Source organism: Urocampus carinirostris, chromosome 2, assembly GCF_059441175.1.
Source record: "Urocampus carinirostris isolate Australia breed hairy pipefish chromosome 2, RoL_Ucar_1.0, whole genome shotgun sequence".
In the NCBI taxonomy this organism is placed as follows: Eukaryota; Metazoa; Chordata; class Actinopteri; order Syngnathiformes; family Syngnathidae; genus Urocampus; species Urocampus carinirostris.
This window is the reverse complement of record NC_142350.1, coordinates 27,705,660-27,777,211: the sequence shown is the minus strand read 5'-3', so window position 1 is coordinate 27,777,211 and position 71,552 is coordinate 27,705,660. Positions and strand designations below refer to the sequence as shown.

Sequence of the window (71,552 nt, the reverse complement as noted above, 5' to 3'; positions counted from 1 at the left end):
GCAAATGATAAATCAGGTGGAGGCTAATTTATTTATAAATCGGACTGTGCCTAACCAGACACAAACCTCACTGCACACAACGGATGAAGACATTTGAACTATCGTATCTTGTCTAGTTTTGTGTTTAAATTTGAACTGGTCGAAATTGTCAATTTATTACCAGGCTCGCATTCTATAGTGCATGAAAGTGTATCGCCTGCAAGACGTCACTCACGGCCGCTTGTTTGCGAAGCCAGGTTCCACTTTTCTTCATGTGGTTTACAAAAGGAGGTACGGTGGGTGGCCATTTTGGTCCAAAGTGCAGGGCGCGCACAGAGCATTCCTTAAAAAGTACTGGATATTTGGCCGCTTACATAACAGCGGCGTGGTTACATCTCATTACTGCCAACAGACGGCCGATTCATAGAGTGAGAGGTTGCTGTCCTCCGGAGCGTTCACTGAATACCTGCAGTGTTATGTTATGCGTTGCCGCTGAATCATGATGCTCACACCAGACCTTCGTTCAGTTGTCCTTGTTTCTAAGTGTTTACGTGGAAATGCATGAGCAAGTCATACGTTTTTAACATAAATACAATTGAGCAATATTTTTTAAGAATTCAAAAGGCTTGCAATATTTCAGTTGATCTGTGATGAATCTAGAATATATGACATTTTCAACCCTATAATTATAATGGGGGCGCCGGCACCCCGTTTAACAAGGCTATTTAAACGATCGTAACTACGCGACCGTTGGGCTGAACGAGAAAATTCCAACAGTTCTTTAAGGAATAGAAAATGGGCTTCGGATATAAGCGTTGCTTTTAGTGAAATTCAATCAGAGTAGTTCTCCAAAATACCCACAAGGTGGCACCACTTCCCAGAATGGATTATTTCTCAGGCATTGGTATCACAGGCATCAATGTGTGGCAACCGTCAAATCACAGGCAAGAAATGACATGCACGGAGGCAGAGCAAAGCAGACACGGAGTGTCAGTCGTTTTTTTACCAATCAATTTATGAGATTAATAAGTGAGTATGAACATGTCTAAAAATCTTTGAGAGTGACAAACCCGTCAAAACGGTTTGTTAGAGGAGGAGAGAAGAGTTGAAAGAAGGAACAAGTTTATCTGGAGTAGATCGATCTCAACCAGAGTAGTCAAAAAAACTCCTGGCGACCTCGATGATGATACTTTGTCAATAAAGATTGCATTACAGAAAGTAAAAAATTTTACCACAATATTCTAATTTTCTTAGATAATCCTATAAAACATAGTTCCCGTGTTGAGATGCAGAGCTATTTTTGAGTGGCATTTTCATTTTTTTTTTGCAGTTAATTACTTTTAGAGTGACCTACCTGATTGATTGCTGACTAAACTTGTTCTGGCGTGGAAGAGTAGAATGTCTTTCTTGGGAAGCTGCTGAGGCCCAAAATGCCAGCTTTTTGGGCACTTTCTACATCTAAGGCAGTGATTCTCAAATATTAGAGCGGCCCCCTCTGGGCGGGCGCGAGACTTGATCAAGGGGCGCGCTCTTTACCTCTGTATTATTTTCATCTATTATTATTAACATGGGTGGCACGGCAGCTAAGTGGTTAACACGTCTGGGGCCCAGTTTCGAGGTCATGGTTTCAAATCCAGCTACCAGCATTCCTGGGCGGAGTTTGCATGTTCTCCTCGTGCTTGTTTGGGTTTCCTCCGGGCACTCCGATTTCCTGCCACGTTCAAAAAACATGCGTGTCAGGTTAATTGGCTGGTACAAATTGTTCCTAGGTGTTAATGAGCGAGTGAGTTGTCTGTCCCTGTGTGCCCTGTGACTGGCTGGCAACCAGTCCAGGGTGTCCCCTGCCCACTACCCGAAGATGGCTGGAATGGATTTATGTATATATATATATATATATATATATATATATATATATATATATATATATATATATATATATATATATATATATATATATATATATATATATATATATATATATATATATACATTTTTAAACAACATGCTAAGTCAATGGAAATGTACCAAATTTCTGTCCAGTTAAAATATTTTCAAAATAAGTGGGACCACTGAGGGGGATGGAGTTGGGGGAGGAGGATGTGGGGGTCCCTTAAGTAGGAGCAAACTTTATCCTTTGCGACCTCTCTTATTCTGCTCAACTGCCAACCATCAACTGCAGGTCTGTCTACAGTTTTCTGATCAAATGGAGGGAGGCAAAAAGAGATAAGATAAAAGCCTTCGATCAGGTAAGTGAATCTTCCACATCAATTGTGGGAGGGGGGGAATGATCAAATTTATTGGTCGTAATTAGTCACCAGAAATATACATTTATTAAGAAAACGGTTGTGTATATTTTGTAGCGACATTGCAAAGACAAAATGTTGTCAGATAATATAAGTACAGTAACCCCTTTTTATGCAGGGGTTACATTGCAAAAAGAACCCATGATAGGAAAAATCCATGAAATAGAAACTTTTATTTATGTTTAGTTATTCTACAGTTACATACATTATACACAAAGAAAACCCTTTTTGAAGGGCTCAATCATTTGTTTAACAAATAAAACCGTCAAATAAGAACAAGCGGAGAGACTGTTTAGCCAATCAGAATGCATAACAATGCAAGATAGTAATTCATGAAGTAGCGACACCGTGAAAATTGAACCGTGTTATGGCAAAAGGGATAACTGTTATGTTTTGAACATATTTCATATTTTTATTTTGTGTTGTATTGTTCCTCATTTTGATATGTTTCAAAAGTGTTTTCTAATACTGTAAAATAAAAACAATGTATTCTGGATGTCCCAAATGTTAATTATTTTTTCTATTAAAAATAATGACAGTGGCATTTATTGATATTTTACTTAAATTAGAAAACAGTCATATTTATCATTAAATTAAGAAAATTGGAATAAGCAAACTCAAATTAGAAATATTTGGCTCTTTTTTAAAAAGTTAATTTTCCCTTTTTTCATGGTAAAAAAAAGATTGAAATAAAGTAAAGTAGGGGAGAAACTAGTAAAAAGAGTTAAACATTTTGGAAAAAAGAAACAAAACTTTATAATAAGGGAAACTATCTGCCAATGGGGTCGTATAGTTTGTCATTTTTACTGTCTATTGCACAAAACAGGCACATATCAAGTAAGATAAATCTTTATAATTAAATTGAAAAACTCTTTAAATACAAGCCAATGAAAATATTTTGCTTGGTATTTTATGGTAATACAGAAATTGTAATTATACCTGCAGTGTCTGGGGAGGTTTTTGAGGTGCACAGAATTATAATGGCAGCATATTAAACTTTTAGATCAGTGTTAAAGTGGATTCTCTTTTTTTAGAAGTACAACTGCTCCTATCCAATTATTCTGAAGGAATATGTTATATAATACTCAGATGAACACAAGATGTAGGACAATGGGGGATTATCACCCAGTTTAAAAGTATATTCCATTCAACTGTAACATGTTTCTTTATGAGTGCCTTATTGGTAGTGGCTGTCGGGCTTATGTAAGCTTCTATGGTGTGAAAGATAAACAATGTCCTACAGTTCTACACAGACCCCCACTGTTAGTCCTCCACTCAGTTTCACCATCAGACCCTCTTCCTTCCCGTTCAAAACCATCTAATCCATCCCGGGCAAGCAGAAATGAATGAACTATTATGGAGTCGGAACACTGTAACGTTATGTCAGTTCATATTTACATAAGATATATTAAAACTGGCTCACTAAAAGCTGTATTGATGAAATGAAAATGAAGGAAAAGCTTTGATTTATCGAAACATAATGTCATATCTTGGTGTGGATAATTATGATACATGAAATAAAGTGGCATATAAAGTAGTAACATTGCTACCATCGGTGTGTGAGTGTGTCTATGAATGGGCAAGGGTGAAATATATTGTATAGCGCTTTGGGAGCGCTATATAATGCAGTCCATTTACCATTAAATGTAATTTATATCGAAACATTATATGCAGGGTAAAACTTGTAAAATAAAGACTTTGAAGAGAATAGGCCAAAAATAATTACTTACAACATAGCGCTTGGAAAAATTGGCCGAAGTAATAATAATAATCATAATAATGCAATGAAAAAGATACTGCATAGTTTGCTTATTTAGGTTTTTCTTTTTCCGCACGGTATTGTGCAATATTATATATTCTTTTCAGTTTCATTCGGCATCAAGAAAAAGAGAAATAAAAAATGTAGCATTAATGGCATTCTTTAAATGTGTGTTGCCTAATTTGTGGTTTGTGGCCTCCTAAAAAAGTTGAAAGTACAATATTTTTCCTATGAAAAATATTTTGGAAATGTTCAACTCATGCAAACAGCCTTTTCGCAACACATTAGGTAGAAGGAAGGGAGGGTGAAGAGTAACTTAATTCTAGTCATCGACGTTTTTTGTTAGTAGCATGAAAATGGTAGAAGTAAGAAAAGGCCTGATTCAAATACAGTCCAAATGCCAACCCAAACCCCCAAAAAGGTGAAAAAAGAAAAGCTTATTCAATCTCGTCTAAGTGTGCATATACTTGATGACTGAGTTGCGATTATTAGTTTAAACCAGGTGATAGCAGCAGAGAGTAAAAAAGTTTTAAATTCTGGACAGCTCCTTTAATAAAAAAATACTGTGTTTTATTCATCAATGCAAGATAGTATGTATGAGCATAAAGATTACTATAGCATAGCATATTAACCACCAATAAATACTTATCAGTAAACAACCACATAATGACGATGACCTCATTCCTGTAAATAAGCTCATTAAAAATAAGCTCATCAAAACTGTCTATCATCCAAAAATAAAAATGATTCATCCTGTCTGTTTTTCATTTATAGTTGAGAGCTCTCTGAACCCCGCAGAGAAGTTCACATTCTCTAAAGCAACATACAGATACTCCAAAGGCAATCGCTGTTCACTGCCTCAAAATGCTGTTTACACTTGGACTTCTCCTTCTCCTCACCCCATTTGCTTCACTTCAAACCAACACCAATCAGAAAAGAAACTCTACAGGAAATGGCTTGACTAAAACCAATGCTGCTCTCACCGTTCCCAAACCAAAAACCAGCACTGCTGCCACCAAGCTGACCAGTCGCTCCACCCTAAATCCAAACAACAACAATGCCACAGTTTTACCGACTCCTCTCCCCAACCAAAAACCTCCAGCGATAAACTCTACGGCAAGAAGTAAGCCCAGACCTACAGCAGATTCCACCCCTGCGGCCCCGACAGTGAAGACCATAGGAGTAGTAGCCAAGCCCAATCGGTCTGCTAATCAGACAGGTTTAGCCAAATCCACCAAAGATAACAAAGCAAAAGTTACAAAGGACAATACTAGGCCAACTGCAGCACTTGATGATCAGTCAGGACCCGCAAGGTCAGTATCAGTCAATGGCAGTAATGCCACTAAGGAAAAACTCCAGTATTCCACCAATCAGACTGCTTCTGATAAATCTCTTTTATTCAGCAATAGAAAAATTGTCAAAGTCAAACCAGGCCCTTCCATAGTTCAAAATGCTCAGTCAATATTTAAGTCAGCTGGTGACACCACAACCAAGTTCCCAGCTGCTGTCAATAAGACTGTTGCCGCAAAATCTGTCTCCACTGGAGAAAGAATTAACACTAAAGAAAAGCCGGCACCCACAGCCCAGACAGCTACCTCAACTTCAGCAAAGGTCTCTACTGTTGTTGTAAAAAATCCTTCTAGTAATGACATGAAGAATTCGAAAGACAAAACTTCGCTCGTAGAGCAAAATACAGCTAGTATCTCTACTGCTGTCAAGGGCACGGCCTTATCTTCTGCGGATCAGGCAACTGTAAACAAAGATCTCAGTGACACCAAAGTAAAGACTGCACCTGCGCACCCAATCAAGTTGTTTTTTGCCAATGACTGCGAGTCTAACAACACCAAAGAGCACGAAATGAGCCTGAAACCTGGCACTCCCCTGGTCATGACACACAAAATCAGTTTAATGCCTGGTGCCTGTGCTGGTGGCTGTGAAGCCGAGATGGCTGAGCTGAAAGACCGCTTGGTCAAGTTGGAGAGAGAGATGTCATCCCTTAAAGACAAATGTATGGGTATTGTACATGATTTCTAGCGTTTTTCACATTAAAAATACTAAACTTTGTTTCCCGATCAGGTCCTAATGGTTTTAGTGGCAATGAAGGAAGTCAGATAGGAAAATGCATCTGCCGGGAAGGATTTGTTGGTCTAGACTGCACTAAAAGTAAGTGATTGTTCCATTAAATGAACAATAGAAACATGTTTTGATCCTAAATTTGTGGTCTAACAAAGATGTATTTGCTTTATGATCCCAAAAGAAGCCAAAGGGTTCACAAATGTCAAATTGGACATCGAAGCCCAGACAGACAACAAAGAAAGAACCACTAACAAGGAAAATATAGAGGACAGATCCAAAATTGTAGCAAATCTACGACCAGGGAAGAAGGGGACTGATGCCACCAAGACTGACACACAATCAAAGTTAGCTGCTTCTGCTAAACTAGGTCTTGCCAAATCACACATCAACATGGAGAAGAAAATGATGATGAAAGGTTCCACAAAGACCACTGTACCTACTGTTGGACAGGTTTTGTTAAGGCATGAAGGTAGAAAGCGAGAAGAGACACACAAAGGCAAAACAATGGTTGCGGGTGCTAAAACACCTGAGTTGAAAGTCTTCAAGGATGGAACCATGACGAAAACATATTCAAAATCAGATCAACTCAAAGATGAACCTCAAACTAATGTAACACAGAGTGATGTTACCCATTTAAACAGGACAGCAAAAGATGCAACAATTATTACCAGGATTGTGGCGTCAAACAAAAACTTAGCTACCAAGGATGTCAAAGAGCAATCTACACTAACTGCTAAGAACTCAACTCAAACATCAGGGTCAAAGCAGATTAAAAAAATTAGAGTGGATCCTGCTGTACATCACATTGCTGGAGAGACTGAAAGACAGACCGGTACTACAAACGTACCCACTAACAAAGACCTAAACAGACATCCTACCAAAATTAGGACTGGAATACATTTATTGAAAGATGTTAAAACTGGACGTACATCTGTGGTGTTGGGGGATGACAGAACATCAGATTCCAGCAAGACCGGAAAGGGGAGGGATGCTGCAGAAGTGGACGCTGTGGATGGGAAGTCCGGAAAGGGGAGCGCAACAAAAACATTGCAATCTGTTGAGGGTAAGACTAGACAAGACAGACTTACCACCACTGTGCACGATATTGAAACCAAAAACACAGATGCTAGCAAGACGAGTAGAGGAAAAGACACCATAAAATTGCATGCTGTTGATATCAACACTGATCAAGCAAGACACACTATTGACGAGAAAAACACAATTGCTATTAAGATGGGGAAATTGAAAAGTACTACTACTGTGCCCTCTAATGGCAACATTGAGCAGGACAGGCATACTACCACTGTTGTTCGCAAGACTGAACAAGGACAGAATATTGTGCGTTATGTTAGCAGTAACACAGACGTTAGCAAGACTGATGAGGGTAGATATTCTGTATCAGAGAATCCTGTTGGTGGCAAGACTGGACAAAGTAGTGGTACACTGCACTCTGCTCATGGCAAGGTTGAGCAAACTAAACTTGTTGCAACAGTGCAGACTGGTGTTGCCAAAACTGAAAAAAGAAAAGGTAATATAGCTGTTGATTCTATCGATAACACAGATGCCAGCGAAACTGATAAGGGGAGAGATCATTTTGCAAAGCATTCTGTTGATGGCAAAACTGGACAGAGCAAAGATACCATGACCAAGCACTCTGTTGGTAGCAAGTCAGGACAAGCAAAGGGTACTCTACACTCTGCTCATGGCAATGTTGAACAAACCAAATTTGTTGCAACAGTGCAGTCTGGTGTTGCAAAAACTGGAAAAAGAGAAGGTCCTTTAGCTGTGGATTCTATCGATAACACAGAATCAAGCAAGATAAGAAAAGGGAGTGTCACCCTGAAGAGTCAATATGTGGTGAATGCTTCAGTTACACCCACTTCTGACAAAAGTAAAGTTTCCCAAATCCAAACTCCACATGGTGGTTCTATGACAAGCACCACAAGGTCAGGAGGATTGGGTTCTGTGAAAGTTGTGAACATATCCTCCCACAGTTTCATCATCTCGTGGTCAGCACCGCAAGGAATGTTCAAGAATTTCACAGTGATTCGAAGAGAGCCTAAAACAGAAGGTGATGAAGACGAGTACCAGGAATTTGACGAGGAGGGTTTTCAGATAGACAAGAGTAAAATTGAGGTTATGGTACACAAAGAGATCACTTCATCTTCAAGTAAAGTTGTTGCTTCAAGAAGCAAAACAGAAACCAAAAGGATTATACTAGTGGTGCCTGGAAATGTGCGGTCGGTTGAGTTTAGTAACCTACGCACCAACACGCCTTATGTCTTGCACATATATGGTACCACAGTGAACAGAAAATCCAGGATTTTCAGAGTTACTGCAACTACAGGTGAGACAGAAACACACTATCTTTTTACTTCACGTATTGTATTCGATCTCCTTTTCCTTTTTAGGTCCCGAGCCAGCCACTGATATGCTCTTCAGTAATATAACAGAGACATCACTCATGGTCTCCTGGTCCAAACCCAAGACGTCAATCACAGGCTACACAATGACATACACACACATTGTCACAGGTCTGTCAAAAACACAGACCACCCATATCCATAACTGTAATTAATAACTAAATGTATCATTTACAATTTTTCCCGCAAGGTGAGACCCATTCAGTTAACTTGAACTCGCAGCAGACGTATGCTGTTCTTTCCAAGTTGTCTGCCGGATCATCTTATATTGTTACTGTAACCACAAGACAAGGCAAAATTCAAAGCGATGCTCTTGTGTCCATTATCACCACAGGTACAGCACAAGTTCCGCTTTACTTTGTTCCTAAATTTTGACAGGTTTGGGATTACGTATGTTGTTGCTCATCTGCAGTCCCAGCAATGCCAACCCATCTTCGAGCCATCAACGTGACGGATACCAAAGCTGTGCTGCAATGGACTCCCAGTTTGGGCAAGGTAGACCGTTTCATCATCAGTTACGAGTCCTCCAAAAGTGAGCGATGAAACTTTAAAACTTTTTTTAATCATTATTATACAGTCTACTAATTCTATAACTAAGTCATTTTTCTTTGTCATAGCTCCCAATGTTACTGTGACAGTTATGGTGTCTGGAAACTCAGTGGAGCATCAGCTGAGAGGCTTGCAGAGAGGTACAGTGTACACGGTCAAAGTTCTTGGCCAGAAGGACAGTCTTCAAAGTTCAGCCATTTCGATATCTTTCAGCACTGCCAATGGTACGTAGAGGCCAGGCTTGTTTAATCAGGTTGAGAAAAGAACAGAACGTTTAATTTGGCCATTTCTGTTTATCTCATAAGTGATCAAAGCGAGTGAAGTGGGTGCTCGGTCTGCACTAATTGTTTGGAGAAGCTCTACTGTGGTTTATCACAGCTACAGACTGACCTACCTCGTGGCAGGAGGAGAGGCACAGGTAAGCCATATAACATTATTTTCATTCCCCAAAGATTACATGTTTTCATAATATCTTACTATAAAGTGTATATTGTTATTTTTATCCAGGTGCTTATACTGGAACCCACTATCTCAGAGTATAAACTCACAGGCCTGTTACCCATGTCTCGCTATAACATTCTTGTAGAAGGCGAGAGAGATGGACATTACACATCGATTGTAACCACAGAATTCATCACAGGTAAGCACAGAATCTAAACCCTTCGATCAAGTGGTCACATTTATCTTAAGACCTGCACATCACAATATAGGGAAGCTTCGTTTCCCTTTCCCAACTGAATGCTCTCAGGAGCTGCTGAATGGAGCTCTTCAGTCAGGGGAGGTCGATATCTACCCCCAGGGGAAAAACAGCCAAACCCTGAGAGTGTACTGCGACATGGAGACAGATGGAGGCGGTTGGACGGTGAAATTCAATTATGTTCTACCAGGGGTGGCGAACACACGGCTCTAATAAGAATGCGGCTCTTTGCCTCATCATATTTTCTATATACTGTGGCTCTTTGCCTCGTTTCATGTTTAGTTTTTTTTTCACTTTTCATAACAAATAATAAATAATATTTTTAAATTAATTTAGCAGATTTGTTGTTTTTATGCTGCTCCGGACAAAACTGACTGCCAATCATCTGCGTAGGTTACGTCTAATGTGGGTCAGTGTGTGGTGTGTCTCTTTGACTCTCACGGTAAAAAATTTCGGCTCTTTGTGTCAAACTTGTTCGCCACCCCTGTGTTATACATTGTAGCAACATAGTAAAATAAAACATGTTTACCAAAAATCTTTTTTTCCTCTGTAGGTCTTCCAAAGAAGAATGAGTGCAAAAACTGATTTCTACAGAACCTGGAATGAATACAAAGTCGGCTTTGGAAACCTTAGTGAAGATTTCTGGCTCGGTAAAAAATAAAAATCAATTAAAAGTGGGATTTATATCTATATTATTTTCTTTCCCCTTTAATTATCAACAGGAAATGAGATTCTGCACAACTTGACCAGCATCGGTCCAGTAAGCTTGAGGGTGGACCTGCGAGCTGGAAATGAAACGGCTTATGCTCACTACGCTAACTTCTCCATTGATTCTGAGGAGAATTACTTTGCCCTCTCAGTCGCTGGTTACACAGGAACAGCAGGTCACATATTTACCTCAAATTTGCTAACTTTTATTAGAAAGTCACTGTAATAAACACAGTACTCTACTTGGTCAGGTGACTCTATGAAGTACCACAACGGGCGTCCTTTCTCAACGAGGGATCAGGACCCTGATTCTTTGGGGATCCACTGTTCCCGGGCCTACATGGGCGGCTGGTGGTATAAAAACTGCTACAAAACCAACCTCAATGGTCTTTATGGCATTAACACTAATAACCAGGTACTGATAGAATTTACTCGACTTTTTATTTTTGTGCCTTTACCCACTGACATAACATTATTATCATTGCGGTTAATCTAATACAGGGAGTCGTGTGGATAGACTGGAAAGGTAAAGACTCCTCCATTCCTTGGACTGAGATGAAGTTCAGACCTTCCAGGTTTTCTCCTGTGACGCATGGCTAAGACTGATCAAACTTCCAACATAAATTCCAGATGAAGAAAGGTTCTCAATGTGTTATTTATCATTTTCCACCAGTTTTGTGACTATTGAACCTCACCGCTGCATTATCTCTGTTGACCTTTGCAAATATGTCTTTCTTTCCAGCCATTTTAGCAGTTCTGCGTTAGATTTATCTGACTACTACAGTAAATATGCACTGTCACCCTCAGTTGAAAAATTTGCGGGTTGGTTGTTGACTGGTTTTTCATTAAACATATCCTGTTAAGGGAAAATGAGTGTGTGCTCCTTCTTTGCATGAAACAAAAACATGTCAAGTTAATCTGCCATGTTGGCAAGTAGGTGTTATCACGTCCTTGGCCAGGAAAGATTGAGATACAAAACCAAACGTTTAGAAGCCCTTGACATGAGGAGTAAAACACACAAACACAGATGCTTTGAATCATTATAAATAGGGTGAGAAGTTCTATGAAGATCTTTTCAAAGGGTGTCAGTATTACGGGACACACAAGATGCCAACAGAGATGCTGGTGCTCATTGTAGGCGCTACCATCCTTTTGTTGGTGCTCTTCAAAACTTTCTTTGCTCCAACGAATGACTCTCAATGTCCCAAATGGAAAACTCTACCAGGTAACTACTGCAGGATATATATATTATTATATTAGGCACGCAGATTATTATTTGATTCTTCTTGTTTCCATTCAGGTCCTCCGAGCAGACCTATTATCGGTAACATGATGGATTTAACACACGACCATCTGCCAATTAGACTAACACATCTGGCCCAACGCTACGGAAATGTCTACCAACTGAAATGGGGAAGCACATGTAATCACCTATATTTGACTTGCTTCTAGTTTTCATAAGCTTTAGAACAAGGGTCTCTGATGTGGTTCCCACGGGCACCAGGATGCCCCCTTAGGACAGCTAAGGTACCTGTAGACTTGTTCTGAAAATATCTCACTAGTGCCTGGTCCCTGTGATTTTCTATAAAAATTAGTTTTTAGTGGCTGAGGAGGGTGAGACGCTAAGTCATCCTGGAGGGACTCGGTGTAGAACCGCTGCCACGAGTTGAGAGGGTCCAGCTGAGGTGGCTCGGGCATCTGATATGGATTCCACCTGGAAGCCTCCCTTAGGAGCTGTTCCGGGCATGTCCCGCCGTCAGGGGCCCCCGGGGACGACCCAGGACACGTTGGAGGGACTACGTCTCTAGGCTGGCCTGGGAACACCTCGGGACTCTGTCGGATAAATTTGATGATGTGGCCGGGGGATGGAAATGTCTGGGCTTCTCTCCGGACGCTCCTGCCCCAGCGATCCGACCCTGAATAAGCGGAAGATGATGGATGGATGGGTAGCGGTTGACTGAGTCTATTTAACCATACTTGCAACGATCAACCTCGTAATAGCATAATAGCAACATCGTATTCACATGATAGGTTGTTGTTTGAGAAATGCTTATCAAACGGGGTGCCCTTTGTGCTAATTAGTAACATAAAGTAACTTTCAGCTTGAAAACGGTTGGAGACCCCTGCTTTAGAATGAACTGTAGATGTGCAAAATCTGTATTTTTGTCCTTTACTTCAGCCATGGTGGTGCTAAACAGCACTGAGGTCATAAAAGAAGCTTTGGTGAAGAAATGGTCGGACTTTGCGGGGAGGCCCGCCTCATTCACAGGTGAATTTACAATCCCCGAAAATGAAATCAATCATTGCATAAACGTAAAAAGATTTTAAAATTTGTCTTAGAAAGACAGATGGTTGGGCTTTCATCCCTGATCATGAACTTTCTTTCATGGACAGGGGATGTTGTGTCTGGCAGAGGGGGCTCCATTTCTCTGGGGGACTACAATGACGAGTGGCGGGCTCACCGTCGCCTGGTCCACAGCGCTTTGCTGCGATGCTGCCAGCAGTCTTTGCACCATCTGATTGAAAAACAGGCAGTGCATCTTTGCAAGGTCGGTACTAACTAAACAACAGAGCAAAGAAAAAGCACAGCTTGCTGTTTGCAATTTAGGGCTATCTAATAACAGCAAGTATGTAATTTGGACTGGGCAAACAATTCAGTTAATTTGATTGGTTACTTTAAAAAACCCGAAAGAGGAAAAATGACTAATTTTTAAAAATCGAGGAAAAGAATCTAAAGGTAAAATCAAGTAATGTTTTATTTTACAATATATTTTGACTTGTTTTCTATCAAATGAGAAAACATTTTTTGGGAAGATATTTTGCTGTATGATTTTTCATAGTAAATTACAAAATAAAAGTAATTAATTGTCTTATGTTCTTCTTGTTTATTTTTGTAAAACAGGATAATTTATTTTCACTTTTTTTCTTTGTTCCCATATTGATTATTTTTTTATTATTTTATTTCTTTCTTCACATATTGTCCCCCTGCAATTTTATAATATAGTATACATTATTTTTTCGGAATTTTTTAACTTAATATTGTAGTAAGAGTTGTTTTTTTAACTCTTTTTGTCTCATTTTATTTCAATTTTAACCAGTTTTGGTTATTTAATGTTAAAGGCACACTGTCTACTATTATTTGACCAATAAGTGCTACATAGCACAAAGAAGATTGCAAACTGCAGAGACTTAAAGTGGACAAAGGCACAATTTTTCTTTAATTTTATTGCCCAGTCTTTTGTCAGGTTTTATGTTTTTGGGGGTACGGTTAGCAGCAAGATGGCGAACAATTACGTCAGCTCCTTCTAGGTGATGATCATGTTACGTCAAATAAATACAAATTTCTTGACCTAGTAGTACAGTATTTTTTGAGTATAGGGCGCACTGGATTGGACTCAAATGCTCCTCTCAACAGCAAATCAGAACCCCACTTAGAACAATGTAGAGACTGTAGGATGACTAGATGAATGGATGCATTGAGATGTCAAGTAAATAATATGTAATAATAGCAATTAACTACGTTCAATTATATAGATGATCATAAGGTGCTTTAAAGAGGCACTGTGTCATAATTAACCACAAGATCTTGCTGTATTGTGTAGTGCAACCGAAAACGAGTGCTTTAAAAGAACAAAGGAGAATAAAAACTACGGAGACTCAAAATGACCAAAGTGCACTGTTTTGCTTTTCTTTTCTTTTTTGCCCAGCCTTTTATACGGTTTTTGTTTTTCGGGATACCGAATAATTATATTAGCTCCCTTTAGGTGAGGGCCATGTTTTATAAAATAACGATAAATTTCCTGACTTACGAACATTGAAAAAAATGCACATGCCCATTTTTCAAATGAATGTTGTTTCGTCAATAAATTAAGTATTTGTTTTTACCACTAGGAGGCGCTTGATATAGCCCAATGTCACTTTAAAAGTTTATTTTTATTCACTGTGTTGATTACTAAACAATTGTTGCTAACTAGTCTTTTGTGGCAATTAGGCAAACGAGTCACAAAGTAGTTGTATTTTTTGCATGTGCTGCAAGAGCAAACTTTTGAGTTTCAACTGTTTTAAAAAGTCATTGTAGTTCACATATTTTTTACCAGATGTATTCTATAAATCAACAATATTTTCTTTTAACACACATGTAAAATAAATTGAAATCACAACGGTCCAGACCAGGGGTCACCAACCTCTTATAAACTGAGAGCTACTTTTTGTTACTAATTGGCACAAAGTGCTACCAGTCTGGTATGCATTTTTTTGACGTTGAGTTAAAATAAGTTCAGCCAACCAGTAAGGGATCATCACACTTATAAAGCAAATTTCCTGGAAACTCAAAAAGACCCATCACTGATTAGCTATTTTCAGAACTTAAATCTTAAGGCACTACCTGGTGCCCGTCAGCACCACATTGGAGACCTCTCTTCTATATTGCTGTATCTAAGTGGTGATCTGATTCACTGTTGGAGTGGAGGCCTTGAGTCGTGCCTTGAGTCTTATCCTGGTCCAGATTGACTTACTTAATGTATATTCTATTTTTGGATCATATTAACAAGCCCTTAGAATATTATAAGTTGTATGAATTGTTACAGGTTCTAAAAGGCTACCAAGAGAAAGCTGTTGATCTCTCTGAGGATTTCATGGTGGCAGCTAGTAATGTGATCACCACTTTGACTTTTGGAAAGGACGTGAGTTGGACAGATAAAATGACGCAGGTCGTTAAAATTCAGTTTCACCTGTTCCATTTTCAAATTATTGATCTTTGTGTGGTTAATGTTTCAGTATGACAAAAGTTCTCCAGAACTCCAAGAGCTGCACACTTGTCTTAATGAAATCGTGGGTCTTTGGGGCTCCTGTTGGATTACCGCCCTGGACTCCTTTCCCCTGCTGAGAGTCAGTTCAAGAATTAATCGTTTTAAAGTTAACGACGGTGAAAATTAATCAATCCTTGTGTCGATTGTCCTCTTCAAGAAATTGCCTAACCCTGTTTTCTCACGCCTTATCCGCGAAGTGATCAAGAGGGACAACATCATTCGTAAACACCTCGACGACTACAAGGTGGGTGTTGGCTTCTTTATTTCTCAAAAGGTTCCATCATTGTGTGAGGAAAGTCACAGGTCATTCATTTTTCCAATTGTCAATATCCTTAATTTTCTGTCATGCAGTCACAAGACAAGAAACCAGAAAGCACCATCACGCACTACATCCTAGAGGGACTCGACACGAAAAATGGCACGGTACAAAGGATTTTTGTCCCAATATTTATGGACTGTTTTAACAATGAAATGTGTCTTTGCATGAGTTTTCCAGTTACATCCTTTTCCTTTCAATAATCACATCCATTATCCATTCAACCAGTCGTTATACAGGCTCTACTTTGCTTTAAGTGGTGTTCTAATTTACTGTTACTGGTGTTCCATTTACTGTTCGGGGAGCCTTTGAATTATGCTTTGAGTCATATCAAACCATCTGCGGGATTCAGTGTGAGAAAAGAAGTGGTGTGAAGCTGGGAGTTGGAAAATTTTCTTGTGAATAACCTTAGGTGGTGTGGAAACTCTGCAGAAACCCATGTTAGTACAGTAATCGGTTATCTTTTATTTGGGCAGGGTTTGGTACATTGAAAGTCAGGTAGCGAGGCAACAGTATCTAGAACACTTGAGGCAACAATGGTGCTTTGAAAAGGCAGGCAAGTGGTCAGTGTTGCAGTAAACCCAAACAGCTAAGGTGACAGTCAAAGAGTTCTCCAGGTGGTAGTTGTGCTCCATAGATTTGGTTCACTAAAAAGAAAAAGGAGCCGAGACAAGGGCGATTGTGACGTAACGGGGAATACAACAAACTAGCAAGGAACCAAGGCCACAGATTAGTAAGAAAGGGAAGAGAACCAGTTGCAATAGGAGGAAAAACTATGGGGAAATGAAAACAAATGACCACAGCTGTGAGGAGGAAAATTAAACCTAGTGGCCAAATAAGGTTAGGTTGAAAAGAGAGAGATAGTTATAGATGGAAGGCGAGAAAGAGAGACCTACAGAGAAACAGGAACCTCCCGAGTACAGGATCGTCTAATTTCCACTAACTTGTTATATTATTTGTGAGAGCCCAGTATGATCCACCTCACTGGTATATAAATGATTGTCAGCCATTTTCAAAGCAAACTTGTGAAACCATTACAGCCTTGTTATGTACTCACAAGACCAGAATATTCGGTTTTGTTTTTATTTGTAAAAAAAACCTCAACCGAACTGCTTCACTTGAGAATTTGTTATGTCCGTTGCAACTTGCAACCCGGATGTTAAACAAACACGCAGAGGAAGAAAAGTCTGTCCTCCTTCAGTACATATTGTAATAAAAAAGAACTTTTTGTTCAAAATAACCGCCTAAAATGGGTTGACTCTTAAAAAAACAACCCCTAAAGAGGAATTTAATTCAAACAACTTGAAAGATTTGGTCTTTTCATAAAACAACCCAGAAAAGTTGTATCAAAATAATCCAACATTTGTATTCTTGACATGTTTTATTTTAGCACCAAGCGATTGGTGTGAAGCTGGGATTTTAGGAATGTTCCACTGACTTATGTTTTATTTTTGTCAAGGCCTCTGGTATGTAAATGATTGTCAGCCATTTTGAAAGTGCACTTGTGTAATCTTTACAACTTTGTTTGTACTCCTAAGCCCAGAATATTCTGTTTTACATATATGTTTATACGTAAACGGAACTGTTTTATTGTCAGGACCAGAACGTGAACAGGACCCAATTGCGTAACGTTGACCACAAGTTTTATTGAAGGAAAGAGAAAGGGCTGCTCCCACGATCCGGTGTTCACTGGACGCGGGAAGCAAGTCACTCTCATACTCGGATTGTGATCCGAACACAGAAGTGGATCTTCTGTAGCGAGCGATGGCGGTGTCAGGGACAAAAAAAACTGGTCGGTAGCCGGGACTGGGAGAGCAAAGCGTGGTCGGGGTCGGAAACGAGTCGTAAGCCAGAGTAGTCTGGATCAAAAATGGGTCTTAAGCTGGGATGGGAGAGCAGACCTGGTCGGGATCAAAACAGGTCGTAGCCGGAGACAAACGGGAATAAAAATGGGACAGGCGGGAGTCAGGGTCAAAAAAAGGATTGCCTTGTATAAACAAAGTTTTACAGACGGACTGAAAACAGGGGATTGACAGGACTGGGTTTAAATGGGGACAGGTAGCCAAACAAAGACCGCAGCAGTTGGCGCTAAATGAGCAGGCACTTGTGATTCACATCGGTAATCATGACATTTATTCCAACACTTGTGATACCTGTCACATCTGGCAACCAAGATGTTGAAAAAACACTTGAAAGAAGAAGATTCCGTCCTTCAGGACTTAGGTTTATGTTGTGTTTTTCATATCCAGCAGATGTTGACGGACAACCATGTACACATGGCCACTGTAGACCTTCTCATCGGAGGAACAGAGACCACCGCTGCCTGGCTCAACTGGACCATCGCATTCCTCTTGCACCGACCCGAGGCAGGACGCTCCCGCATATTTTTTGCACCCCCGAAAAAATAGGAATTTGGACAAAAATCGGACGTGCAAGAGCCGACACGCTCCTCATTTCTACTCATAAGGTGCAGACCCAGGTGTACGAGGAGATGTCCTCGGTGCCGGAGGGCCGCTATCCCAAGTACAGCGAGAGACACAAACTTCCTGTTCTGAGCTCCCTCATCAACGAAGTGCTGCGACTCAGACCTGTAGCTCCCCTGGCTGTGCCGCACCGAGCCATCCGAGACAGCAGGTCAGTATGGGGAGAAGTTGGCTTTTGTGATGTTTTCTTTTTTTAGAAATTCATTTGGTTTTGATTGGATGACAAGGAGGGTGATTGTTAATCTTTGCAAAATGCATGAAGTATTTGTTTTAACTATTACTTTTTTCTTGCGTTATTATTTTTTTTCTTCTTTTTTCCTTTTATGATTTTATGCTTTTTCTGTCACAAGCCAGAAACGGAGACAGGACCCAATAGCGTTTGTTTACTCAGTTTTATTGAAATAGAGAGCAGTGCTTGCTTCCACGCTTCGATGATCGTCGGACATGGGTAGGTGATGGCAGGAACGCGGAAGTGGCACTTCCGTGACGAGCGGGGATAGTCGTGGGTGGCAGGAAAGCTGGTCGGTAGCCGGGACAGGAGAGCAGGGGCTGTAATCGAGTCTAGAAAAAAGGTCAGAAACAAGTATCAGGCAGGAAACAGGGCAAAACAGGTTGGTGGCCGAAACGGAAGAGCACGGCAGAAACGGGTCCAGAAACAGGTCGGAAACAGGTAACAGGCAGGAGAAAACAGAACAGGAAAAATATATAAATGAAGTCTCTTTGAACTCAGTTGGGCATTGTTATCACATACTTATTGGAGAATGTATTTAATTTTAACATTTTTAAGGACACCTCAAACTGCGTGACCCACCTTTCAGCAAGTATAACAAAATTGGACGGCCTCTCCTTTCATTGCAAGTAAAACAAATTTCAAAAGTAAACATGTACAAAAATCTTGTAAGCGTCATTAACCTTTTCAAATATCGCTCTTTGTTTGCTATGAAATAACTGACCAACCATCCATCTATCATCTTTTTTATTGCTAAACTGAACAACCATCCGCAGCACGGCGGCGCAGTGGTTAGCGCATGTGAGGCACAGTTCATGTCATGGGAACCTCCTGCGTGGGTTCAAATCCAGCTACTGTGCGGAGTTTGTATGTTCTCCCAGTGCTTGCGTGGGTTTCCTCCGGGCACTCCGGTTTCCTCCCACATTCCAAAAACATGCATGTCAGGTTGATTGGCCGGTCCAAATTGTCCCTAGGTGTGACTGAGCGAGTGAGTTGTCTGTCCCCGTGTGCCCTGCGATTGGCTGGCAACCAGTTGAGGGTGTCCCCTGCCCACTGCCCGGAGATGGCTGGGATGGGCTCTAGCACCCACGCGACCCTACTGAGGATAAGCGGTGCAGCTAATGAGATGAGATGAGATGAGATGAACATCCATCCATCTATCATCTGCACCGCTTATCCTCAGTAGGGTCGTGGGGGAGCTGGAGCACATCCCAGCTATCTTCGGGCAGGGGACACAGACAACTCACTCGCTCATTCACACCTAGGGACAATTCGGACTGGCCAATTAACCTGACATGCATGTTTTTGGAATGTGGGAGGAAACTGGAGTGCCCGCAGGAAACCCAAGCAAGCACGGGGAGAACGTGCAAACTCTTCACGTGGAGGCTGCGGTAGCTGGACTTGAACCCTGCCCCCACCGAACAACCAATGTTTTATAAACGAAAATCAGGGTTTGTAAAGCTTAAGGCAAGTTCAATTCAGGACATTTCAAGGCTTCTTTAATGCCTTTTGAAATCAAATTCAAGACCAAGTTGACAAAAAAACCCACAATTGAAACAAACAAAACAAAAAACACCATATGAATTAGAGGCAATTTTAAACACATTTTCATTTATTTTTAAATAACATTTTGGTCCAGTTGAAAACCTTCCATTTGAAAAATAAAGCACTCTCCACAGTTTTAGACATGGAAAACAAGAAATAATAAGGATGTTTACAATACTTCATAAATCCTCAGTCAAAGTTCAGTTCAAACATATATAAATCTTATTCATGTGTTAACATTTTTCCGAATTTCGAAAATTGGATTTGAGACATATGGGTAGCACGGCGGCTGGCTGGCGCGTGGATGTTCAGGGTTGCAGTCCAGCTACAGCAGCTGCCCAGTGGGGAGTTTGCATGTTCTCCCTGTGCCTGGACATTCCGGTATCCTCCCACATCAACCAAACATGCATTTCAGGTTAATCGGCCGGTCGGAATTGTCCCGGGGTGTGAATGAGCGAGCAAATTGTCTGTCCCTGTGTGCCCTGCGACTGGCTGGCAACCAGTTCAGGGTGTCCCCTGCCCACTGCCCAAGGATGGCTGGAATGGGCTCCAGCACTCCCACGACCCTACTTTGGATGAGATAAAGGATTTGAGACATTTTAATGCCAATTAGGCCTCATTTTTAGAATAAACAATTCAATGCCTTTAAGACTTTTCCAGGATCTGTGGGAACCCTGGAAAATGTAGAAAATGATAATGTAACAAATGATGCATATCTTCATGTAACTATGTTGACAGTAATCCAGCTAATTATCCGTTAGCATTGCCGGTTATTTCATCCCCAAGAACACGGTCATCATCCCAAACCTTTTCGGAGCTCATCACGATCCTTCCGTCTGGACCGAGCCGTACAGCTTCAAACCAGGTTGGTGGGCATCGCGTTTTTCGTCATACCGCAAATCACACCTTTTTGTCTTTTAGAGCGTTTCCTGGAGGGTGGCGGGGCTTCGCAGAGAGCCCTGCTCCCCTTTGGAGGGGGGGCTCGTCTCTGCCTGGGGGAGTCGGTTGCCAAAATGGAGCTTTTTCTATTCACCGCTTATTTGCTAAGAGATTTCCAATTTTGTCCCGCTGATGCCACTCTGCCTGACCTTAGGGGCATCGCAAGTGTCGTGCTCAAGGTCAAGGCCTACAAAGTTATTGCATGCCCTCGTACTCCTCACTAGTAAAGTGTTTGTGCATCTTTAACTTGTCCAGAATATATACCGACTCATGCCACCTGAAGTACAATCAACAATATTAAGGATTGTTTCAATATTGTTATGTCTATTTGATTTTCTCAGCACTGTTGGATTCATGCCAATGTAATTTAATTTCATAATAAACAGTAGTATCAACCTTCAGCCAACAAGCAGGGTTTAATTTTACAGTGTTTTTTTAAAATGTGACAGTGCAATTAAGCAACACTTTTTCATCGGTGTAATTTTGGTTTGGTTCATGATGCTCCACACTAATAATAACGAAACACTATTGCTACTTACTAATGAAAGTCAATGTTTACCCACAGCTACCCCAGAGTCCACGAGTGAAGTTTGCATGTTCTCCCCGTGCTTGCGTGGGCTTCTTCTGGGCACTCCGGTCTCCCACATTACAACATGCATGTCCGGTGAATTCGCCGGTTCAAATTGTCCCTAGGTGTGAATGAGCGAGTGAGTTGTCCGTCTCTATGTGCCCTGCGACTGGCTGGCAACCAGTTCAGGGTGTCCCCTGCCCGAGGATGGCTGGGATGGGCTCCAGCACCCCCGTCACCCTACTTAGGATAAGCGGCACAGATCAGGAAGTAGTATGAATAATCTTTTGGTTAATTAAATTAGTTTTTTAACAATTTGTAAACTGTTATTCTAATCTTTCCATATTTTCAATTAGGTTTATTTTTCTACTGAAATAACAAAAATGCTTAAAATGATCAGAATGATCATGGATCATTTTTTGACTATATTTTTGAAAAACATTTCTAATGAGCAAAAATAACTGCAAGTAAAACCATTTTTTTAAAAATTCCAAGTACAATTATGATTTTTTTTTAAACATTTTCAATTGGCAAAAATATCTGGCGTTTGATTATTTTATTATTTTTTATGCATTTTGTATTTTAAATACAAATAAAAAAATGAACCAGCAAATGTATCAGCCAGTGCAAAACATTTTTTACTCTATTTATATGTCAGGACCAGGACAGGAAACAGGAGGCAGAACCCACTCGCGTAACGTTTCTCACAATTTATTGGGGAGAAGAGAAAGGAGCGCACACTTGTTCTGGGGATCGTTGGTCGCGGGAATAGATTGTTCAGAACGCGGAAGTGGTCAAAATCGTACAGATTGTGGCGAGAGCAAAACAGGAGCAAAAACACAGGAAAATAACGGAGATTCACAGGGCTTGGCAAAACGAGAGCAAAAACACAGGCAAAAACGGAGATTCTCAGGGCTTGACGTGTCAAAACAGAGTTTCGCAGATGCTTCGACCAAGGACGACTCAGAGGACAGCGTTTAAGTAGTCACAGGGAGCAATCTGTCAACGATTTTCAGCTGATGTCCATGGGCGGGGCCAATGGGGCACCCTGGCAACCGTGACAGAAGCTGGTGTCCATGGGCTGGGCCAATTGGGCGCCCTGGCAACCGTGACGGAAGCTGGCACCGCATGGTGGGGGCCAATTGGACGCCAAAGCAACCATGACAGTATATTTTGCTCTTATAAATATTACTTCAGGAGTACAATTAGCATGTAACACCTTACTGGGCTGAGAATCTGCAGACCTAAAATGAAGCACACAAATCTCTCGCCTCATGGCAGAGGGCGATAGTGAGACCAAGGATTTTGAATTAGTGATAGTAATAGCAAGCTAAAAGCAAGTCTAGCCAGCAAGTAATTATTTTTTGTTGCATAGGTTTGTTTTTATAATACAGTGTTCTCGTTTGCCTGCGCCCCTGCGTCCTAGACGCATCATTTTTGCTGGGGACGCATAGTGTCAAATCAACGTGCGTCCCCAGGACGCAACGTATTTAACACAAAATTATCATTATTACCTGATTACTTTTTTTTTTAACAAGGATTTACTGCACTCCAAACTTTTCGTCTGACAGATCCGCCATTGTTGTTTTGGTCTCGCGGTTCGAGTTTTCGTCTGCACGCTGATCTCGTTGCTCCGAGATTACGTCATTGTTGTGGTGGTTGTCGTTGAGGGAAGGTGAAAATTAACACAAAATTAGTAATTTTTTCAGTGTCAATAATAATTCGAAACATAATGCAGAAAGTGATAACAACGGCAATAATTCCGGCACGAAAAAAAAGGTGAAGAAATTCTTCGAAAGATCGCGGAGGCAAGGAAAACACTTGTGGGGGGGATTTTGTAAGGTTTATTGTTCTATGTTCTTTATCAATTATCCGTTATCCGATATCGGTCAAATCATAATACGCTACAAAGCCAAGGGGCCGATACACTTGCTCTCGGCCAAGAGGCTGAGTCAAGGTCCTTGCCACAGAGCCATGCGGCGATCAGTGCGAATGCACCGTTCCCGGAGGTACTGCAATACTGGGCCGATGCGTGGAGTGGACGGAGCAACCTCATATTCCAACTCCGGATTGCAAAAATCTAACTTACTGCATTGCTGTGTTGAAGCGAACGATTCAACGAAAGAAAATAAACAAAAGAATACTCCTAGCAAGAAAAGGATTTTTCTGCCAAAATGGACTAAATTATATTCCTGGTTACGCTATGAGGAGGATGATAATGGATTGGACCTTGAGAAGGCATTACAACTGTGGCGGGACAGCAAATCACGAAGAATACATGAACTGAAAAATCTGAAGCGATAACTGCTTTGTATTATCAATTAACTGATGATTAAAACTGAATGAAAATATAGATTAATATAATTATTTCAGCAATAATATTTTGTATAATGTACAATATTGTTGTGAACTGAAAAATCTTGGAGTGATAACTGATTTGCATTACCAATGAACTGTGATGATTAAAACTGAATGAATGTATAGATTTATATTATATATTTGTCGCCGATTTACAATTTCAACCTCGATAACACTAAATTTTGGGGACCCATAGATCTCTGTTGGGACCAGTAGATTATTGAGCATGCGAGTCACTGGGACCCATCACTTTACAGAGGCAAAATGAACACTGATAATAATGACCTATCTATTGATGCTTTAACTCAAAAGGAGCAGCAAATAGACCTTATTTATAAGTTTTTGTTAGACAATAAAAATAGTATTCCTATGCTACAGTTTACATATTGCTTTCCTGCTCTACCAATCAAAGGATGAATAAGACGTACATAAGGTTCATTTGTTTACAAATCTGGCTGTGCCGCAATAGGCACACACCACGAGGCCAATAACATTACAACTGTTCGAAGCATGTCATTTGGGGAAACAACCTATATGCGGTCACAAAAATGTGCAAATGGCACTGGAAATGTTTAGAGGATGCGTTCCGCACGGGGTCTTGTGAAAAAAATGTGAACGACTGCTTTTAGCTTTAATGAAAGCTTTTTCCAGAGAACAAATGGACGGCAGGGTTCAAGGTTGGTTATTTCATGACTTTTTTTAAGGTCAGGTCAGGTATGGGAGCACGCGCCCGCTAAGGCACTTTGCCGCGCTCACCCTACATCTCCACTCCTCTGGCCTTCTCCGGGCCATGCCCCTGGAATCCATGTATCCTCCCAGCCGCGAGAGCCACGATACACGCGGACAACCCACTAGGTGGGTCCAGCCTCTCGGATCCCTAACAGATAGGATTTGATGAGCTGGCTCCTCCGGCGGGAACCGCGCCACATGTCCGTAGAAACGCAGCTGGCGTTCCCGAATCTGGCATGTAACACATCCTATCTGTGCCATGTCAAGGACCTATTCGTTTGACACGTAGTCATTCCATCGGTCCCCATGGATTCGCCGAAGGGACCTGGTCACAGAGGAGTCCAGTCTACGCCTCAGGCTCTCGGTGAGCGACCAGGCTTCACAAGAGTAAAGCAAGCTCGATAACACCAAGGACCTGAACACGCGGACTTTCGTCCCAGTGCTCGGATAACGGGAACGCCACACGGTCTTGTTCCGCGAGTTCATCGCTCCGTGTGCGATGCCAAGTCGACGGGCGACTTCTGCTTTGCACAAAGTGGAACGGTGAACTACGCTGCCGAGGTTGCTGAATTTTTTCACAAACTCCACGCTTTCACCCGCCAGACAGAAAAACGAAAGCAGCATCCAACAAGTCGCCGAAGACCTGGACTTTAGTCTTCATCCAGGAGACACGCGATCCCAGCGACTCCGCTTCCTCACTCAGCATCAGGAGTGCCTGGACCAAGGCCGCCTGGGTTCCCACGAAGATCACTGCGTCATCAGCAAAGTCCAGATCTGTGGTCCGTTCCTCACCAAATGACACTCCGAAGTCCCACTGCCCCACCACCATCCCTATAACTCAGTCCATGCAGGCGCTGAAGAGGGACAGGGCTGCGTGCAGGAAAGCCCTGTCAAATTATAAGGGGGGTAATGTTTTTTTTTTTTTTTGGTGGCAGGTGGCAAAGATTTTAGGCTCTTAAAGACTCATCAAAAAGACAGAGTAAACATTATTAACCAAGTATGATATTGCGATGTTTTAGAGTCTAAAACACAATTTTGAATACCTGAAAACAATAAAAGACGACTGTTTTTTGTTGCAGTTTTTTAACTTAGGCTTTTTTTGTCCGATGAGCAGTACGCAGAAGTGGAAGACCTCGCTTGGGTGGAAGCAGAAGAGTAATGTTTGTTACAGGCAAGGGATTATAGTGGATTTGCCCCATTCTTCTGTATTTCATTTTGTAAAAAAATGATAAAAAGTAGTAATTAAATGACAGTCCGATATTACAATATCACGGCAATGGCCTCAATTTATTTTGTAATGTCACGATAAAAGAAGCAACTTAATTACGATTCAATTTGTAAAGATCTAGCACCCTCCAGTGGCCTGTTTGAAATCCAGTTTAAATGTATGTGTTACTGGCCACTGTGGTGGCTCCCGTTAATATAACATACCAACAAGACATTTGTTTTCATATCCTTTAAACACGCGAAGAAAAATAGTGTGATGAAAGGATAAAATAGAATGCCTTTTCCTATGTTATTTAGATCTGTAGTGTATTGGCTTATTAGTATTGTCGTTATTAGCAATTTTATTATTGGGCCATAGTGTGAGAACATTTTTAGATATTAAACCGACCCGCAGTACAGAAAAGGTTGCCGCCCACTGCATAAGAGACATTGTATATTATTTGACCACTAAATGTCGCTGTATTGTGTAGAGCAACCAACAACGAGTGTTACAAAGCACTAGGAAGAACGTAAATTACTGAGACTAAAAGTGACTAAACTGCACCATTTTTCTTCGCATTTTATTGCCCAGACTTTGGCAAAGTTTTGAGGTTTTTCGGGTACCCGTTGCAGCAAGACAGCCAACAATTACGCCAGCACCTAATAGGTAAGGCTCATAATGTGTCAAATAAATGCAAATTTCTCTACCTATGAGTAGTTTTAAAATGCAAGTTAATGTCATAAGTTATTGTATTTTTCATTATTATTCAAATAAATATGCTTATATTAATGGTTGGACATTTCTCGACCGCTAGGTAGCAATAAGCAATACAAACAGTCACTTTAACATTTTATCAAGATCTTTGGATATACGGTAAGTACATCCCTAAAGATCGATCACTCCCTATTGTATAAACATCGGAGTCTATTGCCCTTATTTTATCAAACGCTTATAAGAATGCAATAAATTCAGTCCAATAATTTTCTGCTAAAAAACAAATTGTATTAAAGTATTTTAAGAAGCCTGACTATTTGTTCTTTTGAAACTCTCATCCCTCATCTCTCATTACGTACCGCTTATCCTCATTAGGGTCGCGGGGGGGCTGGAGCCCATCCCAGCCATCTCCGGGCAGTGGGCTGGGGACACCCTGAACTGGTTGCCGGCCAATCGCAGGGCACACAGGGACAGACAACTCATTCGCTCATTCACACCTAGGGACAATTTATTATTATTATTATTAATTTGGACCGGCCAATTCACCTGAAATGCATGTTTTTGGAACGTGGGAGGCAACCGGAGTGCCCGGAGGAAACCCACGCAAGCACGGGGAGAACATACAAACTCCGCACAGGAAGTCTGGAGCTGGATTTGAACCCACGACAGGTTCCCATGACATGAACTGTGCCGCACAAGCGCTAACCACTGCGCCGCCGTGCTACCCCTCTTTTAAAACTATATTCATAAAATCCAACATAATGTGTGTTTTTTTTTTATTATAATTCTCAAAAATAATCTGTGAAAGATATATTTAACAAAAAGAACAGGATATATTTAAATAGAAGTCCAAGAATGGGGTATTTTTTTCCCTTCGATTCCTCGCACAATCAATACTTTGGCAGGGGTCTCCAACGTGGTGACTCCTAAGGACACTTGAGGTGCCCACGGACTTGTTCTGAAAATTGCTAACCAGTGCTGGGTCAATCTTTTTTGGTTGACACAGTCTATTTAACCACCCTTTTTTCTACAAATAATTAAACAGGTAATAGATTAGAAACAAAATAGTAATAACATAGTAAAGACATGATAACTTAATATTTTACAATAAATTACAGTTAATGGGCCTTATGGACAAAATGTCTATTCAAGTATTGATAATTATTTTCAAGCATATAATTAAGAGAGTAGAATGAGAATCTATTTGTGTATTAAGCCAATGCATTCATCTTTTAATTGATTTATTTGACAGAAAATCCAATAAACTGAATTCCAATTTATGGGTTTTTCAAAGCGAATGTGCAAAAAAGTGCATTTTTTGGTAGCCATCTTCCTACCTTTTTAGCTGTTTAGCAAGCTATCTCACGAGCTTATTGCATTTTTCGCATGCTATCTTGCTAACCTGTACCTTTGTTTTGCTAGTTATAAAGCTGAATTTTGGGCTCCTTTCTAGCTTAGTGTTTTAGCTTTCTATTCCGCCATTTAGATGGGTTTTTACTCTTTTGGCTAGCTATCTAGCTCCCCTATAGTCGTTTACTTGTTTTTTTTTTTAGCCAACTATCAAGCTACCGATTTGCCAAGCCAACTAGCTAAGTTCCTATTCCGGAAATTTATGTCAAACTGGGTCCCCGTTGCGCTGAATAGGAACAAAAAGTAGCTCTGAGCTTGAAAAATGTTGGAGACCCCTGTACTAGGGTAAAGGAAAAAGATTTTCACCCACATGTTACAGCCTGATGATAAATGATGACGTAGCACATAATAACAAAATTTCCTTTCAGTAGTTTGAAATCTGTTGTATCTTTCTGACGTTTACGTGGCAAAATTTGCAGCAAATACTAATGTAAGAATGTGCAATTTTTCTGCAAATTTCGTCAATAGTGTTATAAAATGTACAAAATCAACCAGGAAGCAGAATTATTCATATTTCGTTTTATAATAAAAGACAAAGAAGAATCACAAAGCAACAACAGTTTCCATAATCTAAAATCTATTTTTCGGGGGAGGTTGCCGTTGTTGTAGCTACCGATTTTGTGACCTAGACGAGGAAACACGTGGTCTAAAAAGGAGGCTGGTGTGTGGGACATGTTCTAATTTCTACTCCAAAAGCACAAAAAGACAACAAGTGACCAAATCTATTTTGACTACAAAGGCTTTACAAACTTTTCTTGATATAAACTTTGTGACACTTCTAAACAGGCTTTTTTCCCTTTGAAAACATCACGGTACATCAAGATCACATGAAACAGTTGCTACTTTACAAAATAAATTACTGTATAGTAGAACGTGTTAAAAAAAAAAAGAGAAAAAAAATGTGAGCTGCTATGACAACAAAGCCACATTTACCAGCTGCCTTCGCCTTGCACTTGAACATCTCAGGGTTCGTACACCTTTTTCATTGCCAAATTCAAGCACTTTTTAAGGACTTTAAAGCCAATTTTCCTATTTTTCCAGTACCATTAAAATATAAAATATGGTGTGAACTGTGTATTTTGCAGAGCCACAACTATACCTGCGATATACGTATGCGATTTTTAATCACGACATGATTTTTAGATCTTGAGTAAATCGCAAAACTATTTGTTTTTGAGACAAATCCCTCCCCCTATAGGTTTTGGGTAAAAATAACGGGAAAATGTAGCTTGCATTTTCAGTTGCAGGAAGTCTTTCCCATTACAATTACCACTAGAAAATGCTACCTTAAATTTTTGTGTCCATAATTGATATGTAATCCTTGCACTAATACCAATTTCATAGTGTCCTATTGAGGTGTAGCATGCACTTGTCCTCTTGGGTGCGACCCGCAGGGGGAGATGCTTTACAGGACAAACTTATGTCAGCTTCAGTTAATCAAAAGAGAGGAAGAAATGTAATGGAAAAGCAAAGCCACCAGAGAGCTGTGTCGGCATCAGTTTTAAGCGGACTTGTCGAGGAATATGGCAATAATTCCAAGCATTTACAAGCACCTTACTCAAAATTCACAAACTTTTCAATCCTTGAAAACACAACATTAAAACCCAAGAATTTTCAAAGATTTAAAGCACCCGTACGAACCCTGACATCTGAGACAAGTGCGATTTGGGACAGGGCAAAATGGGACTGATGTAACAAAAAATGTAAAATGCAATCGCCTGTTGAAATCGCGATTGTACGAATTCTTGGGAATTTCTCTAGAGCTCATGTTTTGACTCGACATGGCTGAACATAAATGGACATAGTTTGTCGATGAACAGATATAAATACACGTACAATTGTGGTACATTCTGATTGAGGTCTTGTGAAGTGTATTAAAACCTGAGCAAAACAGACCGAAGCTTAAATGCCTAACAACCAAATCGATTTCAAAATTGACGGAAGCACGGCAGCTAACAATTAATGCAATTCGCTACCAAATGAGAACAAATCATGGAAGAAAGTCTTCCAAAGAGACATCGGTCAACAGCACAATTTCAAATCTGTGTGTGGGGATATGAATAACTTAAAAATTTCCATTTGTACAAACACTATAAAAGCAGTATACCTACAAAATAGAGAAATATGTCAAAATAGTTTAAATTCAAACTTTACAAGAACGTGTAGGTTACAGGCTGTCAGCTGGTTGTAAAAGAAAGAGATTTTGGTACTTTTTCCTGAGCGAAACTAATCATTTACGATACGGAATTATCGTTTTCCATGAATCGTGCAAATGAGTTACATCATTTCATCCAATGTTTCTCAAAACAATAAAAAAGAAATCCCTTTTCAATAAAACAAATACTGACAAATAAAAAGAACTCATGAACGGTGCACTTTTTTTTAAAAATGGGAAGTAAACGTGTTTAAAAGCGAACACATCGGCTACAATTAAAGAGAAAGAGAAATATGCTTTAAAATAACTCAAACGAGTGTTACATTTTCAGACCTTTTGCAAGATGAGGTTTGATAAGCAAGCTGGCGCCCATCTCCAATGTTCTATCCAAAGTTTTAAGCATGAAAAGAAAGGAAAACAAACACAATCTACTTGTGATTCTGCTACCGAGTGCACAATTAGAGATATGTGCGTGCTTGTGGTGTGTGTGAAAAAGCAGTGGGTTGTCAGTGTGTATTTTGTTTTGCGTTGCACCCGATCCAGGGTGACAGAGAGACGAAAGGTGAAGCATCTTGCGGTGCCCGGTTACAATGCTGAAGCGCCGCCATCTTTGCCCTGCAGGACACATTGAGCTCCAGTTAGAATCATGAAGTCAATACAGTAATGCTTTGCTGTATCGAGGTTATTCATCGTGCATTGTGTTCTGCATTCTGACTGGTTGAGTAGTGGCGTCCCTTTTTTGCCAATGTCTGCCTCTGCATCAATGACATTATGATCTGGGTCAAGCTATATGACTCTTTTAATTAGTACATATGGCTCGGTGATAAAATGTTGAAAGTGCAAATTCTTCCGTAGTGCTCCTTATCTGGTAAAGTCGCTAACCGGTTTGGTGTTGCATTGCTGAAGCAGCTCCAATCTTGCATTGAATGTATTCCAGTATATAAAGGCTAAGTGCTTTACCTACAGTTTACAGTCAGACTGTCACACCAACAGACCCCATTTTGGCTGTACATTGCTAAATCTTTTGAAAGGAAGCTCATTAAATAATGAATTTTCACTGTGAGGACACTTGATGATAAAAAAAACCCACACAACCAACTGGAGTTACCCACAAGCGTTAGGCAAGCACACAGAACTCTTTGATTGGGTGAGCGGTATGGGTGGGCGGAGCTATGCAACACAGCACGCTCCTCTCTTACACACGCCCACTCAGCTGAAGGGAAATACATCCACAAACTTTTCGTTTGCATTTTTCGTGACATATTTATAAATAACTCGGCTAGCACTTTGTTTTATTGGATCCTTAACCACTAGATCGTAAAGCCACCATTTCCTGTGGTGTGTATTAGGCAAGTACAGCCTGGTGACGCCCCAGGCCAACAAATGTTTCTACCCGGTCTCGAACAGGGGACATTTTTCCAAGTAAGGGGAATGTGCTAGTAGGCACTGCACTAAGGTAACACTTTCGTTTGGAAATCTCTTTGAAGTGCGTCTTTGACAATGGCGTTAAAGGATCTTTGTACCTTGTCCTGATCGACTTCACTGTCAGCAGTTATGACGATCCTTTTCTCCATGCGGGTCTCTGAAGAGCCACTTTTCACAATCTGATTTCAGGAATCAAACAAGAAATATATCAATCATACAAGAACAGAAGAGTAGTTTAGAAAATCAGCAACAGACCTTGGAGATGTGTGTAGTAGTTGTGGTGACAGTAGTGCCGCTGATGGTTTCTGAGGTCTGAGAGATGGACACGGTGCTTTCTTTGTCCTCTTCGGTCCCATCAACCGCACCCTAATAAAAGACAACCACAATGTATAAGGGATGTAACGATGACAGCAATACCGTGATCTTAAAATGGTCACAATATCATCATTGGGGTCTCATTATACCAACCAGTGGCACAGCGTTCGTTAGGGCTGCACGGTTACCCGAAATCAAATCGATATCGTGATATAACGAAGTGCGATAGTGTAACCGCAAAACACTGTTTTTTTTTTTTTAGATTTACACTTTCAGTTTTTTTATTTGAGTGATGGAATGTTTGGCCAACAAAAATGGTCTCATTTTGGGGTTTAACAGCGCCGGCCAATCAGAAGCAAGTTTTAAAGGCAGCAGCCAAAAAAGGCAAGGCAAAGTTTGCAAAATTTGCAAGACGTGTGTGTGAACAGCTTTGATAGGCTGGTGTAAGCTCTCAGTCGAAGAGCCGGGCGCACAACTGGTCACTAACAAAAACGCGGCAGCCCGTTAGCGGTTCGTTACATTGAAAATGAATTCATCAATTAAATAGGACTCTGATAAAAAGTCAGAAGAGCGCAAAGAAAAGCTGATCACCAGCGGGTGCTCCCTGGAGTCTGGGAATTGACTGTGGCAGCGTCAGAAAGGAAAGCTAACGGCAAGGCTAACAACTCTTAAGCTACCACTACCAACGCCAGATCCATTACCAATGAAACTGACAACTTGGAGCTACCCCTCAGGGAAAACCGCTTTATTTGTGACTGTATTTTAATCACCACAAACACCTTGCAGAAGTATCTGTTAGCCGACGCTAGAGTGTAGCTTGCTAGCCGCTCTCTAAGTAGCTTTCTTACGCTAAAAGGACAAGCCCTCCAATTTTGTTGTCCTTTTGTATAATAACACTAAAGACCATTTATTCAACTGCAATTCTGTTTTTATTTGCAGATATATAGTTGTTATTATGTTAGTCGTATACTCTTAGTCTCTAAGGACGTCATTTCGGGGTATGGTTGCATCACTTTTTAAGTTCTCTCCAAAAACAAAACGAGCACTGAAATGCACGTTTCTTTTAAAATTGAAAATCGCACCGAAATTGCAATACAGATCGGAAAATCACAATTGGGTTTTTTTTCCCCAAATTGTGTAGGCTTTTTCCACGGTCAGATTCGAGCACATTTCAAGCAAATTCGTGACTATTTTATCAATTTTTCCAGTATCATCAAAAGGAAGAAACCCACTGCTGATTAGTTAATGGGCCTTATGGACAAAAGATTTTTCGTTTACTTTGATGACTAAAATAAAGTTGCTATCTTGCTGCTAGCACATACATTGTGTTATTTTGAGCCGTTATGATCTATGCACTTTTTGTGTCCATGGGCTGCTATAAACTGACAAATTCTGCCATTCTGCGTCAACAATCAACGTGCAGCTTTTCTATGTCAAACCTGTTTCCGAAACACCGAAAGGGCTCTATAGGTTTTGCGTAATAATTGAGTTCAATACGGAAGACCAAAAAATGAAAGAAAGTACCTGTATAAAAATCTGAAAAAGGAGCCAAATTTGGACTCATTTAATTATATTTATAAATGGTGAATGGTCTGCATTCATATAGCGCTTTTCAAGTCACTGAATTGCTTCACCAAGTGCTTCATACTTACCCATTCACACACACACACACACACACACACACCGATAGTGGCGCCAGCCATGCAAGGCATCTTTTCCAAGGACACTTAGCCATTTACCTCACAATTGCTCCGAAGCAGAGCGTACTCAATCTTCCAATCTTGGAGACTGCTGATCTTTTGCTTTTTGTTTTACTTATATTACTCTACATTTTTTTGTGTTTTTCAGAGGATCAATGTCTAAATTAATAAAATAGAATTGTGAATAGTTTTTTGTTTTCATTTTATGATTTAGTTGTAGCACTGACAGATGTTGTTCGTCTTTAAATCTGTTCAGTGTGTAAAAAGCTCAAATGTTTTTTTATTTTATAAAACAGTTTTTTTGTAGATCTGTGAATATTTTAATTCATAGGGTTTTTAAGGATCCCCTGTAAAACATGATTAATTACTAATTAAAATGTATTATTGATATAAATTCAGAAAAAAATATATATTTGAGGAGCCGTTAGGGAGCTAAAGGAGCCGGCTTTCTTAATAGGACGGTCCTCTTGAGTGCGACCAGTAACAAGGGGTTGGGGAAATGGGGGGAACATTGCAATGCCAACAATTTGGAGCATTTTCTTGACCTAGAAAACACAATGTAAAATTCAAGCATTTTCAAGCATTTCTAGCACCCAACGCTATTGGCTGCAGAACCCCAGTGGCATAGTCCCCTGGACATCTGACGCCATATCTATCTAGGTCAGTGTTTCCCAACCTTTTTTGAAGCAAAGGCACACTTTTTTTCATCAAAAAACTAGAGGCACACCACCTGTCGAAAGTATTAACAAATTAATTTCTGGCACTGGTTTAATGTTTAGTTTAAAGTTTACATTATCAAGTTTTTTGTGTGATCACCATGCCTCAGAGAGGTGACAGGTTATTAAATTGGGTTAATAATGTAGCTGTTGTTTGGCATTTTACTACATTTCTAACCTGTCCTTCAAGTTTTACTCGATTTTAATTTTGTTTTTTTCTTAAAGGCTGGCAACCAGCTCAGGGTGTCCCCTTACCACTGCCCGAAAACGGCTGAGGTGGGCTCCAGCACCTCTGCGACCCTACTGAGGATAAGCGGTGCAGATAACGGATGGATGGATGAATTATTTGCAGCCACTTACTCCTATGGAAAAGTGTTACAGTTGCTCTGCTGCAATTGCATGTGTTTTTGCGAAGATAAAATCGGGCAATTTCTGTGACACACCAGACAAGGTATCACGTAAAACTAGTGTGCCCCGGCACACGGGTTGAAAGCACTGGTAGGTTATGTCGATAATCATGTCATCTCGGGGTAAGTTTGCATGTCACTCTGTTAAGTTCTCCCAAAAAACAATGCTAGCACAGAAAATGTACTTTTATTTGAAAATTAAAAATCACATTGAAATTGCAGTGGATTTGGGTTTATCATTATTGTTATGGGCCGAGCCGCAAGAAGAGTCAGTACATTAAACTGGCTTGTAGACTGTAGTACAGAAAAGAATGGCGGTCACCTATGTAAAAAGGGGGTTCCTACAGTTGAGGGCCAGTTAAATTCAAGACTTTTTAATGCCTTTAAAACAAAATTTAAGTTGCCAAAAAAAGAAAAACAAAAAAAGGAAAAGTCAAACAAAAATCACAATTACTTTTTGCACACAATACATAATACCCTGTACACATGACATGGCACGGCTTATAGCCATGGCAAAAAACATTTGTCAGACAGCCAATTCTCATTAAATGTACACCTTCCATGGTCCAAAGTAAAGGCCCCTGTTAGAAGTTGTGTATTGAGGGCAAACCTAAGACATGAAAGACATAAGGCTCAGCTGAAATCACAATGTTGCCGAAAAAGTAAATCGGTGAATTATTTTTAAAAAATGACAATCGATAAATGATACAAAATATTTTTGATTTAAACAAATATAAATCATGTTATTGGGTTAACATCTTTCAAAATTTGGATTTGAGAAATGTTCATGCCAAGTAAGGCCTTATTTCAGAATAATGAATTAAATAGCTTTTAAGACTTTTCAAAGATCCGTGGAAGCCCTGAAATGAAAGGTTGGGGAACATTTCTCTTGTAATTGGTCAACATTGATTTTATTACTTTTCAAATGATATCTTCTTTCACACTGTTACAAACATGACAAACAACTCATGTCATTGGATTGCAGGGGAACGATCAATTCATACGCATCAACCAGACTAAGGTAGCAGAGCTTTGGCTTTGCACTGATAAAAACTACTCACAGTTTATTGCTGCATCTTCCCTCAGGGGATTAAGTGTCAAACAAAAGTGGACGAGGCCGATGTAAGAGCCCCCTACCTTTGCAGACTCGTAGGTGACGGTCTTGGTTGGGACGATAGGGACTTGAGTGGTGGAAATGTCCCTGGGTAAGGAGTTGGGGACAGCTGTGATGGTGACCGTCTGTGTCTGCACCAAAGGCAGCTGTGGATGGGAGCACAGCCCTGTGAGTGGCTGTTTAACTAGACAACACCACTGCAAGCTCTCACACCCTTTTCAAGCCATTCCCATAAAGGATCGTGAAATAATGTCTTCCAATCATTCTTCATTCCAGCACCAATGATTATGAAAGGTAAGCAGAAAATATAAAGCGAGGGGCCCAGAAATGAACAAAAGATGACAGGAAAGTCAAAAAGGTAAAAGAAAGTAGCAAGGTAGCTTGATCCATAACCGAATTGAAAAACCCACTGCACCACAGTGCAAAAACTCAGAAGAAACCATCACACATTTATTTTACAAGCAAATGTGGCAAACAATAAAAACGGCAAAAGAAGCCAAAGGAGACATGAAGCTACCTGGAAGCTGCGTATGACCTGTGGACAACCGCTCCTGAAATAGGAAGCAGCAGAAAAGCCAACTACATCCCCAGAGCCTTTCAGAAATCTGGGACATGAACTTCCTTCTTTCTGGGTCTTATCTAAATATTGACTGCTGGCTTGGAGGGATGAGGCCAGTTGCACCATCTCAGTTTTCACCACTGGCACCAGCGTTGATCCAATCACCACAAGTGCCGTCTGATCGCACGCTTTCTCCGGGGAAACAGAGCGAGCCTCAGCGCTAAGGCCGAGGCTGATAAGGGGACCAGGTTCCTCAAGTGTCGTACTGGTTTCTGAACCCTTGCACAGACGACTAATGTGCAAGCTCTAAAAGGAAAAAATGGAAAAATTCCAATCCATTTCAATGATTTCCAAAGACCCGACAAGGAGCCTGCAGCTACATTGAGCCACTGTATCTAACAAAACATGGGTGAATTGTGAGTGTATATAAGCGACCATATTTTGTAAAGAGATTAAATGGCTGATGACCCCAGACAAAAAAGGTTGAGATAAATATTTTATTAATACTGGGACAGAGAATCAATTACTATTGAAGAATTTTCTGTATATCGTAACTCCTCAATTGATGGGCTGAGTTTGTTTTTTGTTTTTTTTAATTGAATTACAGGCAAACTTGTGTTGTAAACGGGTATTTAACTCCCCGACATGTCCCAACATTAACCCACTGATAATATTGAGATTTTAAAAAGTCGTTGCCGTTGTTGCATAGCTTGTGGGTGATTAAAAGATAGCGTAAAAGTGTAGTTAACTTGTTAAAGGAAGCACGTTAAGGTTGAGACTGATATATTAGCTCTTATCATGACATATTGTAAAATAAATCAGGGACATATTTAAGTTTCTATGTACCATTATACAAGTTGCTGCTAAGCCTACTTTTTTCTGCACGGTTAGTCTTTGGTTTAAGTGAAAAATTAGTCATGTTAGGTGTGTTGAAATTCTAATTGTAAAAGGTTTCAGATAGCTATTCAAGTTTTATTTGAATTTATAACAAATATTATTGACTAAGATTTGTGTATCGCTCTGGAACTATTAGTGTTGTGCCATTCCACATCTGATGGCAAGCTTAGCCTATTGCGTATTAAATAAAATTACTATCACACATTTTTCAAATGTTGCCTCTGTTATTAAATACAAATTTGACTACTGTTTTCCCTCCATGAAAACTTGCATTTATGAGACGTGAAGAAAATCACACAGCTGATGAGAGCTGAGGGCATTATTTGAGGATGTTCAGTTACGAAACAAGACTGACAAAATTGTGCAGTTGGAGCATTGTTGCAATGTTTACATCAGAAAATTATTTACCATGATGGTAAATCGACATATCATTCCATCAAGAAATATTTGCCAGTGTCATTGAGACTTGGATTTATCCCAAAAAGTAGCAAAGGTTCTTTGAAAAATTCTTTTACTAACATTATAATTACTCACTTGCACAATTACGTTTCTATATTTTGATACATGACAATTCTATCAAATTTATCACACACAACATTACAAAATGCATGAATACACAACAAGTTATGTGTACATTTACCATCAATGGAATGTCTGTATTCTTTGGACATGCACGAGGGGCCATGCAGTTGCTACATACTGCCGTGTCTGACACTAGTGAATCATACCAGTACTTAAGTATCACAATATAGCTGCCTCGGGAATGCTCATCACAGAAATCATGTGCTGCAAAAAATATTTGTATGAATGCCTCAAAACACCAGCTATTGACTTGTATAAAAATGTTGTTACTTCACAGTGTTGGTAAAATTACACTACTGTTCAAAATGTTGAGGACACCCAGACAATTTTGTGCCCTGAGTGGTGCAACGTCTGTTTTATTTTACCGATATTATTGTCCTCCTTTTGTTAGCCAGTCTCAGATATGGCTTTTCCTTTGCCACTCTGCCTTAAATACCAGCATCTCGGAGTTGGCTTGATAGTCGATGTTGAAACTGGTCTTTGCGGATACTATTTGACTGAGCTGCTAGTTAAGGACCTGTAAGGAGTCTTTTTCTCAAACTAGAGACCGATGTACTTGTACTGTTGCTTGATTGTGCAGCAGGCCCTCCCACTTCTCTTTCTACTCTGGTAAGAGCCTGTTTGTGCTGTTCTCGTAACTGAATAGTACACACTGTTGCAGGAGATCTTCAGTCAATTTTTGCAAGGAATAACCTTAAGTTCTTAGAACAAGAACAAAGTGTCAAGTTTCACATTAAAGTTCTTTTTTTCTGGACGGTCTGAAAGTTTAATCAAACCCACAAATGTGAGGCTCAATATACTTGACTAGCTCAAAGGAAGGTCAGTTTCATAGCTTCTCTAAACAGCTAAACTGTGCTAACTGTGCTCAAGGGTTTTCTACTTATCCATTAGCGTTTTAGCGCAATAAGCAAACACAATCTACTATTAGAACACTGGATTAATGATTTCTGGAAATGGGCCTAGGTACACCTATGTATTCCATAAAGAACAGCCGCTAAAAAGATCATTTACCACATTAAAGAAGCAGTACGGAATTCGAAACTTTGTTACTCTGTGCTGCCAACTCCTGGCTTAAAAAAATGATTTCATCCTCATTCACGTGCAAGTACGTGCATTTCCTAGACGTACTTGAATTAACTCTTATTTTTTAATTTTCTTAGGGTTTGGGTTGGCTTTTGGACTTTACTAGAAGCAAGCCCTTTCTTACTGTTACCATTTTCATGCTCCACTGATAAACAAACCTGCAGTGACAAGCATGAAATTATTTTCCGCCACTCCCGCCAACCCTCTTCCCTCAAATCTAATGAAAATAAAGCATAAAGAACTCAGTTGGTCACGATTAATGGAGAAAATATTTCAACTTTTAAAGAGCACCTAAAATGACACACCTCACCTTTAACAATGTTATCTTCATTTGAAAGAGTGATTTTCCTTCAGAAATAAGGGCATTTCCAAGTGACCCCAAACTTTTAAACGGTAGTGTAGGTAAGAAAGATGCAACAAAAGTTGTCACAGAAAAAAATTGTGATAATGAATTCAACAGAAAGCCGGAGAAGAAAAGGAGTGGTAAATCTCGCTCTAATTGTTTTTTAAGGAACAGAAAAGATGACAGTCTTGTCCCACAAAGGAGAAGAGCAAAGAAATTAAAAAGGTGGCTTCTTGGGCTGGATTGAAGATGAAATATGAGGAATGCGAGGGTGAAGTTGCAGAGAAGAGAAAAGCGAGATGGCAAGGTGATTGATTGGGTTCTGCCTCCGCAGGTCACACTCACGCCTGTGTGGGACTTCAAGACGGCCCCTCAGCTGCGTTTGGAGTAGAAGTCCAGCAGGGGGCCGCGCGGGAGGCGGGTGACAAACTGAAGGATTTGGGGTGAAGGGAGCAAGGGGAGAAACATGAGAGGAAGGAGTTTTGATGGCTATTATTAGTCGTTGATTTTTTTGAAATGGAGGTTCCAACATGGCAGGATTTTGATTGGTTTTGATTTCAGGGTAGGTTAGGACAAGCATTAAATTGCTGACACATGCATTTTAACATGCATTCTTTTTCTTTTTTACTTCCAGATAGTACAGCTTACTTAAGTAAAATAATATCATACTTATATTACTGTAGTACAGTGTTTCCCATAGAATTTCAGTGTTTCCCATAGAATTTTGTGAGACCCCAGTGTGTAAACAGTCTAGGGAGTGGTGTGTCCATGGGAGTGGCCCCCACATAGAACAAAAAATGTTAATGTAAAGTTATTTTTGAAAGAGAATTCACATAAAAAATTGTTAAAGAGCGTACAAAATTCGAAATGATAAAAAAAACATAAAATACAGGGAAAAAGTACAAGTTGACAGGTATGTTTTTGTAAAGCGCAACCTATTAGTGATGGGAAAACGTTTTTTTTTCAGCCAAGCTACCAAACGGCTCTTCAGATATTGCTTTAGCCAATATACTACCAATATTATTTTAACATTATGCATGAAATGAATGAATACAAAATTCATTATACTACTTTATTATACTAGCCTTTATTTTTTCACTCTTCAGTGAACTTTTCCGCCCAAAAAATTTCCTCAAAGAAGAGATGAACAGAACTGAAAAATACTTCTCTGTCTGTGTCTGGTGGCAACTCGATTCGGAGCTATGTGTTTCGCGCTTTGCATATATTACTCAGATGCTATCGTACCGAGTTTAAAATATTTCTTACACACAATGTATTTGGCCTCGTACACATTACTGGGCACAGCTGTCAGCCATGGGGAAAAACGTTCATCGGACAGCCACTTCTCAATAAATCTGCACTTCCTTATGGTCCAAAGTTGCTATTTGTATTGCGAGTAGACCTAAGACATGCATCTGCTCTGCAAGAGTTGACTGAAACCACATTGCAGTTTTGATAGTTCTCTTAATGTAATCGCGTAATGTTACCACAAAAGTAAATCAGTGAGTTATTAAAAAAAAAGATGTTACTTTATTTTTTACTTTGAACAGCTATAAATTTAGTGATGTGTTCACATTTTCAAGACTTTAGAAAATTGGATCCAAGACATTTTAATGTGAATTAAGGCATTATTTTTAGAATGAATTCAATGCCAGGCAGCACAGCGGCGCAGTGGTTAGCCCGTGTGCAGCACAGTTCTGAGGTCATGAGATCGAACCTTGCTGTGGGGAGTTTGCATGTTCTCCCTGTGCTTGCATGGGTTTCCTCCAAGCACTCCGGTTTCCTCCCACGTTCCAGAAACATGCATGTCAGATTATTTGGTAGGTTAAAATTGTCCCTTGGTGTGAATGAGCGAGTGAGTTGTCTGTCCGTGTGTGCCCTGCAACTGGCTGGCAACCGGCTCAGGGTGTCTCCTATCCACTGCCTGAAGATGGCTAGGATGGGCTCCAGCACCCCCGCGACCTTACTGAGGATAAGCGGTGCAGATAATGGATGGATTGAATTCAATGCTTTTTCAGGCTGATTTTGATTGATTTTGTGTTCATCTCATTAGCTGTACCGCTTATCCTATTTTGTGTTCATATTTATTTTAAAATATCATTATGTGTTTGAAAATAAAAGTTTATGACACTCAAATGGCACCCTGTTTGGAACTTCTTATAGTATGGGAAACACTGTAGTATAGTCATAAAAATAATAAAATAAATAGTGAATTTGAAATACTATGCTAACTGTAACATACTTTACTGTCATTATACTTTATACATTACACTATACTTTCAAGTAGTGTAAAAACCCTTCTCTTCACATTTTGTCTTTTATAAGTTTTTTGCATTAATGTAAAGCTTACAATCTAAAAGATGAAAAAATGTAAAATATACTACACTATGTAAGATAGCACAGGCTACTTTATTATTCTATTTTTAACAAATAATAAAAAAAGGATCAATGTCTGAGAGACATTTAGGCCTACCTGAACATGCATTTGATTTCTGATGAAAACAATTTGATCCGGCACGATTTATTATCACAATATTTGATAAAGGCATTTAGTTGCTGCAGGTTCGACATAAATACTGCCATTATGTGAGCAGTGAAAGGAGAGCGACAGAGCTAGGAAGTAACTGTCAACCTCCAGCCAGTTGAAATAGGATTTCGGCGTGATGTTTCAAATCAGATTACACGAGACACAATTGAAAATGACTCTTCATTTGCATTGTGTTTTTGTTGGCGACTATCATGCTGGTTTGAACATTTCAAAACAAAAATCATCAGGCCCAGTTGTCACTCACACATTCTTTCTTTGGGAACAAGCAAAGTTTGGAGAAAGCAGCAGTGGGTTGTGAAAGCAGCAGTGGGTTGTGAAAGCAGCGTGCAAGGTTGAAGCAGAAAAAGCAGGGAAGTCAACATTGCATTGCGTGAAGATAACGTGCAACACGGGAAGCGCATCATTTCCCATTGTCATGCTTGGAAGCATGCGATGTAGACAAGTCTGAAACAGCTGTTGCAGGAGCCACATAGCACGTTGGTGGAAACCCAAAGATGTCTCATCCACATCAAACTTAATCGAGTGAGAATAAACAAGCAAAGACCCGATTCAAACAGTCCAACCTTTATTCTTCATCATATCATGCAAAGCTGCATGCCACTGCCGTGAAGAAGTCTGAGCATGCGCTCGCAATCCGTCACCATCAAACCAGTATACATGGTTCGTGCACCTTTTTAGGGTCAAAATTATTTTAAAGCCAATTTTCCAATTTCTCTAGTACCAATAAAACATTCTGGTGTGAATCCTGTATTATGCAGAGCCACAAATAAATAAATTTTTAATCTTGCGTGTGCATTTATTAAGACATGTTTTTTAGAGCTTGAGTAAATCACGATTATATTTATGGATCTGAACAAAACATGTGTACATACATTTGAGACAAATCTCTCCCTATATACTGTAGGTGTTGGGTAAAAATGAGGTATATGTAATTTACATTTTCAGTTGCAGGAAGTTATTCCCATTTCAATTTACCACTGCAAATCACTACCTTAATTTTTTGAACTAATTACACATTACATAGTGCCCTGTTTCGGTGTAGTATACACCTGTCCATTTGGGCATGACCCATGGGGGCGTGATGCTTAACAGAACAATAGCATTCAAACTAACGGGATCCACCATTAATAATGAGGGAATAAATACAAGGGCAAAGCAAAGCCACCAGAAAGCAGTGTCACTGTCATTTTTAGGCAGAATGTTAGATAAACATGGCAACATTAAAATTTAAGCATTTTCAAGGATTACTCGGACCCGTAAGAACCGTGCTTAGGATGTAGTGTGCCTCGTTTGTGAAAAAATATGTGAAAAGGACAATTTTTGGGGGGTGCTCCCTATAGTGCTGAAAATCCGGTACATATTTAATAAAAATAAAACCCTTATTCAAATATGAATAGCCTGTTATTGGTTGTTTTTGATGCTGAAGAAAGTTTTGATTAAATTTTGTCACAAATAGGCTCCAATACTTTGTGTCTCTTTTTTCATAAACAATTTCATACAGCGATGTGAAGATCGGTGTGAGAGACTTACCCCATCGGCGCCGGGTTGACCGTTAACACCAAGAGTACGCAACGGCGAGTGCGTGGACAGACGCTTGTCCCATTCGCTGGGCCTGGACTCTGGCACGGCCTCCATGAAGTTTCTTTTCAGCTCGCTGATACTAGCATGATGCCTGAGCAGGTCCTCCTGAGGTTTGTCAAACTCCTTTTTAGGAAAAGGCCCAAGTGAAGGGGAGAGGGGTAGCAGGTGGATGATCCACAATGGTCAAAATAATAAGAGGGAAGATAATGGAAGGAAGTTTAAGGAACATTTGGGGGATATGGAATAATGACAGAAGGGCAGGAGGAAAAAGAATGGAAAAGATAATTAATCACGTGTTAATATTATCCATTTAAGTAAATATTTATAAATAGAGCAAAAGCAAAGTTACTGAATCAATCAACAAATGGAAAATGTGACAGTCACATTTCAAGAATTCTGGTACAATTAATATTTCTGACCATTGTTGTTTCATTTAATTTAGGGCTGCAACAACGAATCAATAAGCTCTATCATCAAATGCATTAGCAACTTATTTCCACATCGATTTGTTGTGTCGCGCCACTTCTGAGCCACTAAGCACATTAAATAAATGCAAATACAGTGAGTACATTGCATTTCGTTGTAGTTATTTGGTTGTAATGTCACTTTGGTCCGGCAGAGGGGGTCCTAAAACCGTTTTTTTAAGTATTTTACATTTTCTATAGATCATTTGTATTAAACATTGCATCATTCCAAACAAAATTGACATGAAACAATCAAACACTATCTAAAGTGAACAATGTTCAAGGGAACAGAATATGCTACAGAAATACAGAAAAAAGAACAACAAGATGCAGATTCTTAAGCACATTATGCATCTTTTACACATTGGGATTGTTTATCATCTTCAAAGATTCGACCAAATAAACAAAGTTGTTGACAAAATTTTGAAATGTGTTTTATTTTTTAATTTTTGGGGCAGTTATTTTTTTTTCCACACATAATATCCAATGTATTACTTTCTTCGTTTTTGTTTTGTATGATGAATCCAAATGGAATATGATCATACTTTCAGGTGTATAGCATACATTTGTATGCATTTTTGTTAATTGTTGAATAATTTGACTTGTTTCATATTATAGAATATTCAGTTGTTTTGCACACTATTTTTAATCTGTTTAAAATATTTGAATAAAAAAGGAAATCAAAAATGTGCTTTTTAAAAAACCTGATTCATTGATTAATTTAAAAAACTATTCCATCGATTATTAAAATAATCGTTAGTTGCAGCCCTAGTTAGATTTATGCAAATTCCAACCTGTCACATCTTTTAAAACGTCTTGATTGTGATTCTTTAAATCAGACTGATTTAGCAGATAGCAATATGCTTGCATAAGTATAGAAAACATGCAGTCAGACAGCAGAACTGAAGTCATCATGATCAGAATGACTGACAGAAATAACATTGAGCACTAAACTTTAAATAGATCCTAATTGGTTTATGGTGCAGCCAAAAGCAGTAGCAAATAAATGTTAAGCATCCCAACTGTTAATCATGGAATACATAGACACACATATACAATAGGATATAATCTCCTACTTTTGATTTATAATCTTTAATTTAAAAAAATGCATGATTAGAATTGCATGAATAGATTGATCTTTGTTGCAAAACTGCAGAAACTGTAAATGCAAGCAATTGAAATGGTGGAAGCATGGTGAGAGAAAGCGCAAAAGCATAACATAAGGATCTTCTTCGCCCGCTTTGGTCAACTAGTTTTATAAAAGTCCAAAACAGGGCTCAGCAATATTCCTGGCTAGACCGCATGGAACACCTGGGTAGCTCGCAGACCAGTTCCAAAAAATACCTCGCCAGTTATGAGTCATTTTGTTTTTTCTTCAGGAAATTATAAATTTCAAACTATCTTTTGTGTTCTACAGTGTTAAAATTAGTTTCCTAATTGGTATACGAAATAATGAACATGATCAGTGCCTTTAAAACATGATCTACCTACCCTATTACACTACACGACTGCCACGAGTTTTGTTGCAACCCAGGATATAATAAAGTGGGGAAAACCGATCACAGATGGTGACTACATGAAGGAGTCATTCATCAATATATCAGAACACATCACTTTAGAATTAGCCTTTCAATCATACATGATATCGCGGAGTGCCCTTTTTCAAGGAAGATGCCTTGGTGGTTGACTGAGCCTACACACAAGTAATAAGGTAATTACAACATCGTAATAACGTATTTCCACATATCCGTAACAAAAATGTACATCTCTGGTCCATAAATGTTAGTCTACATGGGTCCAAACAGTGAACCACACCAAAAGTAGCACTCTGACTGCGAAAGAACATGAAGAAGACAGAGCTATGCCCTTGCACAATAGTATTGCCCTTTACACAATGGTTAACTGCTGTTAAAAGTGTCGAAAAAAATTGTTCAAACCTAATATTGTTAGAATATGATATAATGAAATTGTGAATGTATTTGATTGCTGTTAAAAGTGTCGATAAAAACTCATATTGTTGGGATATGATATAATGAAATTGTGTGTTTAATTGCTGTCGGAAAAAAATGTTAAAACGTCATATTGTCAGATATAACTAAATTGTGAATATGCTTAATTGCTGTTAAGAAAATTGTTCAAACCTCACATTGTTTAACTTCTGTCCCTAAGAAGCAAAAATATCCTAATGACAGATTCTTAGGTGTTGATGACAATTTCCGCTGTGTGTTTGTTTGCTAACACATAGTTTTCAGAGATCCTGATTTATTTGACAAATTATATACTTATATATTCCATGTATAAAGAGAGAGAGAGAGAGAGAGAGAGCGATATTCGATTATAAATATACATGTATATACATATACATGTATATACATATATATATATATATATATAAAAATATATATATATATATATATATATATATTTATATATATATATATATATACATATATACATATGTGAATTTCCCTGCGGGGATGAATAAAGTATCTATCTATCTATCTATCTCTATCTATCTATACATATATAAAAATATCACGATATCAAGATGCCCGGCTTTGACAAAATTGTACAAGTGTAAAAATGACAATTAATGTTTAACCTTAAAATGTATCAAGATTATTATTTAATGAAAATTCTCTATTGATATTTCAAACAGCATTCAACTGGCTGAATTATGTCAATAGCATAAAACATATAGCTGTTTGGGGTAAATATGGTTAATGATATACAGGTTTTTGAATAAAAAATAATCCAAGTGTTTCAATTAACAAGGTGAATTGATGTCTAATAGCATTTTGAAAATTGCTCAGTTCAATAAATTGTTTCTGTGTTCCGTGACCTAAATCAAACTTGAGTTTTTGGAAACCTGTACGTTTGAGTTTAAAAACGAAAACAGAAAACTATGTGCTTGTTAAACTTCAATTTTCTTGCCCTAATCATTAGATGTTTACAGACTGCGAAATCTAATTAGTGCAGATATTAAAAAGAAAAAAAACTGCCCAATGTTAAAGGCCTTCAGAATTCAGCAGCACACTCCTTGGACAGACATGAAATATAGACACAGGGATACATAAATCGAAGAAGAGCCTTTCGAATGTGCTGAATGCTGACGCAAGCTCCAAATAAAGCCTTTATGCAAGCGTGGTATGAATCAGCAGGCAGTGAGCCAAAGAGCAAGAAAACAAAGCAAGAGACGTGACGTCTCCAGCGATGATACAAACCTCCAACATTAAAAGGCTATGTCTCATATAAATTGAGTCACCCTCAATTTTCTTAGCTCTTTTCTGTGAAAAACGAACAGAAAAAAAGGGGAGGAGTCAGGGATTCAGTTTCCTTGGAAGGTGCCACACGCCGGACATGCACAGACATTCACTTAAGCGTTAAAAAAAAAGCTGCAAAAGGTCGACATGCAAAATAGTTGACGGCTAAGATCAAATCGCTCGAGATCAAAGTCCTCTAGTTTGATGTTACATTAAGAGACAAGCATGTGTGGTGAGTTGTGACACTAGCGTGAATAAAAAAAAGAAGTTATCATGCCTTGTTTTCAGTGCACGGTATATCCATTCAAATGGATTGTAGGGGTTGCTACAGCATGCGATGGGGATAATAACGGTATTGAAGGCAAATGTAAGTACAACCTTGATGCATTAATACAATTACATAATAACGGCCCGCAAATCATGTTCTACCCATCCTTGCATGTTCTACCAAATAAACAAGATGCTTTAAACGTTACATGGCCTAGCTACCTGGATGCAAATGACAAGATGACATTATTGTTTTGGACTGAAGCGATTTTTAGCTGGAATGCTGAAATGACACACATGGCTAAATATCTGACCTTTCGCAACTGCACCACCTCACTGCTCATCACCTCAGACTGTGAGGAGAGACGGAGACACGTTAGCACACCTAATACTTGCCATCTCAGAAGAAATTGTTTTCTGAGGATGGACACTGACCTGAATGTCCCCATTGATTGAAAGAGTCACTGAGGAGTCAGTTCTCTGGTCAGTCCATACTGCTGACTACAGCAGCAAAATACATTTCTAATTGGTCATTTTGCATTTTTTTCATGAAAGGAGATATTTTGCATAGTAATGGTCGGTTTTATGCCATCCCAAGGAAATGTCATAAGGCAGCAGTTCTAAGAACAATGAGTTTTGATATTATAAAATACTTTAAATTATAGATATAAAAATAGTGCAAACCTTGTCCTCTGATTTTGATGGCTCAACAACTTCTAAAGTGACTTCGAGTTTCCTCTCCTCTTTAATTGCCGTCCTGATCGGAGTGGAGGTCTGAGGCTGGTCCAAGGGCGCCATTGGAATTCCAGCTTCTGCCAGAGCAGCTTGGGAGAAGACTGGAGCGCTGACAGGACGAGCGCTTCTCTGAGTGATCACCACTAAACACAGTTACAAGCAAACAGGAAAGGGTCTAATATTAGAAATCGGTGCAGACAAAAAAGTATCTTAAAAAAAAAAAAAAAAGACACACACACACTCCACAGCAGCCTTGTATTTTATTGCAAGCTTCTAGGGCACACATCACATCATTTAATATGGCCCTCGAGACAATGCAGAGAAAAGCACAAGAGAAATATGAGCTGCAATTTTAGATAAGTTTGCCAAAGCCATGCTCGAGTTTCAAAGCAACCGCAGCTGTGTTTACTTTCTTTCTTTCGGTCCTTGTCTTTTCCCCCTTTTCTCTTTCTTTCCATCTTTTTTCTCTTTCTTTCTTCATTTTGTTCTTTCTCTTGTTTTTTTCTTTATTACTCGATCTTTTTCTTATTTTTGTTTTCCTGTCTCTATCTTTATTACTTAATCTTTCTCTCTTTCACCCCCTCTCTTTCCCCTTTTCTTTCTCTATTTTCCTTTGCCCTCTTTTCTTTTTCTTTCTCTCTCGCTCTTTTTATTTTTCTCTCGCAGTCTTTTTATCTTTTCTCTCTCCCTTTTTGTCTCTCTCCCTCTCATTTTCTGTCTCTCTCTTCTTTCGCATATTTTCTCTTTCTTTCCCCCTCTTTCTTTCTCCCTTACTTTCTCTCTTTCGTTCTCTCTCTTCTCTGTTTTTCTCTAACTACCTCTTTTTATTTTTGTTCTCACTGTTTCCCTTTTTCTTTCTCTTTTCTCGTTCTCTATTTCTCACTCTTTCTTTCTTTGACCCTCACTCTTTTGATCTTCTAGGCCGTCCCCTGTGAGAATTTGTTTTCTACAATGTGGCCCTCAAGCTAAATTTAGTTTGACGTCCCTGTTCTAGGGGAGGAGCACAAACAGTATACTTTACCTCAAATCCTTCTTCACCGTCAAAAAACATAAAAGTGCAGTACAGTTCTAGCAAGAAGCTACAAAGCTCGATGTGACTTGAGTAAGATTAGTAAGCAATATTTCATTCCTATGCAAAAAAAAAATGCCACCAGATGTCCTTGAGCAAGAGTCGACCATCGTCCATCTTGGTTTGATTTTAATAAGCAAGAATTACAAAGCCAAACCATGTGCAAATAGCACATAAATGAGAGCAGATACCTGGCTTTCTGCGCACAAGGTCCAGAAGAACAAACCAATCATCATGGACATGAGTGTGTTTGACGGGTCGCCTTTCTTCCTGGATGTGTTTTGCAAACCGGGGTTTCTCAAAAACAGAAATCCTTGTTTTGGTCACAGGGGGTATTACCCTAGGAGCTGCTGCAGGGACTTGGAGGCGCATAGGGGGAGCAGCTAATTTCATAGGATATCAAATACGTTAGGACATAAGTTTACAGAGATCTTCAACATATGGTTCTTCAACTGGCCCTTGAAGGAATGAGCCTTTTATGTATACCTGTTTTCCTAGGAACTTTATCTAGAAGAGTAAACCAGTCATCCTCCAGTTTTCTCCTGGTTTGATGCGGTCTCTGCTGCTGTTGCAACGGCTTTTGCTTCCAGACCTGCTTCACTAAAGTAACTCTTTGCAGTGAGTTCTTCTCTATGACTGCCAAGGTTTTAGACACAGCTAGAGCGGGAAACTTTTGAACAGGTTCAGCCACTATTGTGGAATGAAGGAAAGTCAAATCAAGCTTGGACGCAATAGGTCACTTATTTAACATAAAGCGAAATTATAATCAGTAAAAAGAAATGTAAATTGAACTTTGTGATACACAAAAGTCATACCTGGTGCTTTTACTGCATCTAACAACACAAACCAGTCATCGTCCAACTCTCCTCGTTGTGGTTTTATTTCAACTAACTTGAGGGGAAGCTTCTCTTCTTCTATCCTTCGATCTTGTTTTGTGTTTTTGACAGTGGTTACAATCACACTTTGTTCAACTGCAGAAGCTGACAAAAATAATATTTACATTTAAGTAAAACTTGCTGATAAAATTAAAAATCTTGGCAGGGTTAAAATAATGATACATTTAGAGGTGGATACCTGATAGTACAGGGACTGTCTTTTCTAGGACAGAACGTGGCTGTAACAGTTCAAACCAATCATCTTCTGCTTTTCTCCCTGATGCTGGTAAAACGGGTCTTTTTTCTGAAATTCGTGTCTCATCAAGCCCTGTATTCTCACCAATTATCGTCATTTCCCATTTTATAGTATCTGTTGTTAACACCTCAGTCTCAAAGGGCTTCCTTGTAGCTGTAGACATTTCAGCAGTGGTGTCTGGTACAAGGAGGCAGAGTCAACAAGAAAAAAAATGTGTTTCCCTCACAGGCACGTGAGCTAATTTGAAGGTGCAACCACAAACTGAATACCTGCTATTTGAATGACTGCCTCATCACAAACAGCACCAAATACCACAAACCCGTCATCAACTTTCTCTGGCTGTGGTTGGGATGGGCGCTCACTTATCGGGTCCGAAACAACCAGTAGCGGTTTCAGCTCTATTGTTTTCTCTTCAATCACAGGTCCAACATCTGGATAAATTCTCAGCAAATTAGTTGGTGGAACTATTTTGAGAGTGAAAATTAGATTACTTTGGTATACTGAGAAGTACTAGAAGAAGAAGGTGAAAGATGTGAGTACCTGGGGCTACAAATGTATTTTTTTTCCAAATGACATCCAGCAATTGAAACCAGTCATCTTCTTTCTTTGTGACTGATGGGACAATTTTCAGCTCTGGATATATTTTCTTAGAAGTCTCTTCTTTCTGGACTATCTTTTCCAGGACAATGTCAACTTTTTTTTCATACACAGTAGTAATGCTATTTTCAGCACACTTCTGTACAGACACAGCCAGGGACACTTGACCAAAAGACAGATGTCAAGATGTTAATCACTCAAGGCTGCAAGTACTAAAGAATAGTGAGTGGAATATCAGCAATACCTGGTGATACAAACAGGGTTTCTCTTGTGGGAACATCTAGCAGGGAAAACCAACTGTCGTCTATTTCTCTTTGACTAAGTGACAGCACTGTGACTTCATTTCGGCCCGGGTCTAGTTTGGGATAATTTTCAGTATAATTAACTAAAACATCAACCAGAGGTTTGTCTCTCATTTCGACTGTCACATCATTCACAGAGACATCTTCTTTATGAGGCACATGGGCAGCAGCTACAAAAAGAAGATAAAAACCCTTAGACCCTACATGTTTCAAAGGTGCCTTTAGATGAAAATGCCAGCAAAGCTCAACACAACTGTTTGCTTTAGTAGAGCTAAAGCAAAATAAAGGAATTCGCTAATACCTGGTGCTACATAAGCAGTTTCTTTAGAAGCAACATCCAGCAACACAAACCAGTTGTCTTCTCGTTCTTTTACTGGCTCTTCCACGATTTCTTCAACATATGCTGGGGCTTTTACACTTGTCTCCACCTCTTCAAGCCAAACGAGGCTAATTTCGTCACCCTTTTCAATGACTGGGGACAATTGTGCCCCCTCTGTCTGCCTGGGATCCCTTAATGCAGCTGATATAAGCAAAATGTGTGATCTTAAAATGAGGCACAAGAGCACTTTTAAAGTTTTTGCAAGCAAAGCAAACAGTGTAAGATAGTGATACCTGTTTTTTTATTTCTGGGAACGACATCCAGCAACACAAACCAGTCATCTTCTTGTTCTAGAAAAGATTGTGGTGGTGGTGGTGGAATGTCTTGTGTATGAACTGGCCATTCTTCTTGTAAGACAGTTTTATCCATAACTCTTGTAACCAATGATTTTGATGTTAAGAATGCCCCCTCATCCAATGTAACACGATTACCTAATGCAACTAAAGATGGTGAAAAAAAACAAATCCAATTTAAAATTGAGCAAACTAAGTGCCATTTGCATGAAGCCATTGATAATGGTTTGTTTCGTACCTGAAGTTTTAAAATCAGGCACGTGTGGTGGGTGGTCAAAGAGTACGGACCTCATATCCTTGTCAAGTGAAAATCCATCTTGTACCACTTTACCTTTACCCCTAAATTTTTCTTCCAATATTTCTGTCATCGGTCCAATTTCAACGTTTTGGGAATTATTTTCCGAGATTATTGATAGAATAGTATCTTCTACCGCATCAAGCCTCTTTGGCAACTCCTTATCAAAAGCAACACTTTTCTTAGTCCTTTCCACCTCATGATATGCAACCTGAGAGGAGGTAGTGACAGGTGGAAAAAAAAACTTTCCTTCCAACTCTTCTGTCAACTCCCCTTCTATCTCACGCACCTTTTCTCTCAGCCTATAATCAAACAAGTGCTCCTCATTTCCCATTTTGACACTGGCTTCCTCGGACGGAAGGTCCTTAAAAAATACTTCTTTTATTTGTTCCTCTAATTCATCTATCTCACTAGCATCATTCATGTTCTTCACAGTCATTACAGAATTTTTCAACACTGTTCGTGTTAAGACTTTACTTTCTTTCTGTAGTTCCATTTCCTTTAGTTTGACAATTTCTCGTTCCCCTAATTCCTCTTCTATCACTTCCTGAATCCTATCTGATACATCTTCCAGTTCTTGTAGCCTCTCTTCGAAGGCTCTAACTTTCTTTAGCCTTCTCTCCAAATCTTCCATCTCTTCTAGCTTCTCCACCATCGAAACCAACTCCTCAAGCCTCTCAATGGCCTCCTCATCTGTCAATTCTTGCATAGTCTCCTCAATCTTCACCTGGAGGTCAGCTGCAAGAATTTGGAGCGTGAATAGTATAAAAAAACGAGTGGAAGGTCTTATTAGCAATATACAAAGTCTGCTAGGGGATCATACCATCGCACAGTGACTCATGCTGAGCTTTATCAACATTTTGATACAAGGACAGGTTGGGGTTTCGATCCAAGTACAAGAACCAGTCATGGTGTCTATCCTGTGCTGGTCGCAATAGCCTGTCAATAAAACTCATGTTTGCCAAGCCAAATTTAGCTGACAGCATGAGAATATAATATACACCAAATGAGAAAAAAATTACAGAAGTTACAAACATGTATACAAAATTCACCATGAGCGCACTCCTGATGTTAGCTACACTTTTGAAGCAAGCTGACATTACAAATACTCATACCTGGCTCTGTCACAGAATTAAACGGTGGGTAAAATAGAAAGGGAGGATCTCTTTCGATCAGGGTAGACCATTCATCTTCCTTTCTTGTCTGGAGCAGTGCATTGGATGGAAGATCCCACCTCGGTACACTGCCTGTCTGAATATCCCAGGACTGAATAAATGTCTGCTCAGACTCACTTCTAGCTGTGAAGAGATGTTGGAGTGATGCCATTATAGAACGATGCTTTCTGACATTTCAACTTACACGGAAAGCATTTAAGATCTTGGTGAGTCCCGCAAGCAGAGGTTAGTGAGGAAGCCAAACAGTAAGTGTTTCTTACAACACCATATAGCACAAATGCTTCACACAAAAGTGGCGGTGTTTTATCAATAAGTCTATGAAGCTGACATGGTTACAAAAATAAGGAAGACGCGTTAAGATAATGAGAAACTAGCTACTGAAGGCACTGCATAACAAACAACAAGCTGCGACTTCTGAGCAAGGCGAAAAACAATGTCAAGACTATGGCAGTCAGCGTAATGAGCAAAGACAAAGACACCCTGGGATCGTGCCACAGGAAGGAGAGCTGACCAATAGTGGAATAGTCTTTTAGGTCAGTGTTAGACATGTCAAAGAAAACATGCATCAATAAATTCTAAAAAACTGATTATCTGTTATTATGCAAAAATACGAAGGGAAACCCTCCACAAAAAACAAGCTACCTGGATATTTTAACACAGGGTGCGGGTTGTCTGAGACAAGCATTGACGACCATTCATCAACCTCACATCTAGTTGATGCTGTAAGTTTCTCAAGATTCTTGTCTGTTGGCCCAAAACAAGAGCAACTTTCTGGTTCTGCTTAACTTTTTGGCAGGGTACAGCACATTTGTCTGGCTTCAGAACCTACCTCCGTCTAAATTGCGGGACAGACGTTTGCTTGCAGAGCGTGTGAAGCGAGGGGCAGGGCGGTCGATCATTGAACTGGCTTGCCGGGTCTGGGCTTGGGTGCGCCCGCTGTACCTAAACTTGGATCCCAGGACGAGAAAGCGACGTGATGACGGAGGTTCTGTTGTCGAAACCCTGAGAAAAAAACACATTTCTTTAGTTAATACTCAGCAACAAAACAACAAGAGTGCAGACGAACATAATTTTAAATTTCTAAATTGGTACTGTTGCGCAAAAACTTTGACTTTAGGAGAGTTCATTCTAAGGTCAAGATGAGTGCACAGGATCTGGAGCCAATTTCGTAGATTAGGCTGCAGTTAGCCAATTATGCTCAGGAAAGGCACGTGTTGGCAAAGAAGAGGCATGACATTCAAAGCGGGCAAGATCAACCCGTTCTTACCTGAAGAAGGTATGATGCTCCACGCAAACTTTCCACAACTTCTTTGAGGCTTTGTAGTTGGGTAGTTTGAAGCCGATTGTACTTTCGTACTGCTCTTGCTGTGTGCCAAGACAACAAAACAATTAAGGCAGGGTGCAAGGGGGTCACGTTGGCTTGATCACATTAGTCTGCCACACAGCAAGAAGCATGACATTTACCCCGGAGCAAGGTCGCATTAGTCCGTCCTAAATCCTGTGCGGTCAGACCGACTACTACAGTATATTGAATATCAGTAATTTTAAATATGAAGACAAAAAAATGACATTAGTATGATAAGAATAGATCTATTAAACTGTAAGATGTATGTTTGTGGGGAGAATCTTGTATGTCGTTACTGCTGATGTTGGTTATTTCTTTAAGTGATGATTAGGTTGATTTTGGTTTCTTTTTTAGGAGATAATTAATAGCAGGCAATAGATGTTGGAAGTTCACATGAGCCTATGACATTGTTATGGATGTATGCCATTTTCATTTCAGGAATATGGTATTTGTATAGGGTGTGATAAGTAGGAGGGGAGTTTTCGGTCAATTAATGTTTTTTGTGTTTAAAACAATAATTTAAAAAAGAAATGTTGTATAAAAGCACATATATTCAGGGATCAAAATGTACAAAAAGCGCATTCTGATTTACCTCAGATGGACGGATTTTTATAAAGAAGCTGCTTCGTTTGTAAGAGATCTTCAGAACTTTTGGCCAAGGGAAACGGTTTATTCTCAGCTTGTCCTTGTAAACCATCAGACCGCCAGAGCAAACTCCAAGCGTAATGTCAACACCATCAAGATCCTGTAAAAGCACAAACATACTAGTCATTGGACAGAAAGATAAACCATACCAAAGACCTGTCGTTTCAAAACTAGTCCACTGGGGGGCAGACATTCGTACACTAAGAGGTCGTGGAATTCAAAAGAGTATCATCTACTTTTTTGTACCGAAATCATAAATTAAAAAAATAACACACGCAAATTCTGAGAACATAACATGTGGGACATCAAATGCAGACAACATTTTAGTTATGTAGCAGAACAGTACAGCCACTTATTAATTAAAATACGTAAACTAAAATTTGTGGACACACATTTTACTTTAAATTGTTTGAACTTTTAAGTTTGTATATGTCTTCAATATTTCTTTTTTTTGACAATGTGAACCAACATGCAATGACAATGATATTACCTTGGCTTGGTGAAGGTCCACACCGTACATTGCGAGTTTCTTGGCATTTTCCAGGAACAGCAGGTCTGCTTGGGCTGGAGTCATTGACCTTTCACATTAAGAGGAGATAAAATAGTCCAGATGAAATCTTCTGAATCATTCGGCATTTTTAAGACATAGTCTTTGGACTCTTACCTATAAGTACGATGTAACTCCATCACCTTTTCCTCCAGCTCTTTGCTTTGTCCAGGAGCAAGATTAAGATCTTTGACATAATTAACTCCATGGACATCTTGGTCATATTCACCAAGCTCTGACTGCGCTGTGTAAGAGCCCAGCAAGGACAAGGTGACAAAGGAACATGGAAGAACCCCTTTCATGATGTCTTTCCTCAGCTGGAGACACAAGTAGTACCTGCCAGGAAAATAATTCATTCATTCAGTTTCCAGCCACATACCCTTATCACAATGTGACCGTGGGGTGGTGGAGCCCATCCCAGCTGAATTTAGGCAGTGGGCAGGGGACACCAATAACTGGTTGCAAGCCAACCACAAGGTACACAGAGACGGACAAACATTCAATCACACACATTCCAAGGGACAATTTATACTCCCCATTCGACCTGCCATGCATGTTTTTGGAACATTGGAGAAAACCGTAGTGCCCAGAGAAAACCCACTCATGCACTGAGAGACCATTCAAACTCAACACAGGGAGGCAGGTAGCCAGATTTGAACTCAGGACCTCTGAATAGTGAGGGAGATAAGCTAACCAGTCAACCACCATACGTCAGAAAAAAAACACAATTTAATTTAACAAAGTACTTAATCTGTAATAGTAAAATAATTCGTTCTCTAAAGCTTCTTTTCTGCGATACCTGTTCTGCAAGCCAGTGACCATTTGCGCACCTAGATAAATTATAGCCCATTTCGGGCACCAAAGGGGTCTAATGGACCACCCCCTTGGAAACACATGCAACTACGTTATACCGCAGCACCGTTTTGTGATTTGCCAACAAAAGTGGGTTGCATTAAGCTTTGTGGAGCCCCTTCCTTTTTATTGTATGCATGGATGGTTTAATTTAGCTGCAAAAAGCCAAGGTGGGATGTTTGCATTTGGAAATTGCGGTGCAATGGGAAACAGAGCAATTATTGTAGGACGAAAATGAATGGTAAAACCGAACCCATACACTTAATTGTGGGCACATTTTGTGCATTGGAAAAACAAAGCAGGCTGTCAGGCATGAATAGGTTTGCAGCTAACCCGGTATTGTGAAAAAGAGGCCTAATTCCCGATTACAATACATCATTCACCCCCAGAAGATCTTTTTTGAATACTGGTATATTCCAAATACTAATGTGGATGTTGTGTACCAAAAGTATAAACAGTGTACCTAAGGAAAATTCACCTTGTGAGGTCTTCAGTAAGCTGTGCTGGGTCGGGAGGGTAGAACTTTATGTTAAATGTAAACTCGTAGACAGCACCAGGCACCTGTTTCCTGATTTCCTTCGCAGGTTCAAGCCATGTCTGTCAGAGGAAAATATATGTCAATAATTTATGACGCATTTAACTCAATTAAATGAATGGAGCTGTATAAGTAAATAACTTAATTTTGTCTGATTCAGTTATTGGAAATAACAGAACTTGGTCGATGTGTTTGCTCAAATACTACAATAGGTAATACCTATATTTGGTTACGAAAAGCTATATTTTTTTTCAGTAGCAGGGTAATCTAACAAATTATTTCTTCCGCCATTACAACTCCGTGAAATGCCGGTTAAAAGTGGTGCGTTACGTACAATTTTGTGTTGTTACGTTAATTTTTGTGCATGCATTTACAGACGTTTTTGTGTGTATTGGTGTACATTTTATGCGTGTATTTAAGTTTTTGTGTGGGTTTACGTATGTTTATGTATATGCTGATTTTTATGTTTTTATATTGATTACTGTTTATTTTTGTTGCACTTCAAGTGTAGGATATATCTTTTGCTGGTAAAGGTGCAATAAATGTCACAAGGTTCTATAACACAACTACCTGTCTGTTCTTCTCAATTCAACCGACTCAAATACTGCTTGGAAAAATTCAAATTCTTTGACATATAACAACCTTTTTTTAAAGTAATGGAAATATTTACTTTCCCTGGTAACTAGTAACTTTATTATAGAGTAATTCAGTTACTAACTCAGTTACTTTTTGGAAGAAGTAGTGAGTAACTATAACTATCGGTAATACCAAACCACTTCTAACTATTTCCTTTTATATTTTTAATAAAGGATTATAGAAATTTAACGTCAGAAAAATTATTGTATCTTATAATAACTTATGTCATGTAAAAAAAATTTTTTTAAAGTCAATAAATCAAAATCGCCTTCCGGGATTTTAGGGGATGAGTCTGAGCTGTACTATTTTTATTTACGTATCCAACTGAATATCACAGAAAATTTAAAATACATGCTAAAGAAAGTAAGGTTGTTTAAACTCACCTTGCTGGTTGCTGTTTCCCAGTATGCAAGGCCAAAGTAATCTTTTTCTAGAAGGTTAAGGTTGTCACACACTCTAGTGATGAGCTCTTGTCCTTTTGCATGTTTCTAAATCAAAGAAAGCGATTAGAAAGATGAAACAAAGAGTTGTGAAAATCTTGTTGATTGATTGGTCACTTACTTCAAGCTCACACTCATACTGAGTTTCATCCAGCAAAGTGACTTTGCACTGAATTGTTTTGAGTTTTTTGGAACCTTTGGCATCGTCACCCTTCTTGTCAGTATTTTCTTTAGATGCCCTTTCCTCTTTGGGGTCTTCTCCTTTTTCCCCATTCTCGTCTGCCTCTCCCTCCTTCTCGGCGGCCTTCTCTACTACTTCGGGCTCCTCATTTATTGCTTCCTCCTTGGGTTCTTCTTGAGCAGGCTGAAAAAGCCATAAAGGAAGATGAAATAAATTTGAGGATTTAACTTAGTTACTTGAAATAGCAAAAAGAATGAATATAGCATATTTATTTTTGCACTGACCTGCATTTCTGTGCTGCTCAGTGAGTGCTGATCAGGAGCTTGTTCAGTTTCTGGTTCAGTTTTAAGTTCTGGTTCTGGGGCAGCAATTGGTGCTTTCACTCGTGCTTTACTAGACCCCTTCTCTTCTTTCTTTCCTTTTTTCACTTTTTCCTTTTTCTTTCCTTTGTCTTCCTGCTTATCATCTGCCTTTTTACCTTTCTCCTCTTCCTTCTTTTTGGGCTCCTTTGACTTTTCCTCCTTCTTTTTGGGCTCTTTTGATTTCTCTTCTTTCTTTTGGGCCTCTTTTGATATCTCCTGTTCTTTCTTTTTGGCTTCCTTCAATTCTTCCTCTTCCTTCTTTTTTGCCTCTTTTAACTTTTCCTCCTCTTTCTTTTTTGCCTCCTTCAATTTTTCTTCCTCTTTTTTTTGGGCCTCCTTTAATTTTTCCTCCTCTTTCTTTTTAGCCTCCTTGAGTCTTTCTTCCTCTTTCTTTTTTAATCGGTCGTCTTTCGCCTTTTCTTCCTCCTCCTTCTTTTTTGCCTTTTCTTCTTCTTTCTTCTTGAGCTTTTCTGCCTCTTTTGCCTTGTCTTCCTCTCGCTTCTTCTCTTTCTCTTTTTCTTTCTGCCTTACCCTTTCTTCTTCCTCTGCTTTTTTCTTAGCTTTTTCTTCTTCTTTTTTCTTCACCCTTTCCTCTTTTTCCTTTTTCTTTGCTTCCTTTTTATCAAACTTTTCCTCCTCCCTTTCGGGGTCTGTTTCAGTGCATTTATCCTCTGTCCTTTTCTCTTCTTTTGGCACCAACTTTTCTTCTTCTACTTCTTTAGTTTCTTCTACTGTTGCCTCTTGTTTTTCCTCATCTTTCTTCTCCTCCACTTCCTCCTTTGCCTTATCCGGTTCCTCTTCTTTTTTGTCCTCTGGGGCTGTCACCTTATTTGCATCCTTTCCTTCTGTTTTCTTTTTTGCTTCTTTCTTTTTTTTTTTACTACCCTTCTTTTCTATTTTTTGTGGCTCACTCTTTTTTTCCTCTTTTTGTTGTGTCTCTTCACTATGTTTTACTTCTATTGAGTCTGACGTTCCCTCTTGAAGAGCATCATTCTGTTCATGTTTGACTTCTTCTTCTTCTTCACCAGCTTGCTCTTCTTTGTTCTCCTTTTCCTCGCTTGCTTTTTCTGCCTCGAACCCCTCTCCTTCTGAGCACTGCGAGCGTCTTTTAAGAAAAGAGGAAAAGAGGCGCGAGAGGCCTTTGCCGGCAGAGGTTCTGGTGCGAGGTTTCAGCTGCTCTTCCTCAGGGGATGAGGTGGCATCGGCAGGGCCTGGCTCAGCGGCGAGCCCCTTCTTGCTGGACTGTTCCCCTTCTGGCTCTGAAGCTTTCGCCTCCGGACTCTGTTTGTTCTCAGGTTCAGTGGCACTGGCCTTCTGCTTGCCTTCAGTGTCGGCCTCGCTTACGGCACTAGCCTCTGTTGTCATGTTAGCCACTGTGATGGAGAAAAAGAAACGAGTCAGAAAAGCAGACAAGTCACGGCGCTTAATAGAAAGTGACAAGTGTACAACACTGGCGCACTTGAAACACAACAAACAAGATTAGGATCAATGAACTATAATCTCGTGTGTCGTAAACATGTGTAATTCTGTTTGGCAAACATATGCAATAAATAGCAACACCTTGACAATCTTGAATACTATCTTTGTAAAGTTACTCAAGTATAGAAAGTAGTAACCAAAACAAACTTCTCTTTTAATAATAACAATGCATTAATTACAACGGATCCTTTTTTTAACCACATTCATAAATTTATTTACTATCAACAATTAATAAGTCATCTATTGTTTTGTCAAGCCCTGGCCACAATTACATTACACACTCATGCATACAGTGACATCCTGCAGTGCACACACATTCACAGAAGCCTACAATGGCCATCCTTGTTGGTCGGTATGTCCAATATCACAATCACCCATTGCAGACTCATTAAACCCTGTGGCCACAAAGGGGGCTTTCTGTTTAGGTGCATATTTGCTTGTGTTGAAAAATATTTTTGTAGACTGCTTAATTAATGTAATGTTTTGATGGTAAAATAGATACTACCATTATTCTCAATTGCTAATAAATAAAGAGCAGCGTTTTGGGTCCTCATTAGTTATTTGTCAAACAAAAAAACTTGCAACTTATAAAAAGCCACATTGTAATTGTACATTTAACAGTGGACACAAAGCGGCCTTGCAGTTTAACGAGGACAGATCTTACATATTTAGAAATGCCTTACATGCTGATTAAAGCTGTTGACAAACTCAAATAAACCCCCGGCATTATGCAACCATGCAACCTCCAGCGGCTGCCCTTTACAGCAGCAAGATAGACTTTGTCAGAAAAAAAGTATTTCCCAATTAGTTACTGAAGTTGTAGGGTTCTTATGCCCCATTAGAGTCCAAGGCCTCCGTTGCCGCGTATGAACTAGGGGGAGGGAACATTCTCGGCAGGCAGAAAGAAGGGCAGGCCAATTTTCAGGCCAATGTACTGGGCTGCCCTAAAGGGTGCAGGCTTGGGCCCACTATACCATGCAGGAAAGGGGGTGCGAACACAAGTACACATTAGCACACACACATGCTAAAATCCTCTTTAGTCCTACCATTGTTTAAGTCCAGTGACCAATAACTAGACTGCACTCTATAACTAATCCTGACCACCCATCCCCCCTAGAGACCCCCCATAGGCCTTTTCCCTAGTTCACCACACGAACACACACACGCAGTTATGCATCAGTGCCTACAGCCTCCACTGGGTCTTTTAATGCTCTGTCATCTCAATTCTGATTGTCAGGAAGCAGACACGCTCCTAATGGACCAGCTGAGCTTGTGCCTTCTGCCTCGTCCATTTTGACTCGACTGTCTAACATCTCAGCTCCAGGCCTGCCTCCATCACTTGACTGATGAAGATAACGGAAGCAGTTTTAACACATAGAATTCTTTTTTTTGCACCTTCAAATTAATAGAATAAATACCAATGCAGTGTAACGACAAAAACATGCCCTCAGAACTACATAATTAGTCTCTCTAATGAGGTAAATTATAAATGAAGTAGGCCACCCTCTAGCAAGAGTGAGTTGAATTAACTCAGCTAAAGGAATAAAGTAATTGAAACATCCCACTGGACTTTCTGAAGCTTTTCTATTCCATTTCCTTGATCACACCTGTAAAAGTGCATTATAAGAATTTCAATTTATTATGAGTGATGCTTCACACTTGGAGCTGCTCTGACAAGGTGTGCAAATGAGAGATGAAGAGGCGCAGGAGGGATGAATGAACAAGAGGAGGAGGTATGATATATAAATAGCTGTTTGCGCTCAGGATACTTGGACTCATTAGTTAGCCTTTACTGACCAGCTCACATCTATTTATATTCGCAGCATTCTGCAGCACATGGCACGCTAATGCATACAATAATTTTGTCCGTGCTTGCCCCAACATGCATATAATTCCAGCAATTAGTGTTATTGTTCCCATCTAGCGCTCATGGACTCATAAATGGTTGTGATTCAAGATTCAAAAGAAATTATCTCACCAATTTAAAGTAAGGAAAGCATTTTACCTTGCCACCAGGACTAGGCTTATGGAATTAGCAGGAGTTTAGAGTTAATCGGGTCCAAATTACAGAGTGAGATTATCTCTGACTACCTGCCTCCACTAGCCATTTCACTGTCTACACAAGCAATGGACCAGTGTTTTTTTGTCATGGCTTGAGATTGATATTGATTAGTGGTATTGAATCTGGGCATGTATTATAAAAACAAATTGGAAAATGTGCCTGTATATTTTACAGTAAACATTTTCCCCAAAACACCACAACAAAAGAAATATTTAACTTCCACTAATTTTTATTTGAATTGCATTTTGATTTAATCTTAATTTCATTTGAGTACAGTTCAAATTCAATTGAATTTAAATATGATTTGGTAAGCCTAATTTAAATTCAATTTCGACAACATTTCTATGTAACGCTTGTTTGTGTTTTTTTTTTATTTCGGGAGATCACAAAAGCAATGTCAACAAATAATTAACAAAAAAACAAAATAAATGAAGAGTACATACATTGACTACATGTTTAATTTGTATTTAAATTTAATAAAAAGAGTTAATAGAAAGAGTTCCAATGGTAATCTTTGCGCAGCTGCAACAGTTTTAATTTGAGCTTTTATCCAGCATCATATTCTTTCAGTATCCTTACTTAATTTTGACTGACAGCCTGTCTTAGCTGTTGTGCACAAGCTGAAGAAGAGAAAAAAAAGCTCCGTTGTAAAAAGAGCCACTCTGCCGGCTAAAATAATTAAGGGATACAGGACATATAGGACACATACTTACACATTCCTGACTCTTGCTAAAGGTTCACATAATAAAAAACAAGGCTGCAAAACATTTGTGTTTTTGATTGATCTTTGACTTGAAAAAGCTGGAAAAAACTGTGTTTAGTTACAGAATACCATGTACATTCTAAGACATCAATGTGTTTTTAGCTTAGTGAGGTTTATCATAGTGTTAACTCATCCAAACCCAGTTCCCAATGAATCAATACACTCAGATTTCAAGTGCTGCTGTTGGTGTAACATGAACTGCCATGGGAAATAAATGTAGCAGCCTGATTGATTTAGTATGCTGAAAGTGATTCCAAAACCATTTCCAACATTAGCTAGGCCAAGCCTACTTGCAAGCTGATGGAAACTGCATTTTCTCCCAATGCACTTGACCAAATAGTTTATTAGGAAAGACCGACCCTGTGGAACACACAATGAGGTAGTAGTTTAACTCCCCAAACACATCATAACTCCCAAGAGGATTACAGCAATATCCTATGGGACCTAAATAAACTCACTCTCACACAGTAGACTCACAAACATCCTTCAGTGTTACTTATATGCTCGCAACACTGTTGATTCGGCATTATGCTGGAGACCACGAGCAATCGAGTGCCATCATTGTCATTGCTAAACCTCGCTGTTTGCACTACATGAACCCTGACGGCCTCTGCCTCATCCTCAACACGTGATATGTGCAGCTTCATGACAGATTATCCATCTATATTTATCCAGCAGTATCATCAATGGAGCAGCGCTGTTGACGCTTAAGTGTGCATCTTTATAGCCTGCGCCAAGTGAGCCTGTGCATTCAACGCACCACTCTGCTTGGAGTGCAAGCAAGTCAAGCATAAAATGTTATTCAATGGCAGGGACATCTTTAAGACAGCGTGAAGAACAACTGCACGTCAAATGAATGTCTTGTGGAATAACCGTTATGTAAGAGGGATAATTATGGCTTGACTAAACCCACATCTAATGAATTCCTTAGTTTAAAAAAAATCCTCTCGGCTTATTAATTTGTTTATATATTCCAATGCAATTGCTGGGTGAAAACGTGCGCCCCTAGCCATGTTCACCCATACAACTCACATGTCAGACTTTTTAAATATGATGTTCCTCATTATTTCACCAAAGCAAACTCAATTCTTAAAATGTTACCAAAATAAGGTATGGGCGCAAATGATCAAACCACGGATTTACTTTTAAATTGAACTTTCACGGCAAATAGAGCGCATCGTGTAGCGCATTTGTGTCGCACCATCGCGCAGTCGCCGTACAAAAATGGCGCCGAATGTGCGGCAAAACAATAATAAACCACGAAGCATCTGCATCATTGTCATCAGTGCATTCAGACTCACCTACTGTGGGTTGCGCATCAATTAGTCAGAGCGAATGAAAAGTCCAAAAGGGGAAAAATCTCGTGTTCGGCACGTTCAGATAAGAAACAATGTTGCGGAATCACACATGCTTTGTTGTGCTGGATGTGTCCGACGCTCGTAAAGGGGCGGAGCTTCTCCAAAGCGTTGACCCAACCGCAAAAGCCCGCTTCGACCATGCAAGGTGCACGTCAACTTCAGATATGCTGTTTACAGCATATCCAGATGTGCGAAATGTAGCATTATTGGATGTCATTCCCTGTAATGGGTTTATCGGGGCTTTTTTTTTCTCCCCACACTTAATCAGAGCTCCGTTGTTGGGGTTGAGGGTAACGCGACACAAAACAAACGCGATTCTGGAACGCAATTTCTATACTTTTCTCGGTAACGAGTATTGTAACGGTTTGTCAATAAAATTTTTACTTTTAAAAAGCAGATCTTGGATCAAAATTCCCTGTGTTCTCTAAAGGGGCAGTGTGTAATATTTAGTGCATCCTAGTGGTACAAAAAAAGCTTTTATTAAGTAAACTAAACAAAAAAACATCGATTTGAATACTACGCAAAAATACATGAACTATCATACCAAAGTTGTTTTTTTTTTTTTTTTTTTTCAAAAAATCATAGGTCGAGAAATGTCTATGTCTTTTACACCATGTAATCCCAACTATAGTCGGCACCATGTTTGCCCGGTATCCTGCTGCCTCGCTCGCATCAGACAACACAGCACCATATAGTAGTCAAGTATTACACATTGAGGCTTCAATTGTATCATCTTCACGTATGTAGTAACATACAACCCTCATTCCGTCAGCATCACAATGCTGAACACAACATTAAAGGGACAGCGTGTAATATTTAGTGCTTCCTAGTGGCACAAAAAAACTTTCATCCATTTGAAAAAAAACACTGATGTGAATACTGGGCAAAGATTTATGAATAATCATACCAATTTCATTCCATGTTTTAAATTATAGCTTGAGACATTTGAATTTCTTTTAAGGAGTGGAATTCATACGTGGTAGTCCGCCATGTTTGCCTGAAAATGCGTGAGGGCCGACTACTCAGCCTAGCATTCCTTGAAAAGTTCTAAAATAAACCCACCCTCCGTGAAAGGTTTGCCGTGTTTGGCCATCAGCGTTGCGTCCTCAAAGCTCAAATTTATAGCAGATTAATTTGACTCATTGGGTCTCGCGAAAATGTGCTACTGTGCCTTTTAAACAGTTTCCAGTTGCTTCACCTATTCACAGCGATCATTTCCAGTTAGCTTTTTGTAGTCGGCATGTTTCGTCTGGCAGTGCCTCTTGTATCATATTATTTGAAAACAGGCAGTCTCTTGGCAAATTAGTTAGACGCAATTATTTCGGATTTGGTGAAATAAATACTCCCATTTCTACTTGTCCTGGAAGTTGCATCCCTCACAGTCAACTTTCCTCTTACAGTCGGCATGTCGGAAATGGGTTGGGTTAAAATTCTTATAGAAAGCTAAGGGCAAAGTAGCCAAAGGGCTACTGCCATCATCTGGCAAAATGGTGATTTTTTTTTTGTTATGTTCAAGTTTAATTTATACTGCAGTCAACATTAATGACAGGCCACATATTGTTAATTTTATGATCATGCTGTCTTTGACGGATCTGCCCTATTGAAAGGTTGGGAAAACGCTTTGACTTGCCACATTGGTTATAGAATCAACCGGTGATTAAAAAGTAAGAATCCAACATCCCTAAAAAGTTTGTGCCATTGTGAAGCCATAAGGTTGTGATTTCAAATGACTTCAGGCAGGAGGCGGAGCACATGCTGGCCTGGTTGCCAGCCAATCATAGAGCATGCATGGAAAAAAACAAAATTTTACACTCAAGTTCACACAATATAAAAACCTAACAGTCTTAAGTTGACCTATAGTTACATTTTTGTAGCAGGATACCTATCCAAAAAGACCAGATGTAAAAACGCCAACATCAAGACTATAATATCTATGTATATCTAATGATTAAAATGAAGGCACAACAGTCAGATCTATGTTTCTTTTTATGTGTGCATTACATCTTCTATATTCTGTTTCTTTGAAACACATTATACAATTAATCATAAAATGTTTTCCCAAACTAAATACATCTAATAGGGCATTTACTAACAATCACTAAAGACAATCCCAAAGGCACTAAAAGGCAGTTGCACAAATTACCAACACAAAGAGCAGAGTGCAACCCATCCATCTGAATTTCGAAAACAAACAAACACATTCATACTGCTGTGCACACATTCAAGCCGTCTTAATGGAGCACACCCATCTGCCTGACCCCATTAGGGCCATACGGCTGATAGGCAGCGGGCGGGAGGGAAGGGGGTCAGTCAAGGGGTTCATTATTCCCTCTTAGACACCATCACCTTTGTCTTACACAGACAAGTTCATGCGGTATGCCCAGCAGCTACATTTTCAAGCAAAGTCTTACCAGTAAGTAGGAGATACTGTTAGTCCGATGAGTCCACAAAAGAAAAGTCCCCAAAAATGTATACCTCCAGCACAGCAAAAAACTCTTTTTCCCCCTAGACTTTAGTCTCAGAGCAACGTGTCACCAAGTCAGGACATTCACAGTGCTGTTAAACATTTACTAATTCACTCCCGGAAGAGACGCGACTAAACCTGCCTAGATACAGAGGGAAGACAAGTACTTTGATCAAATTTTAGAGAGGAAAAACAAAAAGCAGATGAAGGAGCGGCGCTGCTGCTCAGTTGCTTAGGAGACTGTCGTGCGCTGGTGCAAGTAGCAGGTGTTGTGCAGGACCCAGGAGAGCAACGGGAGAAGAAACCAGGAGGGGAGGAGCGCCAATCATTCACCCGCAAACCCCCCCGGGAAAAGGCCAGACTGGACTAACATAAAACAAGCTCTCGTTCACGGTCGGGACACACCCTTAAAAAGTGACGCGTCCTCAAAAAAACCCAACAACAAACAAACAGGCATGCGTACATTAAAGATGATTGAGAGCATCACTGAGCTACAGCAGAGTGTGTGGGGGTGGGATTTGGGGGCTATGTTTGTTTAGAACATCTTTATCCCTCTCTGGCACAGTCGCTCATTGGTTACATAATAAAGTCCTGTACTCGATCCACCCAAATCATCTCCCTTCTACTTTCAGCGCTGCATCTGGATGCACGGTACACACCATAGACTCTATGGCATAGAGCGTCTTATGTAAAGGCAAATGCCGCTGGAAAAAGGCAGCAAAATATGAACCCGGGCACGCAAGCATGGTCGCTTTTTGTTTGTGCTCCTGCCCTGTGCTCTCAAGAGCACTAATGGGATGGCAATGGTGCATCAATATTCATGAGGCGCTGTTATATCATAAAGAATTCATCAAGGAAGAATGTTGCAGCCCCAGTCTACGACCAGACATCTTTGGTCTGGGGTGTGTTTTTGACAAGTAATACTAGTTAGCCTGCTATAAAATGAAAACATTTGATCAAATACGTTTTTAAGATAAATACAAATGTAGACAAGCATTGAGGCATTTCTTAAATCATAAGTTTGTCTGCTCTGCTTAGTGTTTCAACTATCGACTTTCCTCTGACAGACCACGTAACATTGATGATCATTTTTAATGCAGCCATTATCGGATTTTTATTCTAGAGTACTGGCATGTGCTATTGGGTGCCGCCCTCTAGTGGACAAGTAAGCACGCATGTCAAATGCAGGGTTTTTACTTTTTCCTCACAAAATTATGGTCAATTGAAATACATTTTTGGAATTACAATTTTTTAAAAATCACTATAAAATGTTTCAATTTGTGGCTTACACAGTAATTGTAAACATGGATATCCTGCAATACCAAATGTGATTTACATTTAGTGCTAAACCTAAGCGTCGCCTTCATTTTTTGAGTTGTACTTTATTTAACCGCTTTGATTCAGTTTTTAAAATGCATGATTCATAAACGTGTGGCTTTGTTTTTGTTGACTGTTGTTTTTACTTTAAGTTTACTGATTACAGTTTTGAAGAGGAATAAAAGTCTTTAATACATTTATTGATTCAAAAAAAAGAGTGAAACATAGTGTAACATATCAGCAGAGCATTTGAATTATTTTTCAAGAGTTTGATTGATTATATTAGGTGGTATACAGAGTAGCTTGAATACTTTTGTTTTTATTTGTCTTGTTGACTGAATAATTCTTTAAAGACATATATTAGTTCTCTTTTGAGTCAAAATAGTAGCAAAGACTATTGAAAAATATAGGCTGGTATCAGAATATTCTTTACTACTTTTCAAGTGTTTGACTGGTTACATAATAATAATAATGTTGGCTCAAACACTTCAGGTATTAGGGAGACTCTGGATTATTATTTTTAAAATGGCCTTCGCAAATACAGTATAATACTTGTTTGATTTAATTTCTTTAATGTGAGTCATTAAGGACAAATGTGACTGAAATTAAATGTGGAATTCTATTTTTTCTTCTTGTAAAGTACGCTCATAATTTAACAGGAAACCTGTCCGCCATTGTGATTTAGCACACTACCATTTTTTTTTTTTATTAATAAGTTAAAAAAGTTTAAGTGAGATTGAGGAATCTCCAAGAACACAATTTCCTGGTTTGCTAGGCATTTCAAGAGCATGTGTTCTTATAAGATAAAGATTCTTTTGCGTGCACATGCCTGGGGTGATTGGGTAACCCAACCCCTCCCTCATAAAAAAGTCAAGAAATGCCTAATTTCTGCAGTTGTATAAATATAACATCCTTGCCCTGTGTTACGTTACCTGTTACATGTAACACACAATAACCTATCAAATTGCATACAGGACCATATCAGGCTTTTCAAAGGTTCAAAGAGTAATGGATACTCACATGTTCGAAAGGTCCAAAGAAGTGTGGCCACATGAGGGAAGCAAAAAAAAGACCGTCAATTAGACAAAAACATAAACAGTGCATACTAATGGTATATAAAATGTATAAAGCACCCAGCCAGCAAAGACCGGATAAAAATATGATAAAAAATATATCTAAAAGTGCAAAATATTTTTATTTGGTTGAAAAGTGAAAGTTGAAAAAACACATTTTTTCAAGACAATAAAATTAACTTTCGGGGTCCTAAATATGAACAACATCACACAAGGAAAACAAAATGAATAAGCAGGGAGTAAATTTAGTGCTCTTTGGATAAGCTTAACTCATTCCAATTTCAGACGTCTATTATGGGACTAAATCGTGTTTAAAACAAACCAGTCAGATTTTACCCAAAATTCCCATGTACAAAAGACGTCCGAAGCTGAGTGGTTACCCCAGTATTTCAGTGTTTTACAACCAGTGTGTCAAGGCTTGTCTAGTGTGCCGCAGGAAATTTCCCAATTTTAGATTTCCCCAAAAAATAAAAAAATAATCAATCCATTGTTCAGTATATTTGCCTTCTTCCAGAGAACACCCAAATTACTAGAGTATTTCATCCTTATCAATATTTTCACCAGATTGCCATTTCTTCTTCTTTTTAAAAAGTCATTATCTGCTCACATAGTACAACAGGGAAATATGTTAAATGACGTATTTTGTTTGATGAAATTGTTTTTTTCACATTTAAATGATCATTTTCTTGTTTTATGAAAATAACCTGAAAAAAAATCAAAAAGAAGTAAGAAAAATATTAATTTTATTGACAGATTGTTTTTCCTTTTTCGCCACACTGACCACAAACGATAAGAAAAACTGTGTACGGTCGAATCAGGCAACATGGTAATTTACGGTTTAAAATAAAATTGAAATAAGAACAACATAAAACTGGCGCCAAGAATAAATTTTAAACATTTTAAACATTGCCTTGAAAATCATGAAAATAAAGTGTGCCTTGGATAAAAAAATTAAAGGTTGAAAAATGTTGCTCTATTCAATGCCAGAAGTAAAATGAGAGTAATTTTCATAAAACAGATAAGTATTGTTCATATCAGTGCAGAAGAATAAACTATCTGAGATAATAAAATATAGCATTTAATGGTAACAACATTGTTGTATATATTTGATTACAAAAACAATGATGTAAATTCAAGTGGTTCATATTAAAACAAAAACATTTATAACACTAAAGGAAAAACATGTAATAGTTTGTCTATATATTTTTTTAAATATTCGCATGTTTGAATCATTTGAGTGTTATCAACTTAGTGTAACAGCTACTCAATCGATTACTGGTAACAAACCTCCGGGTGAGAATATCCACAAAGTGACAGTAATAGAAAAGGTTTAGAATGTTATATTCCGAAAAATACTTCCTTACCTGAGCAGTGACATGTTTGGAATATGCGATGGCGCCATCTTTAGTAAGGAGGGCCAACGAAGAAGTTCCGGTGTTTCCCCTCCGCGGGAGTCAGGCGGATTTCCACGGAGGGGGTGACGCGGCATGACCAGGCAAAACAACGCCTCGGAGGGAGGAGCTAACCCATGGAGTGAAATTTACTCGAATTTTCCTTCTTTTTTTCTATTTCTTTTATCTCTAAGTGGTGACAGAAAACCTTAACAGACACAATTGTATGCCACCATTTCACGAATGAAATTTAGGACAAATTTATCACAAAGGTGAGATCGTTATCGTTGCTGTCTGCTGTGTCGTGCATGCGCAAATTAAGGGATTCCCTGGGTCAGTGTTTTTCAACCAGTGTCCCGGGGCAGACTAGCGTGCCTTGAGAACTTGTTTAGGGTGCCCAAGTTTATCTTCGCGAATAAAGAACACGCCATTGTTTTTTTTTTTTCAGGGATCAACTAAGTAACTGTGACTTTCATCCATATAAATAAGTGGGAACACATTACCATTGTTTTTCTGATCTGCTCGTGGAGGTGGTACAGGGACACATTTTTAATAACTTTTTAATGGCGCTGTCTAAAATTGGCCGTCAAAATATAGTAAAATAAATGGAATAAAGTAAAGAATCTTGTACACATTTCTATTTATTTTAGGGTTTTTTGACCCAAAAAACCTGAAAAGATATGCAAATTTTATGTAATTGGAATTTTTATGAACCAAAAAAAGATGAAATTATAATAAAACTTGAAAAACATGTTTAAAATCTAATAAAATTCCACATTACTGCAAAATGATTAACCAGAATGATAACCTGTATTACTTCATGAGCCACGGTAACCACAAAGGATAAGAAAAACTTTATTACATGAGCTCAAGCTTTAAAAAACAACCATGTTGATTTGAGGACTAG

The 71,552-nt window shown here is 39.2% G+C and overlaps 3 protein-coding genes and 1 pseudogene across 14 annotated transcripts; 2 read left to right on the top strand and 2 right to left on the bottom strand.

Annotated features, from left to right (window-relative positions):
• The first annotated feature begins 4,905 nt into the window (after positions 1–4,905).
• On the top strand, positions 4,906–11,269 carry tnxba (tenascin XBa). The gene is made up of 15 exons (XM_088327899.1): positions 4,906–6,051; positions 6,102–6,204; positions 6,299–6,916; positions 7,016–8,464; positions 8,529–8,651; positions 8,731–8,874; positions 8,953–9,072; positions 9,158–9,313; positions 9,395–9,507; positions 9,597–9,729; positions 9,800–9,951; positions 10,340–10,436; positions 10,509–10,670; positions 10,746–10,909; positions 10,996–11,269. The coding sequence occupies exons 1-15, from the start codon at positions 4,906–4,908 to the stop codon at positions 11,092–11,094; spliced, it is 4,779 nt and encodes a 1,592-aa protein (XP_088184025.1). The 3' UTR covers positions 11,095–11,269.
• A 312-nt stretch (positions 11,270–11,581) lies between these two features.
• Positions 11,582–21,139, top strand: cyp21a2 (cytochrome P450, family 21, subfamily A, polypeptide 2). Of its 5 annotated transcripts, none has more exons than XM_088327897.1 (12): positions 11,582–11,719; positions 11,795–11,917; positions 12,674–12,763; positions 12,889–13,043; positions 15,081–15,176; positions 15,271–15,381; positions 15,460–15,546; positions 15,654–15,725; positions 17,871–17,984; positions 18,086–18,252; positions 20,637–20,740; positions 20,797–21,139. In XM_088327897.1, the coding sequence occupies exons 1-12, from the start codon at positions 11,602–11,604 to the stop codon at positions 21,036–21,038; spliced, it is 1,479 nt and encodes a 492-aa protein (XP_088184023.1). In that variant the 5' UTR covers positions 11,582–11,601; the 3' UTR covers positions 21,039–21,139. The 5 variants fall into 5 exon arrangements, with proteins under 5 accessions (XP_088184023.1, XP_088184022.1, XP_088184024.1 ...); XM_088327896.1 differs by having other exon boundaries at positions 17,868–17,984; positions 20,614–20,744; XM_088327898.1 differs by lacking the exon at positions 15,081–15,176 and having other exon boundaries at positions 17,868–17,984; positions 20,614–20,744.
• A 2,230-nt stretch (positions 21,140–23,369) lies between these two features.
• On the bottom strand, positions 23,370–23,493 carry LOC148371566 (U2 spliceosomal RNA; annotated as a pseudogene).
• A 4,811-nt stretch (positions 23,494–28,304) lies between these two features.
• LOC148371565 (uncharacterized) lies at positions 28,305–60,111 on the bottom strand. 8 transcript variants are annotated; one of them, XM_088326097.1, is made up of 32 exons: positions 58,661–60,111; positions 58,317–58,559; positions 58,139–58,243; positions 57,063–57,181; positions 55,850–56,068; positions 55,676–55,763; positions 55,133–55,285; positions 54,463–54,560; positions 54,025–54,197; positions 53,838–53,939; positions 53,136–53,318; positions 52,844–52,996; positions 51,964–52,758; positions 51,666–51,872; positions 51,355–51,573; positions 50,996–51,223; positions 50,695–50,913; positions 50,424–50,618; positions 50,098–50,331; positions 49,839–50,003; positions 49,510–49,713; positions 49,215–49,406; positions 47,904–48,097; positions 47,655–47,720; positions 47,534–47,572; positions 46,914–46,976; positions 43,175–43,348; positions 36,150–36,497; positions 35,656–35,778; positions 31,636–31,746; positions 31,479–31,559; positions 28,305–30,570 (listed from the first exon to the last, which is right to left on the bottom strand). In XM_088326097.1, the coding sequence occupies exons 1-32, from the start codon at positions 60,101–60,103 to the stop codon at positions 30,541–30,543; spliced, it is 6,966 nt and encodes a 2,321-aa protein (XP_088182223.1). In that variant the 5' UTR covers positions 60,104–60,111; the 3' UTR covers positions 28,305–30,540. The 8 variants fall into 8 exon arrangements, with proteins under 8 accessions (XP_088182223.1, XP_088182224.1, XP_088182227.1 ...); XM_088326098.1 differs by having other exon boundaries at positions 50,424–50,585; XM_088326101.1 differs by lacking the exon at positions 36,150–36,497.
• Between the last annotated feature and the right edge of the window lie 11,441 nt (positions 60,112–71,552).

Bases quoted from the DNA above. Each gene is read 5' to 3' on its own strand.
- LOC148371565 (XM_088326097.1), bottom strand. From the start codon at position 60,103: ATGACAACAGAGGCTAGTGCCGTAAGCGAGGCCGACACTGAAGGCAAG. The intron at 57,182-58,138 runs GTGAGTTTAAAC...TTCCTCTGACAG, and splicing joins GGGAAACAGCAACCAGCAAG to ACATGGCTTGAACCTGCGAA. The intron at 47,573-47,654 runs GTCAGTGTCCAT...CTCTCCTCACAG, and splicing joins CAATCAATGGGGACATTCAG to TCTGAGGTGATGAGCAGTGA.
- cyp21a2 (XM_088327896.1), top strand. From the start codon at position 11,602: ATGCCAACAGAGATGCTGGTGCTCATTGTAGGCGCTACCATCCTTTTG. The intron at 17,985-18,085 runs GCAGGACGCTCC...TCTACTCATAAG, and splicing joins TCCTCTTGCACCGACCCGAG to GTGCAGACCCAGGTGTACGA. The intron at 20,745-20,796 runs GTGGGCATCGCG...TTTGTCTTTTAG, and splicing joins TACAGCTTCAAACCAGGTTG to AGCGTTTCCTGGAGGGTGGC.
- tnxba (XM_088327899.1), top strand. From the start codon at position 4,906: ATGCTGTTTACACTTGGACTTCTCCTTCTCCTCACCCCATTTGCTTCA. The intron at 6,917-7,015 runs ATCACATTGCTG...GGACTGGAATAC, and splicing joins TAGAGTGGATCCTGCTGTAC to ATTTATTGAAAGATGTTAAA. The intron at 9,073-9,157 runs GTGAGCGATGAA...TCTTTGTCATAG, and splicing joins CAGTTACGAGTCCTCCAAAA to CTCCCAATGTTACTGTGACA.